The 72,089-nt window shown below is 40.9% G+C and overlaps 1 protein-coding gene across 1 annotated transcript; it reads left to right on the top strand.

Annotated features, from left to right (window-relative positions):
• The first annotated feature begins 24,650 nt into the window (after positions 1 to 24,650).
• Wdr75 (WD repeat domain 75) lies at positions 24,651 to 53,697 on the top strand. Its single transcript, XM_032901062.1, has 21 exons — positions 24,651 to 24,771; positions 26,829 to 26,958; positions 28,514 to 28,579; positions 29,422 to 29,512; positions 31,402 to 31,526; positions 32,900 to 32,970; positions 34,203 to 34,322; positions 35,277 to 35,365; positions 40,420 to 40,578; positions 41,452 to 41,511; positions 41,601 to 41,716; positions 42,899 to 43,074; positions 44,790 to 44,947; positions 45,396 to 45,576; positions 48,431 to 48,525; positions 49,180 to 49,275; positions 49,829 to 49,998; positions 50,479 to 50,538; positions 52,541 to 52,687; positions 52,979 to 53,070; positions 53,373 to 53,697. The coding sequence occupies exons 1-21, from the start codon at positions 24,689 to 24,691 to the stop codon at positions 53,575 to 53,577; spliced, it is 2,490 nt and encodes an 829-aa protein (XP_032756953.1). The 5' UTR covers positions 24,651 to 24,688; the 3' UTR covers positions 53,578 to 53,697.
• Positions 53,698 to 72,089: the final 18,392 nt, after the last annotated feature.

Raw genomic sequence — 72,089 nt, forward strand, 5'->3', positions numbered from 1 at the left:
CCTACCACCCTATTATTTGCAGCTGATTCCCACTGGTAAAGGGAGAATTAGTTTATCTAAAGAACAGTGGATTTCGGAATGGGATGAGTATCCCATTCATTGATGGTCATTCCAAAGCGTCCCTATCCCTTACTGGGAAAGGATCTCCTAGCAAAAATGAGGGCCCAACTTCATTTTAAATTTGTCCTGGCAGAGACCAAGGACAGAAGAAGGAAACTCTGATTTCCCATTCCAGGTAACAATGTAGGTAAACCGTAAGGCTCAAAGTGAGTCTTATCTACCGGGAAACCCCTCAAGTGAGACAGGAGAATGGAGTTTGATGCAAACACAAGAGGTTTATTTTTCCAGCCTGTCAGGGTCGACCCTTAATCAGCCCCTCATGGTGAGTGACTAGAAGGCGACCCCAAATGACTATAACAAGCAGTTTTTATACTTTTTAGGGGTATAGGTTACATCAGCAAGATTTCAGTTTAAACTTACTGGTTAAGCATATTAACCTTTGAATTTATTGGCTAACAAGCATATGGCAGGCACTCCAATTCTATCTGGGACCAGAGGGTCAGGTGATCATCAGTACATTTTGTGGTTTTTCAAGAATGTCCCTGCTCCTCCTGAGAACTGTAGGTGGAGATTGGGGAGACTTGGCCTAGCCTTGACCTGAAGTGGTGGGTATAAGGCTGGCAAAAGTCCCTAGGGTCCTTCACAGGAACCATATCCTACCTACTTTCCATCAGGCCAAACTTCTTAATAGCTCTTACACTTCAGTAAGAACTACGGTCCTTTAAGACCCCCAATTCTGGGTTGTAGTTCATTCCAGATATAGCCAAGCTGACAACCAGGAATAGCCATTATAAACTTTTAACATTGTTGAGACTGTTATAGACTATGGAGACTCTAGAAATTGGACTAAATGTATTTTTATTATGCTATGTTTAGATATGTTAGGCTGGGGGGGTCAGAGCCATGAGGGTCAGGAAGACATTTCTGACCCCACACCCCAAGGTGGATGAGGTGCCCACCCATCAGTTGGAGGAATTTTTGGTGGAGGATGGAGAGCTCCACCATCAGTTGCTTTTCTTGCTGTGCCACTTTTGGTTTTCAAAGCGGGAATCTATGAATCTGTGAGTCTGAGTCTTTGGATTTATTTATGTTTTCGGTCATGGAGTGTCTATTTTGTACTCGTCTATTCTGTTTCTTGTGTTGTTTGGTCTTTACTTCTATTGGACTGTGACAGACACCATGTGACAGACTATTTCTCATCTTACTCCTATTCTGACTCATTTTAAAGAGGCTAGGGACCATTTATTGCAGCTTGGAGTAGCTGGCTTTTGATGTTGGATGGACACAGGGTAGGGGGGTCGCTTCAATTTCCCCAAGGTGTGGGCAGTAGAAGATAAAGTGTTTCAAAAGCCTTTTATCTTTCCCCTCTGCTAATGCTTCGTCATTAACAGGAACTGCCACAAGGTGACAAGGAAAAACAGAAGCCAGTCACCAGCCCAGCAGCCAACTCCAGCCTTTCCACCCTTTCCAGTGGTGTCTGTCAGCTTTAGGGTGGGGAGAAGGACCTGTGTGGGGAACAAGAAGTAGGCTGGAGAGATGGCTTAGTGGTTAAGAGTACTGACTGTTCTTCTAGAGGTCCTGAGTTTAATTCCCAGCAACTACTTGGTGACTTCATTTTTTTACAACATCCTCCTCCCCCTCTGCAGAGCACAGGCACACATGCATCCAGGACCCCTAGAAAGTTTAAGGCTGTGGCCTCCTGCAGCCCTACCCCAGTTCTCCCTTAGTGGGGAGGTGAGTTTCCAGAGAGCAGGGCTTCATGCCTGTACAGACTGGGCAAGAGAGGCCTAAGTGGGCAGATGTATCCCTCACCAGAGCTTGGGAACAGACTCCTGGTCATTATTTTGCTCAGTAAATGGCTACCCCTTCTTGCCAGATGAAGTGTTTGCTTCCTGTCTAAACAGATGTGGTCTCTGAGTTGTGAATAACAGGTCTCCACTGACACTATCCTGCTACATTCAGCCCACTGAGAAGCAATAACCACTCCTTTCCATGTGCCTTAGGGTACTCAGGCAGTCACCTACCCAAAGCTCTTGCAGGTCCTCTTCACCACAGACAGAGGTTAAAAAAAACTGGTTTCTGTCCCCACTGGGGAATCCACCTAGACTGAGACTTCGCCATGGCTGAAGGTGGAGAGCATCTCCAGATATTCAGCAGGTCTCAACAATAATTTAGCCAAGGTTTAGGTATGATGTTAGACAGGAAATTGATGAAAGTCCAGCAGTATTTCTTGAACAGGTTATGAAGTCTATGTGTGTAAGGCTATACATACATAGACCCTGAAAAAACAGAAAATTCTAGCATGGTAGCCCTGGCTTTCATCAATCAGTCAGGTGGGCATGAGAAAAAAGTTACAGAGACAAAAAAGATTAGGAGAACAGTCATTGAGGGATCTAATGGAAGTTGTAGGGAATGTATACAATAACAGAGAGAATGTAGGAAAAAAGCAGATTAAGACAGGAAAGACATTGAATTGAGATTTGGCTAGAGCCAAACACAGCTCAGATCCAGAAGGAAATGCCAAGCTTCAGCAGACTGCTGGAGGATGAGGAGCTAAAGGGGTCTTGACCCAAAGTCTAGGGCTGTGGAAACAGCCAATGGTTTATTTATCAAAGAAGCTGGACCCAGTGGCAGCAGGATGGCCACCCTGCCTACGTATTATTGCAACCACAGCACTGTTGGCTAAAGATGTTGATTAAACTTTGGGACAGAATTCGATCGTGACTACCCTCCCCCCATGTAATTGAAGGGTACTGAAGAAGCCTCCGGATTGACGGCTCTGTAATGCCTGCATGATTCTTTATCAGCCTTCACTAAATCAACCCTGGCCAAGTTACTTTCCAACTGCCTGTTTCCCTAAACAGTGCAACTCTTCTACCAGATCCTGACTTGGACTGTCCATTCCATCAGTGTGATGAGTGTCTAGCCCCAGGTATATAGTACCCGACCTAACTTGAGGGATTCTCCTCTGCTTTATCCATGAGAGTCAAAGGAGAGCAAGGGTGGCAGTGACTACAGAAATGGAGATAATCTGGATCCAGTTTCTTCCTCCAGGCACTTCAGCTCAAAGGGTTAAACTACAAGCGTTAACACAGACTCTCATCATGGGGAAAGGACTAGCTGTTAACATCTACAGACAGCAGGTATGCATTTGCAATTGCTCGTGTGTATGGAGCCATTTACCAGAAATGAAGGCTCCTAACAGCAGAAGGAAGATCAAAAATAGAGATGAAATTCTACAACTCCTTAAAGTCCTCTGGTTGTAAAAAAAAGAAAGAAAGAAAGAAAGAAGAAAGAAAGAAAGGAAGGAAGGAAGGAAGGAAGGAAGGAAGGAAGGAAGGAAGGAAGGAAGGAAGAAAGAAAGAAAGAGAGAGAAAAAAATTGGCAATCATTCATTGCCAAAAAGGCAATCAGTGACTAGAGGTAACAACCTAGCTGACAAGGCAGCTAAGGAGTAGCCGTGAAGAACATAGCCATCTCTGTATTGGCCACTGTCCTACCTGAACCATCCAGAGCAACCAGTATATACAGAAGAAGAAATTAAATGGGCTAAAAACCAGCCCATGAGTCAATGTCTAGAGGGCTGGTAGCAATTTGAAGGTAAGCTAATATTACCTGCCTCCTTAGCAAGAATCATTCTCAAAAAAAAAGTACACTCACCCACATAGGTATCATACAATGTCAGATGTGGTCAGACAATCTGTAGTGACTTTCAAGAATATACAGAGCACTCTTGAGGATATAATGACAAGCTGTAAGCTTGCCAGCTGACCAATACTTCCAGTAACCCCAAACATCCAACTTCCTGACTGTGAGGTAAGAGACTAGGGCATACTGGGAAAATTGATGTCACAGAAGTTGAGCTGGGAAGATACAGCTATAAGTATCTGCTGGTATTTGTGGACAATTACTCCAAACGGACACAGGTGATTCTAACAAAGGGTGAGACAGCAAAGGGAGTGGACAAGGAATTGCTGGAGGATATCATATCCAGGTATGGATTTCCTCCTATAATAAGGTCAGACAATGGACCAGCATTTGTATCCAAGGTGAGTCAGGATGTAGCAAACTTCATTGGGGCAGATTGGATTGCATTGTGCATACAGACCCCAACGTTCAGGAAAGTTAGAAAGAATGAATAGAACATTAAAAGAGACCTTAACTAAACTAGCCTTAGAGACTGGTGGAGATTGGGTGATGCTCCTTCCATTTGCCCTATATTGGATAAGGAATTCTCTTCACCAGATATGACTAACCCTCTTTGAAATTATATATGGTATCTCAGCCCCCATTGCACCCAGCCTGAAGTCAACAGCCATTACAAAACTGGAGGTTGATGGTCTAATATTTAGGGTCAGAGCTACCCAATGGGCTCATAAACATGTTTGGCCTAAATTATGTGCCCTCTGTGAAACAGACCCGGTCCCAGAACCACACAAGTTTCAGTTAGGAGACTGAGTCTATGTGAGAGATTTCACTAAGGCAACTTGAACCCAGGTGGAAAGGACCTTGCACCATCCTGTTGATCATGCCAACTGCCATCAAAGTGGATGGAGTCACTGCCTGGGTGCACTACACTCATGCCAGACCTATTATTTCTCGCTAAAAGAAGATGACCTGACTCTGGCTGTACTGGATTGGAATGTTCAAAAGGACACCAACCCCCTCAAGTTAAAATTGACTCGGTCTTCGTCCTGAGTCTGTCATTCCTGCTAACTGTATGATGGTAAATGCCTTTCAGATACTTAATGTTTCCAAGCCTGAAATTACCACCTCCTGTTGGTTATGTTGTAATGCTACCCCCTCCCCCTTTTACGAAAGCATTGGATTAGTAACTGAGTATAATGTTTCTGAATGTTTCTGAGTATAATATTCCAGATGACATCCAATGTGGCTGGCAAGAATCTACTAGAAATCTGGTTAGAAATCTAATTAGAAATTTAGAGGTTTGGCTAACCAGATAGAGTCAAGTCATGTGTTGACGCAAGGTGGGAACCTTGAAACAAACAAAGAGGGCTCTGAGGTCCTTTGCTCTGAAAAGAGAAAAGATGGCTAAGTCAGAGAGACAGAGAAAGGAAGCTACTTACTTCTTGGGGGCAGATATTGATTAAACTGGAATTTATAAATTGGGATTCTTTTTCTTTTTTATTGGATGTTTTAAATTTACATTTCAGATATTATCCCTTTCCCTGTTTCCTGTCCATAAACCTGCTATCCCATTCCCCCTCCCCCTTCATGTATGAGGGTGTTCCCCCACCCAACCATGCACCCCTTCCTGCTCTCCTGCCCTGGCATTCTCTACTAAGGGGCAGGCCTTGGCAGGACCAAGGGCTTCTCCTCCCATTGGTGCCCAACAAGGCCATCCTCTGCTACATATGCAGCTGGAGCCATGGGTCTGTCCATGTGTACTCTTTGGATGGTGATTTAGTCCCTGGGAACTCTGTTGATATTGTTATTCTTATGGGGTTGCTAACCCCTTTGGCTCCATCAATCCTTTCCCTAAACTCCTCCAGAGAGGAGCCCATTCTCAGTTCAATGATTGGCTGTGAGCATTCACCTCTGTATTTGTCAGGCTCTGGCAGAGCCTCTCAGGAGACAGGAATCTCGGGCTCCTCTCAGCATGCATTTATTAGCATCAGCAATATTGTCTGGCCTTGGTGGCTGTATGTATATGGGCTAGATTCCCAGGTGTATCAGGCTCTGTATGGCCATTCCTTCAGTTTCTGCCCCAAACTTTGTCTCTGTACTTTCTCCTATGAATATTTTTGTTCCCCCTTCTAAGAAGGACTGAAGCATCCACACTTTGGTTGTCCTTCTTCTTGAGCGTCATGTGGTCTGTGGATTGTACTTTGAGTAATCTGCACTTTTGGGCTAATAACCACTTATAAGTGAGCGCATACCATGTGTGTTTTTCTGTGATTGGGTTACCTCACTCAGGATGATAGTTTCCAGTTCCAACCATTTGCCTACGAATTTCACAAAGTCATTGTTTTTGATAGCTGAGTAATATTCCATTGTGTAGATGTACCACATTTTCTGTATCCATTCCTCTGTTGAAGGGCATCTGGGTTCTTTCCAGCTTCTGTCTATTATAAATAAAGCTGCAATAAACATAGTGGATCATGTGTCCTTGTTATATTTTGGAGCATCTTTTGGGTATATACCCAGGAGTGGTATAGCTGGGTCAAATTTTCTGAGAAACCTCCAAACTGATTTCCAGAGTGGTTATACCAGCTTGCAATCCCACCAACAATGGTGTTTCTCTTTCTCCACATCCTCACCAGCATCTGTTATCACTTGAGTTTTTGGTCTTAGCCATTCTAACTGGTGTGAGGTAGAATCTCAACGTTGTTTTGATTTGCATTTCTCTGATGTCTAGGGATGTCGAATATTTCTTTAGGTACTTCTCAGCCATTTGATATTCCTCAGCTGAGAATTTTTTGTTTAGCTCTATACCGTATTTTCTAATAGGGTTATTTGGCTCTTTGGAGTCTAACTTCTTAAGTTCTTTGTATATATTGGATATTAGCTCTCCATCTGATGTAGGATTGGTAAAGATCTTTTCCCAATCTGTGGGTTGCTGTTTTGTCCTAACGACAGTGTCCTTTGCATTACAGAAGCTTTGCAATATTTTGAGGTCCCATTTGTCAATTATTGATCTTAGAGCATAAGTCACTGGTGTTCTGTTCAGGAAATTTTCCCCATTGCCCATGTGTTCAAGACTCTTACACACTTTCTCTTCTTTTAGTTTGAGTGTATCTGGTTTTATGTGGAGGTCTTTGATAAACTTCAACTTGAGCTTTGTACAGGGTGATAAGACTGGATTGATTTGCATTCTCAACATGCTGACCTCCAGTTGAACCAGCATCATTTGTTGAAAATGCTATCTTTTTTCCACTGGGTAGTTTTATCTCCTTTGTCAAAGATAAAGTAACCATAGGTTTGTGGGTTCATTTCTCTGTCTTCTATTCTATTCCTTTAATCTACCTGCCTGTCTCTGTACCAATACCGTGTAGTTTTTATCACAATTGCTCTGTAATACAGCTGGAAGTCAGGGATGGTGATTTCCCCCTGAAATTCATTTATTCTTGAGGATAGTTTGCACTATCCTGGGTTTTTTTGTTATTCCAAATGAATTGGAAAATTGCTCTTCCTAACTCTATGAAGAAGAAAGTTGGAATTTTGATGAGGATTGCATTGAATCTGTAGATTGCTTTTGGCGAGATGGCCATTTTTACTATATTAATCCTGCCAATGTATGAACATGGAAGGTCTTTCCATCTTCTGAGATCTTCTTCAATTTCTTTCTTTAGAGACTTGAAGTGTTTTTTTTCTTTTTTTTTAATCTTTATTAACTTGAGTATTTCTTATTTACATTTCAATTGTTATTCCCCTTCCCAGTTTCTGAGCCTACATTCCCCTAACCCCTCTCCCTCCCCTTCTATATGGGCTTCCCCTCCCCATCTTCCCCACATTACCACCCTCCCTGCAAAAATCACGTTCACTAGGTTTTCAGTCTTGGCAGAACCAAAGGCTTCCCCTTCCACTGGTGCTCTTACTAGGATATTCATTGCTACCTATGAGGTTGGAGCCCAGGGTCAGTCCATGTACAGTCTTTGGGTAGTGGCTTAATCCCTGGAAGCTCTGGTTGCTTGGCATTGTTGTGCTTATGGGGTCTCGAGCCCCTTCAAGCTTAATAATTATTATTTCCACACTCATGGGACTCTTAGTTATCCTTTTACTTCTCCTTATCTTTAGATCACGGACCATAAACAAGCTTTTACAGTATATAAAACAGAGATTGGGAGCTATTCAATTAATGGTAATGAGATCTTACTATCAATAAATTAGCTTGAACAGTCTGGAGCCAAAATTGGCCTCCAAAGCAACTAGTAAAGGGGGCAATGAAAGGACTGAGGTAGCAAAATAAACTCCATTTTGTTCTTAAGACTCCATTCTATATTAACTTGCCCTTAGAGGTTTGAAAAAAATCACAAAATGTCCCTGGCAGTTGCAAAATAAATACAGCAGCTGCATTTAGCTGGTGACAACAGAGTGACCTAAGAAAACATAAGTAGTTTCCAGAGCAAGATGTTCTTTTATGATGTATGCTACCTGTCTTAGTTAGGGTTTTACTGCTGTGAACTGACACCATGACCAAGGCCACTCTTGTAAGGACAACATTTAATTGGGTCTGGCTTACAGGTTCAGAGGTTCAGTCCATTATCATCAAGGCAGACACATGGCAGCATTAAGACAAGCATTGTGCAGGCAGAGTTGAGAGTTCTACATCTTCATCTGAAGGCTGCTAGTGGAAAGCTGGCTTCCAGGCAGCTAGGATGAGGGTCTTATAGCCCATACCCACAGTGATACACCTACATCAACAAGGCCACACTTTCTAACAGTGCCACTCTCTGGGCTGAACATGTACAAACCATTACACTACCTCCTTGTGGTTTAACCAGGTGCTACAAACCAATTAGCTTGAAGGTCAACATTCATGTAACGCCAAGGTTTGGAAACCCCCAACTTATGGGTTTTTTTTTTCCTCTATAAACCCCCTTGCCCTAGACCTCAGGGCTGCTTTCCTATCCTGCTGCATCAGAAAGGTTTGTGGCCCAAGCTGGAGCTTGCATAAAGACTCTCATATGCTTACATTGGAGTTGTGGTTCCTGGTGATCTCTTTAGGGCTTTTGCAATCTGGGTACAACAGGATCTCAATCCTGGTCCAACATCCTTCAAGTGAACAATCCTAGGTTCCTATCACTTTGTTGTGTCTGTTGTAGGTTTCCCTAGAGAAGAATATCCAGTGTTAAGTGTTCGGAAGGCTAGGGAAAGGCTGGACAGTAGCAGTGTTAGTATGAAGAATGCTGAAAACAGCCACAAGAATAGAGGAGAGGGGAGCCTGTGGAGGGCACATAGACTGGAAGCCATCACCAGGTCATGAATGTCCTTCCAGGAGAACTCTGTTCCTAAAAAATGCAACAAGAAAAATAAGTTGGATTTTGTGAGGGGCTATTTCTATTCCTAGGGCAGCAGCCTTGACAGCAGTCAGGGGTCATCAAGGACCTGGTAGGTGAACAAGAAAATACATCAATTGAGGAACTGATAGGCTTGTTCATTTCCATGAGAGCTTTCTGAACTCAGAAGTAGAATGTCCATATAGATCTGACTTAGCTTGAGGTTTTGGGTTTTTTTTTATTTGTTTGGTTGGTTGGTTGGTTGGTTTTTTTTTTAAGTTTGGGGCTTGGAATGGGTGCCAGTTGAGTGATTTATTTTGACTGGGATTAATATTAATGGGGAATGCTCAAGTGTTTTCGGATTCTAGTTCTGTATTTGTTCTGAGTAGCATGGGAAGGGGGTTTGATTTGTACGGGGGGAGTCACATAAATTACAAGATTGTTGCATGGTAGATGGTTGGGAGTAAGGGACTACAGCATTTGGTGGGTTTTTGTTTTTGTTTTGTTTTGTTTTGTTTTTGTTTTTGTCTAAGTGTTTTGTAGGTTTTTGGCTCTTGTGGTTCAGGAGGGAGGGAGATCTCTCTCTCTCTCTCTCTCTCTCTCTCTCTCTCTCTTTCCTCTCCTCTCTCTCTCTCTCTCTCTCTCTCTCTCTCTCTCTCTCTGTTTGGGTAGAGGAAGGGGAAGAGGAGAGGGTGGAAGCCCTTTGTTTTTTCTAATGAGTCCTGTCCTCCTCCGGTGAGGCAAGGCAGGAGGAGCAGATGGTTTATTTAATGTTTCCTCTGAAGGATAAGGGGGGGGGGTAGACGGATTTTATTTCCCTTATTAGCTAGGTAAGTGTCGTGAGATCTGAAATAGGGTGATCTTTAGGCTCATCTGACTGAGGGGATTCAGGGGCTGTGTTGCTACAAACCTGTCTTATTTCAGATGCCCCTGTGTATTACCAAATTGTAGCTAATTCTCGGGAGGAGGGTTTTCCTTCTTGGGTATCTGTTTCTGATGAGAGAAGCTAGTCAGTCCAGGAGTCAGGACTATAGATTGGCCATGCATGGCCCTATCTCAAAGACTTCCTCCCAAAGCAAGGAGGCTTGTTTTCTGGCTATTTTTATTTTGTGGGATTTTAGTGTTGCGCATATCTCCCTGGCCTGGGGGAATTTTTATGTGATGATGGGTTGCCCAATGACAGAAAAGAGGAGAAATGTTTATCCAATGGGAACATTCCCTTGGCCACTGGCTCTGGGGGATTACTCAGCAGTCCAAAACACTAAGCCTTCCTAAGAACTGGCAGCCCCGCTGTGGACTTTAAGTGGTTGGTGCAATATCAGGGTTTTGTTTTAAGAAGTTAGAGAGTATTTGCCAGTGTCTATTTAGGCTGTCAGGATTTAGACAGGGGCCAGTGGAACCTTCAGCCAACACCAGAGAGTAGCTCTGGCCAGAAGGTTTCAGTTGCCCCTCCAGCTTGTCCAAATCCTTGCAGTGGTGCTGACTGAAAGCACAGCAGGAAAGGACGGGTTGCTTAAAGTTTGGTAAGGTAGAGACCCGGAGACTCGATGGAGACTGGATAGAGACTCGATGGGCACACACCTGAAGCTGAGGCTTAAGCAACATCCAGCTCCCTAACAGACTCAGGCCTGGAACTCGTGAAGGGGAGTGGGGGGGACAAAGAAGGAAGGGGGTTCCTTGAGTAATCTGGAGTCCTGATGTGGGTCCGAGTGAGTCACCAGCTGTGGGTATGCTTCAGCTGGGTATGCTCGATGTTGTTGACCCCAGTTGTTGGTCTGTGTACTGGAGGCTATCTGCGGAGATCTCTGGCCTGGCTGGGCGAGCGGGTCCAAGCAAAGGGGAAAGGGCACAACAGGGCGGGGGGGGGGGGCTGTGCCTCCGCTGTTGCTGAGACACTGTAAGCTGTGCTGAGCTGAGCCGAGTTGATGGAGGGCTGGCTAGAGAGTGAACATAGTGCAGGGGAGCTTCTGGTGACCAAAACTTCAGGAGAGCATTCTCTTCCAAGGCAGTGAGTGTTACAGCTCTTGTGACAGATGCTCTCAGAGGACAGAGTGATTTTCACACACCTCTATTCTTTCTGGATAGGATCTTATATACAGTTTTGGAGTGGGATGACTCTGACAGCAGGTGTTTCCTATTGGCTTGACCTGAGATTCCTCATCTACATGAGGAGGGATTTGTGGGCACTGCCCCAACATGAACCCTACATCTCTCTATGGGGCCGTGGCTACATCACAGGAACCTGGAGTTGGAAGCAGGTGAAGTTCCTCCTGTCCCTTCTGGATCTCCTGAATTTCAAGCCCTAGATCAGCTTTACCAGGCTTTCTCTCATGGTCCACCACCTCATAGGCACTGTGAAGTGATGTGTAGAAAGGGGATTGGCAGGGTATAAGAATCCCCAAATCTCTGAGTCTTCTGATAAAGGGAGTGATCCCCATCTTAGCTTCCTGTGACATTGAATATTGTCTAACCCATGCCTGGGTGGCCCCAGATTTTAGTTTTATCCACACAGGGAGCTGCTAGTCCCATTCCCCAAGTATCTGCCGAGGCTGGGGGGACTTGCAACAGTCCTATAGAGATTTCTTCTCTAATGGGCTGAATTCTTTTTGCGATTTATATCCATCTTCTAAAAATGGAAATCCCCTCAGGGTCAAAAGTAATTTGAGCCCCAATTTTGGTTAGCAAGTATCTTCCTAATAATGGATAAAGACATTTAGACATGACTAAGGCATAGGATTCTCAGCCCATTCCTAAGCCCATCATTCTTTGGGTAGTCCATGCTTATTGGTTAATGCCTTGTAACACCTTGTACCCATGACTTTTTGTTTGACAATTTTCCATGAGCATCTGTGAGGACTTGATAGGTTTTCACTCCACTCTGATGGTTACCCTATGTTCAGGGAGGGGGCCCAATTCCCATCTTCCCTAGTCACTTAGTTCTTCTATTTTCAGCACTTTCACTTGACCCCCTTCTGTCTTCTGGGGGAGGATTCTTAGAGCAATCTTTGATCCAATGTCCTATCTCTTTACAATGTTTATATTGGTTTTTCTGGGGCTTATCCCTTGTTGGTGGTACTCTACCTTTGTTGCCTACTAGATGTCACAGTTGCTGTTGTTTCTCCACCATTGTCTCCACTGTTGTCTCAGCTGTAGTAGCCAGGAAGATTTTCTCTAAATCCCACACTTCTTTGGCATTGGAATATGCCTGTTTGTCCTCAGGAGGTTCTTCATTATTGTGTACTTTCTCCTCAACCTACAGAATTTGTTGTAGGGACTTTTCCTGCATCCTATCTACTCTTTGTAACTTACTCTTTGGGTCTGGGGTTGCTTGATTGATGAAGGCCATCATCACTGCTGACTTTCTCTGGTGACTCCATGTCTAGCAAGGTGTAAGTCCAAAATGCTGTCATAATTATTTCTAAAAAGGCTGCAGTGAACTCTCTATCAGCCTGTCTAACATCTCCTATCTTAGCGGGGTGGTGAACAGTTGCCCAGAAGTCTCCCATCAGAGTCTGACAGTAGACCTGAAGGCTCTCCTTACCTTCAGCCATGTTGTAGTCCCAGTTGAGTCTAGCTAAAGGAAAAGAGCTGTCAATAATCAATTGCTTAGTAGTAAGGGCCCCATTCTCGCCGAGAACTAATTTCTAAGCCTCATTAATTATTCTCTCTCTCTCTCTCCTGTGGTGAAGGGACTCTGTAGCAGGTGTTGACAATCATTCCAAGTAGGTTGGTGCATAAAGATTACTGATTCTAAAAAATCTATAAGGGCCCCTGACCTGTCCAAAAAGTTGGGATTCTGCATCTTCCAATTGTATAAAGCACTGATAGAAAAAAAAACCAAGTATTACATGGGTTGTTTTCCTTGATCGTCTGTGGGTTCCTGAGAACCTGTGGTGTCAGGTGTCTCATGCCTGGACTGTTCCCTACCAATCTGACCCCTAGTATGTGGAGAGTTAATTAGGAGCATGATTGTCCTTCCTGTTCCCCCTGGTGCTGCCACTACTTCAGCTTCCTCCAGTGCTGGCTGTGGGGTGTCTGCAGCAAACAGCTGGTTCTGGTAGGGGAGAGGAGAGGAGAAAAGGAAATCTGTATCCCCACTATCCTACAAAACAGGACAGGCAGGGACAGTTGGTTTAGGTTCCTCTGTCTTATCTCCTTGCAAGGATGTGTCTTGGATGCAGCTTCAGCTAGACTGGTGGATTGTCTGGGGGATTTGGTCCAGGCGGCCAGGCTGATATTCTTGACTCTCCATATAATGGGGGTCCCAGCCCCCTCAGGTGGCCACCCAACATGGAAAGCCAGCCATTCCAACCTGCAAAGAGTAGTTAGTCTGTTCTTCTTAACTTCTAGCCCTAAGTCTCTAGCCCTAATCCTAAAGTCCTTAAATCTATACAAAAAGGCTCATCTACAACTGTCCCATTATCCTAAAGGAATAAAAATAAAAATGAAATACTATAAAACAAATGGAAATAAAACACAGATACACTAATGCCAATCAACATACAATATCAAAAGCAAAGTGAGATGACGGCTAATTGCTATATGGTGGGCACTACCCGATACTTTTCTTCAAAAACAGAAGGCGGATCCACTCCCCTATTAGTGGATCAGAGAGGTCTCCTGGCCCCTGTTGCCATGGGGGTCCAGCTTGGATCCTATATAGCAACACTAAATTACTGGTTTACTGGTATACAGATTTACTAAAACAAAAATGGCTGGACATTCAGACAAATATCAAAAGCACACTTACCAATCGGTCTTCGACTCCATAGGTTGGGGGTCCTGGTGGGGGTGGGGTGTCATGGGGATTCCAGATGAACCCTCAGATGTTATGCCCAGATCACTAGGTCCACATGGACAACCAGAGACCACCAGGAATCCAACTCTTATGCAAAAGCAAATAGTCTTTTTTTCAAGCTCTAGCTCAGACATTCCTACCTCTTCAGCACAGTGGAAGATGTGGAAGGTGCTGAGTTGGTACAAGCCTTGCCTATTTATCAAGTTGGAGGGACTTTCCAACTTGACAGTCACATGATTGGTTGATATTTGCTTGGCGCACTTCTATTGACTAGTGATGATTCAGCTTGGTATGAACAATGGTTGCTAGCTTAATTAGTCTACTTGAGACATTAGGAAGTTTCCCTTTAAGAACTGATTGGTTGTTGCTGGGAGTGGAGAGGTTATTTGCCCAGAGAAATTGTGATTGTTACCAGGGTGACATGGCCCCTGGAACAAGTTGGGTTTTTCAGTAGCTAAGTGCATTCAGAGGGCAAGTTAATCAAAAAATGGAATCTGAAAGTAAAATGGAACTTGCAATGTTAAGCTGGGCCCTTCAGTTTTAATTGAGCATTCCACAACTCTGTTTTAGACAACTAACACATATAACTGAAACTCTGTTTTTAATGAAAATAATTTTCTAATAGAATATATTCTAATTACTGTTTCCTCTTCCCAATTCTTCTCAGATGTTCCCCACCTCCTTCCTTACCCAAATTTATATCCTTTCTATATATATATATATATATGTATATATAAAGTTAAAAAATAAACCAGAACAAGATAATACAAAAAAGTAGAAAAAAAGCACAAGAAACACACACACACATACACAGCACAATCATACATTCAGAACTCCCATAAAAATCACAAAATCATAAACCATAATATACATAATAAGAAAAAGATTTATAAAATGAAAAAATACCAAACAAAGCATTAAAAGAAAAAATTCCAAAAAATACCACTGAGTTTGTTTTGTGTTGGTCATCTGTTGCTGGCCATTTTGTATTTTGTACACCCAGTTAGACACAACTGGAAAAAGTATTTTTCCTTTACAAACTGTTATCAATTGGAGATAGCTTGTGGTTAAATAAGAAGTCTTGGACTGGAGAGATGGCTCAGAGGTTAGGAACACTGACTGCTATTCCAGAGGTATTGAGTTCAAATCTCAGCAACCACATGGTGACTCACAACCATCTGAAATGAGGATCTTATGCCCTCTTCTGGTGTGTCTGCAGCAGTGTACTTACATATATAAAATAAATAAATGAATCTTTAAAAAACACAACGAGGTGTCTGGCAGCAGGGACAAAGCTGCTAATGAATGGATGTTCCCATTTTGCTGTCAGCAGCCCGCAGGTCTCTGAGGGGCTTGTGCTTGGAGCAAGAACTGGGAAATGGAGCTCTAGAAGCATGGAGACAATAAGTGGCCATGGTCACTGTCTCTTTACTCTGTATCTGCATTTTTTATGTACCTGGCTTCAAGTACTTTAGTTTTTACTTCTGGTTGACCTGCTGAGAGAGGGCATGAAGGGCTCTGGTGTTCTTTACAGTGATCCCTGTTCTTTACAGTGATCCCTGACCTGGCTAGGTGGGTAGGTTCAGGCAAGGGGGAGAGAGGCAGGGAGGGGAAACAGCTTTCACTGGTCCTTTTCCTTTGTGCTGCTGCTTGGGTTGCTCAGGCTGGGCTGAGCCAGCAGGAGACTGACTAGCCAGCCTAGGGGTGCAGGGGAGTTTCTGATGGTGATTTTGGGGAGAGCAGATCTCTTTCCCAAGCGTTGGTGTTACAGCTCTTATAACAGAAGCTCTCACACAATGGAATAATTCCTGCACACCTTTAATTCTCAACAGGACACTTAAATGCAGTTTTTTGGATGAGTCAGTGTCTGACAAGTACTTCCTATTGGTTTGGCCTGAAAGCGTGGGAAGACCTCATCTACATATTCGGGGATGTGGCCCTGCTTCTATGATTGATCTATCTTGAGTCTATGTGACCTGTGGTCATGTCCTCACCTGTGGAAGAGGGGCTTGGGGCATTGCTCTACATGACTGGTCTGTCTCAAACCTCTCTACAAGGGGTTTGTGTGTGTGTGTGGGGGGGGGTGGCTGCAGCTAGTGAGGACTTGATCTGAGAGGCTGGGAATGTACCTGCCATCTCTTTTAGGGTCTCCCAGGGATTTGACCTATCTTGACCAGGAATCAGGATACCTTTCACTGCCCACTACCCCACTATCTGGACTATTTCTGTTCAAATGAAAAGGTCTCTACCCAGCCTGAAATGGTGTCAGCAAAGACCAGCAAGTATTTATATCCAATGGCCCTTGTTTAACTTCAGTAAAGTCCAATTCCTAGAATCCACCAGGAAATGCAAAAGGACTATATGTGCCCTCGAGATGGTGTGGCTCCTGTCTTGGAGAAGATGAAGAAGTCTGTGCTGCATGTACTGGTATCACAAGTCATATTTGATTGCTGTGCTCCTGCAGCATAGCACCCATGCCCTGCGACACTTGTGTAAGCAACATACTTGACTTTCCAGTGACATTCATGGTCAGCCATAGTAAACAGTCTAGAAAGGGAGATTATGAAAATGTGAATAAAATCTATTTATAGGGGTCTCAAGTGGGCATTATAAGAAGTTATTATTAACTTAAGATGTCAGAAGGATAAAGCAAACCAGGATAATTATGGTTGGTCATGGAGGATACGCAGGAAACTTGTCCCAAGGGGGACAAGGATTTTGTTTCTGACAAAGTAAATTTCAAAATAGAGGAGGAAGATGATGATCAAATTCCCAAATTCTACCTCAGAGGACACAGCTACCTCCAATGGCTGTGACTCAGGGTCCCCACTTAAAGACACTGGCACAGAGGAAAGCCTGTGGTCAGTCATACCAATAAAGAGAGATCAGAAAGAGAAGCTACCTGAAGACACGTGCTTGCATATTTGGAGGAAGAGGTGCTGGAACACAGCTGTGACCCACATACCTACTGAAACCTGAAGCAGTCATCCTGGCCTGGGCTGTTTACCTTAGCAGTCTGATTTCTGGGCTATCCCCCAGGTACAGTCCCCTCAGAAGAGCTGTTCAGCACACCGTGGAGGGTGGCAGTTTTGGCCAGCCCAGACTCATGATGGAGCATTTTGAAAAGCTCATCTTTTTAAAAGTGAATCTCCCCTTAAAATGCTTTCAGTATTGAACTCAAGAGATGGAGGCACCTGACTGGAAATGTGCTTCAGAGTGCTAGCTATTGTACCAGGGCTGACCCACATGGCAGGGCCATGTAGGACACCAGACCAGGCATCTGGGGCTACCTGCCAGTTCTCACCATAATATCCACATGTGTCTTACTCCTCCTTCAGGCCAGGTATCAAGGTGCAGTTTCAGAAGCCACTAGAAACAAAGTCTTGGCAATTATGAAATATATATATATATATATTTTATATAATTTATATAATAATATATATAATATCGTTTAAAACTATAAAGTTTTTTTTTGAAGGCGATAGTAATCTGTTTTACTAGAGCAGAAGGAAGATGTAATCAATTTTATTGCGTAGGGTTTTTATTCAGTTGTGTAAAATCCACAAATCAGGTGCTGTATTTTAATTAAATATTATCTTAATTGCAACAAAACAGCTTTTTTGGCTGTCAAATAAAACCTGTAAATAGGAGGTGGAGGTTAAGCCATCCTGACTGAACAGTTCTTAACCTCAGTCTCCAAGAGTATGTTGAAGAGAGGGTATTCTGGAAACTGTTTACTGAGACAGAACCAGGCAGTGGACTGAACTTGGGCATATCATGGAGTGTCAGTCATATGGCTAGTTGGTCATGAAAACGTACCCATGTCGGGTGTTTGCATTCAGGTTTTACATGGTCAGTTAACTCAGAGATATCCCACTTATCATGAAATTGGATCCAAGTTTTAAAGTCATGACAGGAGTCATATATCACATATTACATTAATTTATAATACTAACAAAATCACAGATATAAGGTAACAGCAAAAATAATTTTATGGTTGAGGTCACTACAACATGAAGCATTAGAAGGATTGAAAACTGCTACTTTAGCAGAACAGTAGTATCTTCCCTTATGTGCACGGCCTATGTAGTCTCAGATTCTTTCCTACTCCGGAAGTATCATCTCATGGAGTGGGACATAAATCCAGTCAGATAGTGGTTTGAGATGCCTGTGCTTCCTTATACTTAGGTAATATTTATTTCATTCTCCGATTTCTGACAGGATTGAAGATATAGTCCCATAAGCAAACTTCAGTTGTTTAACATTAAAGACATGATATAGAGTAGAAAGCATGGTTTTCAGATAGTGAAATCTAAACATAATTTAGGAACAGAATTGTAATTCTTTAGGTTAGGAATGATGGTAGAGTACTTTATCTGATTAACAAATATGATAGACTAGATTTTATTGTATATCATACTTTGTAATTTACATGATTATTATGGTTCTGTTCAATTTATGTCTGAGAGAGGAGGTTTTTTGTGTTTTTTTTTTTATTGGACAGAAAACGTGAGATATTGATGATGGTTCTGATGCTTTGAATGGGATTCTGTGTTTACCAATACTGAAGGTCCTTGCTCTCAATTGGTTTTTTTTTCTTTTCTTTTTTTCGGAGCTGGGGACCGAACCCAGGGCCTTGTGCTTGCTAGGTAAGCGCTCTACCACTGAGCTAAATCCCCAACCCCTCAATTGGTTTTTGATCTATCACTAAAGTTGCAAGTAGCCAATGACTGAGCATGGGGCAAGACACTGAGAGTTGCTTGGGTCGGATGCAGAAGGGGTGGGTGGAGAAGAAGGGGATACAGTAATGACAGGAAAAAGGTCAACCAGCCATGTAAGTTTTCGGGGGAGTGGCCACCCGACTGGGCCTAGGGTACAGGGGAAGGTTTAGGAGTGCCCAGTCATGGAACTGGAAAATATCATCCTGAGTGAGGTAACCCAATCACAGAAAAACACACATGGTATGCACTCATTGATAAGTGGATATTAGACCAAATGCTTGAATTGCCCTAGATGCACAGAACACATGAAACTCAAGAAGGATCACCAAAATGCGAATGTTTCACTCCTTCTTTAAAAGGGGAACAAGAATACCCTTGGCAGGGAATAGGGAGGCAAAGTTTAGAACAGAGGCTGAAGGAACACCCATTCAGAGCCTGCCCCACATGTGGCCCATACATATACAGCCACCAAACTAGATAAGATGGATGAAGCAAAGAAGTGCAGGCCGACAGGAATCAGATGTAGATCTCTCCTGAGAGACACAGCCAGAATACAGCAAATACATAGGCAAATGCCAGAAGCAAACCACTGAACTGAGAACGGGACCCCCGTTGAAGGAATCAGAGTAAGGACTGGAAGAGCTTGAAGGAGCTTGAGACCCCATATGAACCACAATGCCAACCAACCAGAGCTTCCAGGGACTAAGCCACTACCCAAAGACTATATACATGGACTGACTGACCCTGGGCTCCAACCTCATAGGTAGCAATGAATAGCCTAGTAAGAGCATCAGTGGAAGGGGAAGCCCTTGGTCCTGCCAAGACTGAACCCCCAGTGAACGAGATTGTTGGGGAGGGCGGTAATGGGGGGAAGATGGGGAGGGAAACACCCCTATAGAAAGGGAGGGGTGAGGTTAAGGGGGTGTTAGCCGGGAAACCGGGAAAGGGAATAACAATCGAAATGTAAATAAGAAATACCCAAGTTAATAAAGATGAAAAAAAAAGATGTAAACAAACAAAAAAATAAATAAAATAAAAAACAAAGCAAGGAATGCCCAGTCATTGAATTAGCCAAGGCATTTTAAGAATAGCTGGTGCGAGTGTGTGTTTTTTATTCAAGGATTTGAGATAGCTTTTTGGCAGGTGCATGAGAGCAACCAGCCAGGAACACAAAGTGGTGTAACCAAAACCTCCTAAAACAGTTACTACCACAACTTTTATGCCACTATTGCATCAAGATCTTGTGAGCAGGACACCGCTGTATATTGAAGGTATGTAGCTTGGTTAGTATTTACAGCTCTCCTCTGGTAGCATGCAGAGTACCCTCCAGTACCACGAACACTAGTCACTAGTATGTGAAGGCTCTATGCAGGAACCAGTTCCACTTCTCCATATTCGATTTGCTATATAGGTGTTGTCTTCGGCAACAGGGCCTTACCATCAGTCTGTGGACTGGTGATGATGTGTTTATTGTTTAGCCCAATCTAATTTTGCCACAGTCTAATGTTTAACAGTCTGCCTTCTTGGCCTTCCTCTCTTCACTTCTCCTCTATGACTAAAGTAAGCCTGAAGCCACGCAGCTTTTCTAAGTGTATTTCTATCTGCTTTCAATTGAGCTTGATTTGGTTTGAATTCATCTTTTTATTATGGGATCTTGCACATGGCTATAAAATCTAGGCCGTCCTCTTTCACCTGTTGAACTAATACTATCATACATAGTTGTGGGTATATATGGTAAGTATGTGTCTGATCCTCAAATAATTAGCATTCACCCGATTTTTTAAAATACTCTTCAACATTGTATTCTACTATGCAATAGCCATTGATCACATTGGCACTGAACCCATGGACAGCTTGTCTGCTAAGTAAACCCTAACGCTACCATTTTGCCCTTAGTTGATTTAGGATCTTTTTACGGTTATTTACATCAGGGAAAACTAAGCACCAGCTACTATAAATAGTCAATGTGCCTTCTAATTCTCTTAAAATAGACCTATGATTTTCTCTTTATTAAACTTTCTTGAAACTTCTTTGTTAAAGATATCAAGTTTATCTCCTATGGATTGGTACTCTGATTTTGTCAACTACGTTCTTGTAATATTATATGCTTCTCTATTTTTTGTATTTTAGAAAATTAGTAAGTGGTGTATAAACTTCTTCACTTTCTAGATTTTTGCATTTAATTTATAAAATTAATTTGAGGTCTTTGTAGTGTCTACATGTACCCTGTGTTAGCAGCCACAACCAAGGCATTGATTCTTTGGGAATAGCAGAATAGTGATTTTATAATCTCTCAGCTCTTCTGTACTTACTATCTGTAAAACTTATGTGAACAGAACTTTGCTTCACTATTTATTCAGAGAAAAATTGTATGGAAAAGGCAGAATAAATACTTGATTCTGATTTCTTTTTATGTTAAGTTCCAGAAACAATTTTTTCATTTTTCTGAACCGTGCATAGATAATAAATAAGCTTCCTTTGTTTATCATATTAGGAATTGATGGATGTGAGCATAATCTCTGTGTTTTGATCCATTTCAATTACTCTTCATTAGAGTTCCCATGAGCCACAACAAAGACCAGGACAGCAAAATATCCTTAAAAGTGCAAAAGTGGCACTTATATCATAGTGGTAGCTTAGACTTGAACTTTCCAGAATCATGTGCCAAATAAAACTTCTCTTTCCTTCCTACATACCATGTGTTTGATAGTTTGTTCTAGTGATATTAAGAGTTAATAATAACAGGGTTCTAAACACTTAATTTTTCTAATTAAGCCTTCATAATCTGAGATGTCATTTAATATTTTTCCAGCATAGCAAACATAGCAATTATAGGTATAGTCCATAGATAAAAGCCATGTTATTTTTGTAGAACCTCAAAGTAAAAATATTCACCTTGTTAAAAGGACGACAAGGTTCAAAATGAATAGCATGTAAGGATGGCTTCATGTGACCCACAAAAGCTGACAATATTACCCACCATAGCCTTTTTACTTAACTTATTAGGGTTTAAATATTCCATTTCCAGATAGCTTCATTTCACATGGGCCACACCAATTGTTCATATTGGTTTTGATTTTGTTGTTGTTTGTTTATTTTACTAAAAAAGAGTATTGGATGAAAATGACCTCATGACCACTCTTAGATATGGTTGAGAAGGATTTTAATGTAGATATGAGGAGCATCTGGAAAGAACCAGACTAAACTAAGACATGAGGAATGGAGAGAGAGAGAAAGAGAAGAAATAGAAAACCAGAGAGGGTAAGATAATGAACCAGGAGAAAAGAACAGAAGACCAAGAGAAGAGCCAAGGGCCAATAGGCTAAGAGAGTGCATGGCCAATATGGCTGTCGTCTATAGGAATCAGAAGCTGGGAAAGGGAAACCCAACCCCTGGCCTAGAGAGGTTTAGGGTGGGTGGGATGAGAAGTGCAGGGAGAAGCCATGGTACTCAGTGAGACTTGTTATGGGTTTCTTTAAGACTTGACAACTATAATACCATCTTTATAATAATAGGGCCTGTCCTCTTTTCAGAATGTGCCACATCGGGAACAGTATAAGGAATTCAAAAGAATATAGTCCTAATTTTTTAGCATTTTTGTAAGCTTACACAAAATTCTTATTATGAAGTTTTGTTATTGCTTGGGAACATATATCTTCCTATGGAATTCAGGACTTTGCCCTTCAAGTTTTAACTCTGTTAATCATTACAGTCACAAAAGTTTATTTCTGTGAGTCACTACATGACACACAAGACAAGAAAGGTAATATGATAATCACTAGGTCCTCATAAGTAACACGTTCTACAAATTAGTAGATAATATTAATGAACAAAGATATCCTCTATGCGTGGTGCATATTGCAGGGATCTATTAACATATCCACCAAGCCGGTAATGCACAGCACTCAGTCACAGCATGGTACAGAAAGCACAGGGGAGTTTGTGATGAGTGCTACCTTCAAAAAGCCAGTTCTGTTTCTCATTTCCCCAAAGTCAGTTCTATTTAGTTCAAAGCCCTAAAACATTTAACTATTGTAATATGAATGTGGTGTGAGTTAGGTGCACTCTTGTAAAACATTTATTTTATTATGATTTATGTATTTTATTCATCACTGTGCAAGCTGATTGTTAACACAGAGAATAAACTTAAACAAAATAAAAGAACATGAAAACTGGGGGATTCTCTTCTCTCACCTAAAACAAAATGGACAAGAAATTCTAAAAACACATGGCCATAAGGTCTAGAACAATGGAAAATACATAATTGCTATTGATACTATAATATAACACATGATATTTAAATATGTTGTAATAATAACAATTAGAATCATCCTCATATAAGCTTTACTGAAAATGTATCATACAGAGAAGAAGGGCAGGTCTCTTAATCTGTGAATAGTACCCCAGTTCCTTGGATTCTGTGGGTTGGCCTCTTTGGGTTGGTTTTCTTTTGAGGTAACTGTTCCCATTATCAACTCTGAAATAGTCATTCATAATAGACTGTGCCCAACATACTATTCACACCTTTGTTTTGGATCAACTTCTCAACTGTGCTATGATAGGTGTTGTCTAGAAAGACATAAATTCATTGAAATGTTCTGTCCCTTGTATATATATCACAGAGTCGCTCTAATATATTTGCCTTTGGTTAAAGGCTAATTTCAATTATTATAACAAAACAGAAAAATCAAAGTATAGGAAGACACTACTCAACCAATGCACCAGCACCTGTTTCTGCTCTATGCAGAGGAGGAAGAGGAAGAGGAGGAGAAGGAGGAGGAGGAGGGGGAGGAGGAAGAGGAAGAGGAAGAGAAGGAGGAGGAGGGAGACAGCAAATATTAAGCCATCGAGAGAAGATTTGGTTCCTAAATGTTCGTGCAAAAAGAAATAAAAATACAAATTATAACTTATTGGAAACGTTAGTAGGTTAAATTTTTGTGTGGAAGTAATCCTCTGGCCAGTTTAGTAGTCCAACTAGCCTCTGTCCAAATCAGGAAGCCTCATTCCTTCTTAATCTAAACAAAGTTCACCAAACAGTAAAACAACTGAAGTCAAAACTGCTCTGATCATTTATTTTCTGTGTCGTCTCAGAATATGATAAGCATATATCAGATCTCAAAGTTTCCAAGTTTAAAGAAAATCTTTAAATTTGAGATAAAAAACATAATCAGTGTCTTCCTGTCTAGCTGTCTCCCAAAACTGTGAACCCACAAAAACTAAATCAATCTCTCTCTCTCTCTCTCTCTCTCTCTCTCACACACACACACACACACACACACACACACACACAAAATTGTGCTGTCTAAAGATGTTTTGACCCTTAGGATTATATTTTTCCTGCTATAAATCAGCATAAATCTATGGTGAATTTCAAATGCATCTGCTCCTGTTAGGGTTAAGATATCAACTGCCCTTCCTTAGGGGTAGTTGAAAGCCAACACAATTGGAAACTATTGACAGATGAATGGTTCAACACAGCAACGTCGAACATAACGCACATAAAGTATAAGGAATCCTCAGAACTCAGGGCTAAAGCCAAAGGAACTGAACAACCCTAGCAAACTGGATAACACTGCAGGAGCCCTGACAAAAGGGTGTACTTTTATCTGAAGTCGAAACTGCATTGCCAAGAATTGCAGAGTTGCTACGGGAACGTTGCTATGCTCATAGAACCGCCACAGAGAGCTAAAGAGCCCCGCTTCAGTTACTATTGCAAGAAGATGCTCTTTGAACCTAATCCCTCCCCAAAAGGCAACTGGGATGAATTGGAGTAGGGTGATTGCGTCATCTTGCTGTCGCTCAATCACAGTGACAGAAAAGGCAAGGAACGATGTTCACTTCTGCTTCTGGCTGAACTTATAGAGTACGGTTAAAGAGGCCGAAGAGAGAACGCTCTGTATCGAATAGCTGTAGCGGCATCTGGTATGAATTTAATTTCGTGCGTGGCTGCACAGCTTCACTCTTTCTACACGTGTTTTAATTTGACAGTGCCCAAACTAAAAATGGCGGCGTGGGCGTGGCGCAGACCATAGAGTCTGCGAGCTAGAGAAGCCCAGGGCGGACCGTGGGCGGAGACTCAAGCCTAGTCTAGTCTAGGAAGGAAGTTCGTAATCCAACCAGTGCTCGGTGGTTCCTGCGTCTGCGGGAAGATGGTAGAGGAGAGAGTCCGCGTGGTTCGCTGCGGCGGCAGCCGGCTGAACTTCAGGAGAGCTGTGTTCTCTGTGGATTCCAAGTATGCAGTAGGCCAAGAGGGATCCGGGCATCGCGGCCGGGGAGGGGTTTGACCGGCGCGGCCGGACGTCAGACTTAGAGGCTTGATTCCACGGCGCGGCGCGGCGCGTGTCGGGACCCGGGGTGCCCGGAGTCCGCCCGGCCTTGCTACTGCGTCTGTGTGCCTTGGCTACCCGGACTCTACCTGCGGGTAGATTGAGGGGGCGCAGGGGCAGGTCGGGTGTCTAGAAAAGACTAGGAGCTGTTCGGTTGGAAAATGGTCCCTCTCTATACCGTTCCGCTCTTGCAGACGAATGTTCGTGCTCTTCGAATGGAACGTTTTGTATTTCTAAATCATTAATAATTCAGTCTTTTCCGGGAGGAAAAAAACCTCAATTTTTTTTTTTACCTTTTTTCCTCCCTTTATTTTCTTTTTTCTTTTTCTATTTTGGGGGGCGGGGTTACATAAAAACCCGTGTTTGATCTGTAGGAGAAATTGCCTTACATGCACACAACTTTTCCAAGTGGATTTCAGTGGTTCCCTGCTTGTCAGCTGGCATTGTTGCTGTTACGTTGTATCATGCAGAAGAGATGTGTAGTAGGGCTAGTTTTTCAGAGCACTCTAAATGTAGAGATACTTAATAAAACCCCTTTCTATTTTAGGAAGGTAAAGATAGTGTTTATGGAGGGTATACTCTCCCACAATACCCTGCCTGTGGGTGTATGGTAATTGTTCACTGAATGCATGATGAAAGGAATTCTCACACATACAAATAAAGGGTTTTTGAAAGGTAAATCTTACCAGTATAGGGGCTTTTGTTGACACTGTTTTATGAACTAAAGGGATAAAGTGGACATAGAGGAGTTGTCACAGTTCTGCCCTCCAAACTCATCTTTATATCCAGTTTCGCCCTCCATTGAACTGTGCCTCATCTTGTCTATTAAATGAGGTGTTTGGTCCATTTCATTTGCCAAGTCTGATGGGACTTTTTTTTAAAGCTTTGGTCAACTGTTTTATCTATAACTAGCTGAGCTGACAAAAACCAAGACAAGAAAAACTCACTGCATGGTGAAGAGTAGAAAAGTCAGTAGTAGATGTTTGAAACCCTAGGTGTTTTTAAGGCTTTCTTACTTCATAGTGAGAAAGATGAGGATTGCAGAGGGCTTAGATAGTTTATTGACATTAGAAAATACTAGGATCAAAGAAACTTATAAAACAGAATGTTTAATTTGGGGCTCACGGTTGCAGAGGTTAGAATCCATCACCATCACAGTGGGGCCTGATGGAGGCGTGTCTCCCATACTACCCCAGCACTGAGCCTGCCTGCCACCCCACCCCACCCCCTCCATGCTGCTTATTACACATAGAGCCACCTCTTGGCCAATGTATCTTAGACATACGGTCAATTATAAACCACATTCTGGCTTCAAAGATGTGCACAGATCAGTGACCCAGTATCATAGATTTAATAAAGCAGGCTGTAGCAGCCCTAGTCAGCATCATATTTCTTTTTAGGGTAAAGTCGTGTGTGGGCTGCTTTGGCAGCACAGAGAATAATTGGGTTCTCAATGATTTGAGCCTTCCAGGGTGAGAAAAGTGTGAAATATAATTGGCACAGAGTAAATTTCTTTTCTGAACTTTTCTCGTGGTAAGTTCTATTATGAATGTAACCACTTTGGATAATGAAGGAGCATCTGGTGTGTGGGAAGAAACCACAACTGTAAGATGATGTAAACAAAATTAGTATTTCAGCAGTTAGACAGAAGATGGATGTGTATACAAGAGTAACCTGGGCCTCACCATTGAGAGCAGAACCTTTTACTCACCATTTATGAGCTGATGTCTCCAGTTAGCAAGGGGGAATTTGGTTGTTTGCAGAATAATGCTGTATCATCTCACAGTCTTTTCTGTGTTAATAGAACATCTCATATCCTCATAGGGTTGACAACACATACACTTGAATATACAATTCTTAAACTATTTAGAAAGGTATTTGGATGTTGTTATCTTTATAACAGACCATAAAAAGATTATCCTATCTGTATAATATGTGAGACTTAGATTTTTCTCTCTTCCAGGTATATCTTCTGTGTCTCGGGAGACTTTATTAAGGTCTACAGCACAGCCACAGAAGAGTGTGTACACATTCTGCGTGGGCACAAACATGTGGTGTCTGGAATCCTCATCAACCCCAACAACCACCTTCAGGTGCCAGTTTGTAATTGAACGCGTTTGCATGGTTTACTGTTCACAGAAGCCATTAGGTTAAGTCTGCAGTGGGTACTTTACAGATTATGACCAGAGAATAATCTATAGTTTCTCCTATTCAGGATATTTTCTTCAGTTTTCTGAGAGTGGAAAGTGGACCACAGCCTAGAACTACACTCCGCATAGTATATTCTGTGAACCATTTCAACTGCATGATACTAATAGTGGTTACTTGATGAGGATGTTTTTGTTTTTTTTATCTCTCTATGAGGTTCTGAAATACAGGTGCAGTTAAATGGACTCTTGATTATTGGGCCCCATATAGCATTGGCACTGTGACTATACAAACACATGTCCTTAATTTTCAATTAAAAATAATAATTTTATTTCAATATTTTGCTCTTGCTATAAGTTTTAACAAGTTCCTATTTTCTGCATTAGTCATAGCAACATGCAGGCTATTGCTTGGTTTTGAAAGGGTTTGCATTGCCACCCATAACCATGCAATAAAAGACATAGGGCCTAAAATGATACTCATATTTTCTCTCCAAAGTTAAGTAAAAAGTTAAAGATCAGAGTCAAATAACTCTGATTCTTGGATAAAATATCTAGCCTTTATTTTCTACCAAAGATAAATTATTTTGCTTGAGAATACTGTTTTACTTAAATACTTTTTATTTTTAATCCATGAATTCATGACACAGTTCACAAAATTGTCCAATTGTCACTTTCTTCAAATTACAATTATTTATAAACTTTATAAATAAGATACTTTCTCATAAAAGATCTGTGGAGCCCCGGTAAAGCTAAGCATATTTAATGGCCATAATCCTACGTGTTAGTAAGATCTATGCTCACTAAGAATGGTCCACACACTAGTGTTCTAACACTGTCAAGCCATCTGTGATGATGTAGAGGGAAGACTGAGAGTCCTGGAACTTGATAGGTCCATGAAGTCACCATAGACTCTCAGTGTGCAAAAATCCCTACTGTGGTTTTTAAAGTGTTGGTCCTTAATGGATCGGGTTTAGGCAGACTGAGTGTTCTCCTCATTTCAGGAACGTTTTTAATGCTTAGGGAAGATGAATGCGGTAACACCAATGAAAAGGAATTGGGCTTTTGATAAACAAGAGCGAATTCCTGAGTGCTCCTCTCTCGCTCCATACCACATCCCACTGCAGAGTAGAAAGTTCATTCCCACCTCTTTCATTTCTATTTAAAAGCTGAAATTGTTAGATTGTTTTAATTAGATGATTTTGCAGAAACCACTGGTTTGTTTCCTTTATTTCAAATACTGAGGGCAGAGAGTGTTTCACATTATTTGCTTTACTGTGCAATCTGAATCTGATACGTTTTGAGTATCGTGTTGGGGTTCACAAAGCTTTGCACTTAGACTTTAAATAGCGATATTCAACTTTTATAAATTTTACTACCTGTTCAACGCCACGATGAGTTAATGCACAACAAATAGGACCCAGCCCTTTCTGCCCTTCGTGATTCATTCGGTAACACTGGTATGGTATTTAATCTATGTTGTACTAATTTTACCCTTTAGCTCTACTCTTGTTCCTTCGATGGCACAATTAAGCTATGGGACTATCTTGATGGCATTTTGATAAAGGTATGTGTGTTGCTCTTTAGTTCTCTTCTGTAAAGCCTAATCTTTAAGAGACTCCTGAACAAGTTAAGAAACCTAATAGTTTTTCAAATGTATAATTTAAACTATATAAAAATTTCAAGATTCTGCCATAAAAAGAAGACTGATAAGAGCACTGAAAGTACTTTACACACCATTAAGAAACAACTGGTTAGGCCAGCAGGATAGGAGATGAGTGACTTGAGCACTGAAGGCGTAGCCCAGTGCTGTGGTGTCTGTGTGCGACCCTGGGCTCTGTCCCAGCGTTTTCAGGGAGCCGTGGGGAAGTCAAAAGCAAGCTAGGAATTGTACATGACAGAAAAATGCCACTTACCATGACGAGGTGGTTCATCCTGTTAACATTAGTAGTGTAAATTTAAACAAATGGAGTATTTTCCCCCTACCTAAAATACACATTGAGTGCAATAATGAGTACAATTTAGACAGATTTTTATGTGTGTAATGAGAGGAAAACAAAAATTATAGTACTTTTTTTCTATAAGAATGTACATCTTTGAAACATCTTGTTATATTTAAGTTATATCATTGAAATATCTTGTTGTGTAGTTCTTAAATTATAATGGGAAAAATCTATATAACCTGATGTTATATAAAATTATTATAGGTTCAGTCAGTGAGACACTATGCAATCATTGAAAAGCCAGGTATATAAAAGATAAATCATCAAATACCGTGCATGGCCTCTATAGACAGGTACTCTCCTAAAGTAGGAGAACATCAGTAAGGAGACCTTCAATTGTCTCGTGAGGTCCATGGTCTGCGGAAGGAACTGGATCCTGCATGGAGTGACTCATTATCTCTTTCAGACTTTCACTGTTGGACCTAAACTCCATGCCCTCTTTATTCCTGCCCACGCCGAAGATACTGTCTTCCTTACAATAAATAAAGAAGATCCAGGTACAGTGTAATGCAATTAGTTTGTTTGTGTGGGACATCAAATAGACTGTTAACAGTTTCTGAAAATTACCAGGGTCTCCACTCTAGTTTTGATCTCAAACTAACAGTCTTCGAGTAGGCATGTAAATTGCTGTCATTATCATTGGGTGTGGCTTTTAGTTCTGAAGTCTTCAGTGATTACCGCGCACGAGCGCATGTGTGTGCGCATGCGTGCATGTATAGTGGACTAATAGTTCAGTGTTAAAGCCAGGAAAGAATTTGTCTTTCTGCTGAAATTTAATATGTCATTCTTATTTTTTTTTTCATTGGGAGCCTAACTTTTAATGGCTGAGCCACCTCTCCAGCCCTTAATATGTCATTCATAATAAGCATCACAGTCCTTTTCTTTGTTGGTCTTGATTCATATCCAATGATACAGAGATAAATTCATATAAGGAACAGGCAGTGTGGATGCGTGGTTACTGTTTACCAGCATCGAGACAACTGTCACCTTCCAGCATTCCTGGAATGTCATCTTCAGCACTGTCAGGAATCACAGAGAGCTTTCTCCATCAGAGAGTTTGGTATCACAGGGTACCCTCATGATGTTACTCAAAGAAAAACTTTAATGCTGGTATTCAAGAGCACTACTCACCCCATAAGATACAGTTGTATTAGAATTAAAAGTTCAAAAAAGCTTTAATACAGTGACTATAGATAGTCAGCTGGACTGCCCAAAATTTAATCCTTTATGTAAAAATATACAGGCACATGCAAATCTTTAGTATGACAATTGCTTTCATTTTTTTACTAAATGGTCTAACTCTATGTGTACCAAAGAATTGCTTTAGAATCACTTACAGTCGAATATCAGTAGCCTTTGATTGGCGTGCCTACGTCATGCTCATCTGTCAGTGTTATGGATAACAAGCTGTAGCTAACTTATTTACCTATAAGTACATACGTTTATGTACGTAGAGCCAAGAAGTCGACTCCAGATGTCTTCCTTTGTCTCTCCACTTAATTGTTGAGACATGTTCTCTCCCTGCACCTGTAGCTTGGTGATTAAACTAAAGGAACCAGCTGCCCCCAAGGCCCAGGGATCCTCCTGTCTGGACACCTGTTATGCTGGCTTTTGTATTCATAGCAAGCTCAGTTTTTCATGAGTTCATGAAAGCACTGATGAACGGCCTCCCTCGCCGCACATGTCAGAGACCTCATGTGCTTCCTCTGGTTGCTTCATTAACCAATACTGTATTCGTTCTTCAGTCCATTTTATTTTTATTTTTTGGATTTTTTTTTTCTTTTTTTGAGACAAATCTTTATGGTCTTATAGTTTTGCGTGTCCTGAAACTCACTGTGTAGACCAGGCTGACTTCAAACTCACAGAGAACTTCCTGCCTCTGCCTCCGACCCTGACCCTGGCACTGACCCTTAACCTGCCGGGATTAAAGGTGTGTGCTCACATAAACCCACTTTAAACTACATCTGAGTAAACATAAAACACTCCTGTGTAAATTTTCTATTTCTACAGAGAGCCAGGAATGTCCAGGAGGAATTCAGGGACTGGAGTAATGGCTCAGCAGTTAAGAGCACTTGCTGCCCTTCCAGAGGGCCTGGGTATAGTTCCCTTCACCCACGTGGCAGTTTACAACACCTATAACTCCACTTCTAGGATCCCTGTGGGCACTAGGCTTTGCACACAAAGTGCTTACATACAAATAGGCAAAACTCACAGATATAAAGTAAGAATAAATTTTTTTTTAAATGAAGAGTTGAGCTTGAGGTATATTTTATTCAAAATGTCCTACAGTTGCAGTCTTCGCATTTGAGTGTGCATGTCACTGTTTCAAATGACTAAGTGTATGTGGTTTAGAGAAACTTTGTAATAAATGATTTCCCCTGGCCAGACATATTTCAGCTGGTGTCAGTGAAACTGCCCAAGTCGACAAGCCGGAACGTGGAAACTAAGGAGCTTACCTTTGTTCTGGATTACATAAACAAGTCCCCCAAGAGCATTGCCTTCGGAAATGAGGTACAGTTGTTCTGTCGTTTTATGTTTATAGGTGGAATCTATTCCCCAGAGTTTTGCCCTCAACACTGATGACTAGTGCATTAGTGCACTTTTGTTAATAACTAAAACACTGTGACATTGTTGTAGCAAGCATTCCTCGATTATGGTATGCACATTCTTAGAACCATTCTTATGTCATATATTCTGTCTTTTGTTCTTTTACAATTTTCCCCCAAATAATGGTGTCTAGTATTTGAACTTTTCTTTTTCTGTTTCATAAAACACTGACATTATTCCACTTTAGGCTGTGTTGTGTATCTTTAGAAAATATGGGCTCTATCTAGTAAAAGTTTTCCATCATAGGAAATTCAGATATCACAGAAAATATTAGGAAAGAAAATCTTCAGTCTCACCAGTGAAAATATTTAAAGGCTTTTTTGATCATTGAAGACAGCAGTTCCCAAAGGATGTAGAATCAGGAATATTTTTATTTTTTCCTCCTTTCAACTTAATGTTGTAGCACACATGAGTGCTAACATCCTTTTGACAGGTACTTTGTGGCCCTGTACCATTATTTAGCTACCTGTTAATGCTTTATTCCTTTAAAGTCCAATGCCACCAGAAGACCTATTGCATTAGCCTTGGGGTTTTTCCAGTCATTGTATCGTTCTTCAGCACAGGGTTAGTTCCTCAGAGTAGAGAAGACGGATGGCTTTGTCAGTGTCACTGTCACACTCAGTCTTACTGATCAGTCTTACCGATTACCACAGTGGGTACAGCATTACTAATGGTGTCAAGGTGAGGAACAGAGTTAAATTCTCTGAGCCTGAAGAGACAGAACATTATAGCAAAGTGGTCTGTGTAGGAGTTTCCCATAGTCTGGAAACAATCTGACAACCCAGAGTCAACAGCCAAACAGTGGGGTCTTGGTGTATTTATTCACCTGAATGCAGCTCAACAATGAGAAGAAATTAGCAATCCACCTAAGGGCATAGATAAATTTCAAAAGGATGTGTTAAGCTACAGTTGCAGTGTACAGACTGAAATAAACTGTGATAAAGTGGCAGTTGCGGGTATGACTGGGACTTTGAGGAGTGACAGAATGGGGAGGGACATTCTTGGGATGAAGGAAATGTTTCTAGGTCTGGACTTTGGTGGCAGTTATGTACATGCAGCCAAACATGGCATGGTATTGTATGTATGCCTGATGGGAAAATATGCAAGCTGCTACACTTAAAAATATAGTTGTAGAATTTAGAGCTTAATTCTAAAGGTAAAATTATCTATTCCACGGCCAAAGTATAGTAAGTCATTTTGTAGTAATACAATCGTAGAACGGTTTTTTTTGTTATTGTTTTTCTTTTTTTAAATGTTACCCTTTTTTAAATCACCAGGGAGAATATGTTGCTGCAGTCCGGGACTTTTACTTATCTGTTTATTTTCTCAAAAAGAAAAAAACATGCAAGTAAGAATTTCTTTTTATTGGCTTTGCTGTATTTACTGGAGCACTTATTATACTGTTGTCCAAACTTGTTTCCAGGGTCTTGTTTGAAAAGGTGGGACCATCTTTTAGAGGTTCACACATTTTAGTAGGGTTAGAGCATCTTAGCTAGGGAGTCTTCTCTATCCCCAAACCCTATACATACAATACAGTCAACTGTGTACTTGGTGTAAAAATTGGATTTAGTTTGAAGAAGCTTGGCCTGGTGATTCTCATTGACTATAGCAACCAATATAGGCATTAAGGCTTTCTTCCAGTTTATTTTCTATTGCTATGTTAAGATACCATGACCAAGAGGGGAGGAAAGGCTTTATTTGGCTAACATGTCAATCTCACAATCTGTCATAAAGGGAAGTTAGGGTAGGAACTAGGGGAGGACATAAAGCAGAGGCCATGAATGTTGCTTTTGGCTTGCTCTCTGTGCCTCACTTAACTGCTTGCTTTTGTGTAACTACCAAACCCAGTTAACTGCCCAGAAATAACATCATTCTAGTGGGCTAGGCCCTTCCACGTCAATCTCAGTCAAAATATGCCCCACACTCTTGACAAGAGGCCAATCTGGGGCCATTGTATCCCTAAGGTTTCTCTTCCCAGGTGACCCTAGCTTGGATGAAGTTGACAAAAATCACCAGCATGGTCTTAAAACATTTAGTCCATTTCATCTGTCATGTACTTCAAATTAGTAAATTTAAATAGAGGTGATATCTAAGTGAATTGTAAGGATAATAACATGCCGTATTTTAGGAGATGAGCTAAGGATTATTTAATCAGTCTCTTAGACACTGTCGTCTTCGGAACTACCCTTCTGAGATCAGCATTGTTTTATTTATGGTATACAAAGATCCTCACTTCTTTACAAGTGGAATATGAACCAACCTAGACATAGCAAATGTATTTATCCCTCTGAATTTGTCCCCATTAGAATACATGAAGTCATTTGTTTCTGTTCGAATTTACTAAGCATGGCCATAAGTTTAATACTAAAATTTTCATTCAGAGAGAAATTTTCTGTCCACACGCCAGCAAAAGATATTAAAAGGACTATCTTCATTACTTGAAACTTAGCACAGTGCATTGGCAAGTTCTCGTGATCAGGCATGGGTCATATGAAGCAGATACTGTACATTCGTAAATATGTACCAAACAGAGCACTTGATTCATAACCAATGGAAAGTTGTTGTTTTTCTTGTTCCTAGTTTTACTTTACCATCAACAAAAAACAAGAAGAATGCAAGGAACAAGTTCACATGTGTAGCCTGCCATCCAAAGGAAGATTGCATTGCATCTGGTCACATGGACGGCAAAATCCGCCTCTGGTCAGTGAGCTCCAGAAAGCATGGGATCACATATGCACCGCCTCACATTTATCCTGAAGTGCAGCACTGTCTCTAGGTCCCAAATGAGAGAGCATGCAGCATCACTGCTGCAGAGGACTGGCTCTGCCACCACCCTCCAGTTCCCCGAGTTGTGCTCTCCCCATCATACTGCCACGTAGGATTCCTAACCTTAAGCTTTTGGAGAAAGAGAAGCATTCCATGTCACCTGGAACCATTTTACTGAGAACCTTGTTCTTAACCATTTATCTAAAATGGGAAACTGAGACAATGCTAAGTATATAGTGGGTGGTACAGTGCCATGAAAATTGTGCTTATAGAAGTTCATCTGGTTAAAAGAACAAAGTATTTATTTTTAAGATTTATTTATTTACTATATATAAGCACACTGTAGCTGTCTTCAGACACACCAGAAGAGGGCATCAGATCCCATTACAAGTGATTGTGAGCCACCATGTGGTTGCTGGGATTTGAACTCAGGAACTCTTGAAGAGCAGTCAGGGCTCTTAACCGCTGAGCCATCTCTCCAGCCCAGAACAAAGTATTTTAAAATATTGATACCAGAACACTTGAGACTGGTTTATTGGATTTACCACACTATTTTTTCCTGTTTGACGTTTGAGGTTAAGTTAAAAGTTTGTTTTCTAAGCCCTAAATGGGATGTCTCCATTAAGTAACTTCTTTCTGGAAGACTTTTCTTTTTGTTTGTTTGGTTGGTTGGTCCAATTCTGATGTGTTAGTTTCTGTTTTATCTTTCTATATTTTATTGTATTACTGTCTCAGAAGCCTGTTTGTTTTCTAATCAGAGACAAAAAGGGAATGGGTCAAGATGGTAGAGGGGGTGGGAGGAGCTGGGAGTGGAGGGAGAGGAAACTGTAATCAGGATCTGTTGCACAAGAGGAAAAACATTTTAAAAAGCATTGTTTTCTCCAACAGGAGGAATTTTCATGATGATAAGCTGTACACATACACATGTTTACATTGGCACCATGACATGGTTATGGATTTGGCTTTTACAGTAACAGGTAAGTGCCTCTTTCATAATTAAAAGAAATTTTAGAAATATCTGAGTCAAATGTTGGAATTTACAACTATAATTCCATTGTTTGTAAGGCTAAGGCAGGAGAATCACCATGAGTTCAAGGCCTACCTAAGCTTTGAAGTGAGACCCTGTCACAAAAGGCAAGTTATAGGAGTCAAATTGTGAGCACTCTTTTGTTGCATGTAGCTTTTGCTACCCCGCCTAAGTTCTGGGAACCGGCCATGCTACTATTCCCAACCCAGATTCCCTTGAATTTGTGGATAAAAAAACAACACACACACAAGCTAACACAGTGACTGAGCACTGCTAAACCTCTCCTGCCACCCCAGGCAATGGCCACTCAAAACCAAAAACTCACATAGTTGGTTGACTTTATCTCCTGCAGCTTCTTCTTTCCTCTTCCAGCTCTCTCAATTCTTCCTAAATGCTCCCATGCAACTCCTAAGTGTCCCTTCCCGTCCTCAGTCATTGATCGCTAGTGTCTTTATTGATGGATCAAGAACCAATTGGGGAATAGGACCTTAGCATCAGATCTAAACCCCTACATTTTACCTTTTCTGTCCAAAAAACTTCTAGACAAAGTATATACAATTAACATCCAATCCATCATATTTGTCAATTAGATAAACTTAAGAACTTACTAACTTAAAGAATTATGATTCTATCCCTGTATTATGTTTATTTAGCCTGTAACAACATGTCTTCCACTCTATAACCTCTCTCTCTATGTTAAACAACTTGAGTTTGATTATGAGACTATAACAAGTCTTCGACCCTACTGGAAATCTGAGAATGACTTAAACATTACCTGGGTATGTAGAAAGCACAAAACACAGCTTTTCAGACTTAAAAAAATTGCAGAGACAGCTGGCTACCTGGATAGCCCTTAATTTCTCATAACATTGGAGCGAATACTCTTCAGCCTTTGGCCCAGGATCATCTGACAGACCATTGCAAAGCAGGATTATGAAAGGCTGCTTACCCTGCCTTGTCAGAGCTATCAGTTGACACATAATGTGTCCTTTTCCCAGGCAATATTTTTGTCTCCAGCTGAAATAGGCAATTTCTGCCCTGTGGCTACATTGCCATGATAAGCAACCTTGCCTGGAGATAAAGATGCTCAATTTTTTTTTTTTTTTTTTATTTTTTTTTTTTGGTAGGAGAACGGGGAAACTGTCCAGAGCAGACGTGTCTCATTGTCAAAAGATTAAATAACATTAAATGTCATGTTCTGTGGATTTCTGATGTTTCTGAAGATTGCCTAAGTAAAGTCTCTTGAACTGTCAAACCTTGACTACTCTTAGCTATTTCTAATTGAAGAATATTGGAACTACCGTCTTATAATTAAATCAGAATCAAACATAACCATGAGTTTGCTATCTGGCTCTTAACTTGCATTACTTAGTCAACCTAAGCAGTTTGTAATAGCAGCTATTAGGAGGACTGGGTCTAAGCTTTGTACTCTTAAATGAGTTGCATAGGCACAGTGCCTATCTAAGAATAACAAAATTAATCTCATATTTTGTATCAATATCAGAAATTCACACCAATGAAAACCTTAAATTTGTATCAAAATAAGTTCTCTACCCGTGTAAGAAATTATAACTTCAATTTTTGCATCAATTACAAAGATTTCTGCCAATTAAAATTGCGGCTACACAATGCTTTGTTCAAGAATAAAATTTAGTAATCCACCCCATCTATTTCCTCCCTGTTCAAAATTATGACCATTTCTAAATTAGCCCTTACTAAAACAACCAATTTGTAATTTGTAAAATAACCATAACCAGATACCCAAACGCAAAGGACCAGGATGACAACTCTCCATAACTACTTCTTGCTGGATAGCGGCAATGAAAATTCTTTAAAGCAGTGAGGAGACTTAGAAAAATTGGTTAGACTTAAGAAAGCTAGCTTTAGCATCTGTTATCTAGTCTCTGTGTGCTTAGAGTGCTCAGGCCTTGACTAAATAAAGTTCTGATGAGATCCATCTGAAAGGTTGGATGAAACAAGATGACCTGGAATCCGTGGCAATCCCTGAAACTGTTTTGGGGAGCAACCAGAAGCAGGGCATCAAGCAAGTCAGTTTAGCATCTCTGAGGATGAATTTCGCCAAAGCTGTGCCTTCTGTAACGTGGGCACAACCAATATTGTAGGACCATTGGGTTATTTGTAAGGATTGTACAGAGTGCACAGTCCTGTCAAGGTTGAAACTCTGCTCCTTATTTGAGCAGGTGAAAGACAGCTGTCTTCTTAGGAGTTAATTTTATTAATAGCCAGGTGTAATAATAGGCTCATTCATGCCATGTGAAGGATGGAAGGAAGAAGCTTTCCCTGTCCTGTGTGAGTCTCCTCAGTTTTTCTATCTCTTCAGGGGTCCCCCTGTCATATCTGATCCATATCACTTGAAAAGGGTCGAGAGCCTATTCTCCTTTCCTCTCAACACAAAACAAAACCTCTCTTCCAAAAGTCCTTGCTCCAGTACCAGAAATCATTAAACATTTAGCTGGACCTCTCTCCCAGAGGAATTTTAATATAACTACCAAACTCAGAACCGCACTCATTTTGATAAATAAAACAATGCAAAGCAAATAAAGCAATCTGAACAAATATTAGCTGAGGAGACAGTGCTTCTGTCTCCTGCCCTGCCCTTCATGAGATCAAGGCCTAAATTTCTACTGTCTGACATAGGTAGGCTAGGCGACCTACTCTCTGTCTTCCATCTAATTTTTTAAGATTGAATGGCTCAATATTTTATTATCTAGGTCTACATACTGTTCCAGGTTCTATCTTTGTCCTACCAGGCAAATAAATCCCACGAGTAGACCATGTTCAAAGATCCCAAGAAATTGTCCTGGCAAGACTTTTCTTCTCTAAAGCAATTTTTCATTCATTCTTCCTAACTTCTCTCTTCTATGGAGCTTAATGTTTGCAGTGTCTACCTACTGTCTCTCTGCCTCTCATCCTAAGCTCTTTGTATAGGTCCAGAGCCACAGGGAGAAATCCCCACATGGCTCGGACAAAATCTGTATTCTCTTATCTGTATTCCCTTCTATCCTTAAAAAAATTAAATTTTAAGAATCTCTCCTTTGTTTACCTTTGTTGAGGCTTTGCTCAACATAATAGTGTGTAATTTACCTTGCAAGATTCCAATGTATACACCTGTACTCATTTTTCCTGACGTGAAGAACCTATGTAAAGTATAGCCCAGTTGTGAAGTAATCTTCTAATAAAGCTGTAGTGGGTGATACTGCTGCCCTTTATCAGAGGGAAACAGCTGCCACAGTTTTCCATCATCTCTCTCTGGGTCAGTGAAGTATGTGTTGTTAACTCTCCTTTCCCAGATGAAGGAAGTGAGAGGGTTTAAGATGGTGACTAACATAAAAATACTGGCGATTAAGTGGAATTTCAACCTAGGTGTAATTTAGAAGGTCTTGTTCTTAACTGACAGACTGGCTATTTAATTCCCTGTTTTAAATTCAGACCTTGTTGAATATATAACAGACACAGGAAGAACTTAAAAAAAAAAACCTTCAAATTTTCTCTTTAAAAGGCACAGTTATAAGTATGTTGTGTCTTTTACTTTGAGCGCCCTCAGGCCCATGTGCTGAAAGTTATGTCAGTTGTATCTGTATTCTGATAGGATGCTAGGGAAGATAATGTGTCTTCAAAGGAAGGCAGGAAAGTGATTTGTCTTGTTTCCTGGAAACTTAATAGGACTTAATTAGTTGGCCCTGTGTGCTCTGGATGCTTATAGTTTTCTTAGGGTTAGCTCCTTAGAGCCTAGGAAGTAGAAGGTAAATTCAGCCTAATGAAGCTTTGGATTTGGGGAACAGTGCCTGGTGTCTGCAAGAGTACTATTGTGACCTAAGGCTGAGGCCAGAGGGAAAGAAGAGGATTTAACTCTACAGATGAAAAAGTGTGGCTGTTTATTCACCTTCTTTACCCTCTTTTGACTCACCTCCTAAAAAAAAATAATAATAATACTGTGGTTTTGGGATGCTGGTGTATGTATAATTTATTCATATGTTTCACATAGTATCTTTGTTCTCTCCTAATCTATGTCTGCACTTTCTCTTCATTCCTTTCTATACTGTGGCCTCTGCCCATCTCATGGTATCTCACAGCAAGGAATGATCATTAGCATACAATACACACTACAAACTTTACATTACTAAATCCTGTCTTCTCCCAGAGCTGCTGACACTGCAGTATTGTAAATAGTGCTTTGTTTTATTTGGCTAATCACAGCTAGTTGATATCATTGAGCCCAAGTTTTGGTGCTTGATGGTAATAAGTTACTTTCTGCAGAATTCTGGTTTCATTTCAGTCGGCTGTATACCAGAGTGAATTTGCTAAGTGCAATGTAGACATTGTTTCCATAAGGACCCTATGTAAGACTGCCTCATCACAGACTGACTAGAGTCGGGCACTGCCTCATTTTGGATGTCTGTGTGGATTTCTCTGATAGTTACTAATGTGGAAGAAGTTTTCATGCACATGTTGGTTATTTGTATATCTTCTGGGAAATATCTATTAAGGTTGTTTTGTTCATTCTTCAGTTGTATTCATGCTTTTGAATTAGTTGAGTTCTTTATATTTTATAAATATTAACCCCTTATCAGATTTGTGATTGACAAATATTTTATGTGTAGGTCATCTTTGCTTGGTTTCCTCTGTCGCACAGTAGGGTAGCTCTTGCTACTAGTATTGAAACTATAAAAGAAGATTTTTGATTGTTTCATCACAAGGAATAGATAAATGTCCAAGGTGGTAGTTGTTCAAGTTATATGATCTGTGTTACACTATATATGTATATAAGCATCATATTGTACCCTGTGTGTAAGCTCAGCTATGTAAATTAAAACTAAACTAAAGCTTAGAGATAATAAATAAAACCAGTTAAACATGATATAAGACACTTTTCTAAGTTCCAGAGATCACTTAAGTACTGAATATATTCGCCTTTTTTTATTTGTGTAGTTTTGTTTTGTTTTTCTTCAAACTCTACCATTTTTTCTTTCTTTGGCTACAAAGGCAGCAGTCTGCTGAGTGGTGGGCAGGAGTGTGTGCTCGTGGAGTGGAGAGACGGGTCAGAGAAGAACAAAGAGTTCCTTCCGAGACTAGGATCTGCTATCGAGCACATCTCTGTCTCACCCGCGGGAGATTTGTTCTGCACGTCTCACTCTGACAACAGTAAGTCTAAATCTCCCGTCGTGAGGAGTGCTACAGTTAGTCACCAGCCTCTGAATGGGGAGTAAAGGGACGATCTAAAATAGTTGAAAATAGTAGAGATTCACTGTGTGGTTTTTTTTTTTTTTTTTCATTACTCCTTTCTAGCCTCAGATAACACCAGATCCATCATTTTCAAAATTGTTTTTATGAAAACATAAAGCTAAATTTGTTTGTTCATTGCTGTGCCATTTATATTTTCAGAATCTTTTAAAATGGAAGGTGGGTTTTAAGTGGGCCTTCCCACTTTCATAAACAATGACATTTTCACGCAAATGCTACATAGCGTGTGATGAAGCAGCGGTGCTTGCTGTTCTTCCCACCTTCTCTTCCCGTTTCTCCTCACCTAGATCCCCATGTACATTAACAGTCTGTTCATGAGTACAGACTGTAACGCGTAGACTGGGCTACGGAGAGCTCAGAGGTTGATAGATGTACTATCTTCCCAAGAACCCTACTCAGTTCCCAGCACCCACAGTTCAAGCGTCTCACAACCGCCCATAGCTCCAGTTTTGGGAACCTAGCATCCTTGTGTAGCTTGCACGGGCACTTGCACTCACATGCACATACATATACATACATACATATAGACAGAAATGAACACACATAATTTGAAAATTCTGTTAAATTCTGTTAAAGTTAGTGACTATAACAGAAACTTCTATCTGCATTCATAATTGTTCAACTAACTTTTAAACTATAGTTTTGATTTTCTAGAAACACTGATTTAGTTGAACTTATTGGATTGTCTGTTTTCTGGCATATCAAGTAACCTTAATCCTTGTTACCTTAATATTCTGACTTCTTCATGTTTATTTTCCTCCCTGTTCTAAACAGAGATAACAGTTATTCACCGAAATCTTGATGCGTCTGCAGTGATTCAAGGCCTAGTGAAAGGTACTGCAGTCTCAAGTGGATAAGGGGACCCTGCTTCCGACGAGTGTCTGCTGCTCTTATTCAACCACTGTCTGTCACTTCTTTTACAGATAGGAGTATATCCACTGGTTTGATGGTTGACCCAAGAAGCAAAGCTTTAGTTTTGAATGGAAAGCCTGGTCACCTGCAGTTTTATTCTCTCCAGAGTGATAAGCAGTTATATAATGTAAGATTTTAATCCATAAACTAAGCTTTAAAACAAGTGAAAGTTCTTTATAGTACTTCTGAGGTTGTGTGGTTATTTGGAAGCTCCTAATACTTGATCGATCCTGTGCATTTGTACTTGAACACAGCTGATATTTTCTGTGATTACTTTAATGCAGTTGATGCTGCCCACACATGTGCCCTGAGTCACAGTGATAAAGGATTGAGCATGTGTGGACTGACAGTACAAATCTGTGTCTGCTGTGTGGTAAAACTGTCTAACATGCCAACATTAAAGTTTAGAGTAGATTACACAGGAATACGTCAGTACTGCCACGCAATCCCTTTTCTTGTGCCCTGCATTACTCTTTGTAGATGACTGTCATGGTAGCTAACATTTTCTTTCCATATCCTATAAAATTGGATATGGAAACACTCCCGCACCACCACATTTACTATAAGGGCACTTACTACTACACTTAATACAATTGGGCACCCCTAATCTCAAAATCCAGTCTTTTTTTATTTGTTTGGTTTTTTTGGAGACAGGATTTCTCTGTGTAGCCCTGACTGTCCTGGAAATCACTCTGTAGACTAGGCTTGCCTTGAACTCAGAGATCTGCCTACCTTTCATGCTGGGATTAAAAGCATACACTGCTACCACCTGGCCAAAATCCAAAGTCTTAATTAAGTGTTTCCACATCTAAAAATTCTGAGCACCTCTCTGACACCACAAGAGGAAAATCCCATGCCTAAGCTCATGTGAAGACATATCATAGCACAATGCTGAAACTATTAGATAAAATCACTCATAGGCTGGCTATGTATAGACTCAGGTCCTAGTCCCAAAATATCTCTTGCATCTTTGTGAACATTGTCAACATCAAAAGAACATTTTGAACATTTGAATCTGTAGCTTTTCATATGAGGGCTCCTCAACCACTTTATTTTCTTACCAAACACAAGGAAACCCATTTTAAGGGATTAAGGAGTCAATCATAAATAGAAAGCTAGTCTTCTTGGACCATCATTGCTTATCTCTTTTTATTTATTCATTCGTTTGTTTGTTTGTTTGTTTGTTACTCTTTGAAGTAATTGATAATTTAGCCCTGAGGTTTTCTATAAAGCTTTTCTTAGAGAAAAGTATGACTGTAAATAAAAGATACTTACATTAATAACACTTTGAACTTTTTAACCTTGTCAGCTAGATATCATACAGCAAGAGTACATCAACGACCAGGGCCTAATCCAAATTGAACTAACGAAGGCTGCCTTTGGCTGCTCTGGTTCTTGGTTGGCAACAGTTGAACAACGGCAAGAAAATGAAAATGAGCTCGAGCTGCAAATGAAACTGTGGAACTACAGCAAGAAAACCCAAGGGTAAGCCCATTGTGTGGTCACCTCGCTTGAGTTTCTGTTTTATAGTTAAAACTGTCAGTGTTTCTGTTGTTGCATTCTAACAGTAAAGCTTTGGTCTTGGCTTTCTGTTTTTAGAAAGCATTGAAAAAGTGTAGGTCATGCCATGTCATCACATAAAAGATGACACATGAGAAAGAGTTGTAACCCCACAACATAACACATTTTGAGGCAAGTCCAGAATTAGAATCCAAATGTGCCATGGTTCTTCCACCACTGTCAAGGAGAGCATAGACATGTGTCTCGTGTTCTGGTAAATGACCCACTACTTTTTTGAAGAACTGCCCATTGAGTCTTTGTGCCAGGTTTTTGTTTTGTTTTGTTTCTGAGGCAGGGTCACTCTGAAACTTGCTATCTAGACCAGACTAGTTCAGACTCAGATCAGCCTGTCTCTGCCTCCCAAATGCTGGGATTCATGGCATGTACCACCAAGCCTGGCTTGATAAATTTCTAAAGAATATTGTAACCTAAGGTATTGCGGGATATTTGATCACACTGTGAATCCCAAGATTGTGTTATTTACTGAAAAAACCTGTTTGTAGTTGTAGTGTGACTCAGCCTTAGCACACACCTCTAAGTCCCTCTGGCTGGAATACAGACAGACCCTTAGTACACACCTTTAATCCCAAGCAGTGAAGGTAAAGTTAGTTTGTAGAAGAAAGCACCCATGTTTGAACGTGATAGGATATGCTGAACATTCAGGGGAAGATAGAGAAAAGGGAAGCTACTTAAGAGAGAAGTGCAGAGAGGCAGGCAGAGAAAAGAAGTAGGAGGCAGTATTACTGGGACAATTGTACAGAGACAGGGTTGCAGAGAGAGAACAAGCTAGACACATGTGAAGACAGACCAGCCGGAGAATGAGAAGCCAAAAGATTAAAACAGATTGCTAGAGTTAGTTTGAGGCCAAGCAGAACAAAAAGTCAGAGGCAGACAAAGAAGCCAGATTGAATCAGTCAGCTTGGAGAGGAGTTTTGAACCAAAACAGCTGAATTGAACCAGCCAGCCAGAGTTCAGAAAGAAATAGGAAGGATAAACTTATTTAGCAGTAAGTCTCAGAGGCTGAAAACATTCTAGGTCTAGGTGAGAGGCTAGACGCTTCCATGACTAGGCCTAGGTTAGCAGACCGAGGCAGTACGTCTAAGCCTTTGCCCATTTCACAGATGAGAAAAGAGGCCCAGAATTAAGTGATTCCTATTGGTCCTTTCTCTTATAACCGGCTCTTAATACTGTTTGCTGTTCTTATACTCTAAGGACATAGCAAGCATTGTTGATGAGGGAACAGTTTAAATAGGTCATTTTTAGTTCATGTTTTCACAATATAAATGGAGCCTTTCACAGCCACTCTTTTTCTCTGTTTTTATTTTGTCTGTTTTTAGCAGAAGCTAGACCTATGTTCTGTGTATTTATTCCACAGAGGCTATGGGATGAATAGCCGTCAGCTATGATTTGTTTTATAGTCTTTTTTTCCAATGAGCTGGCCACTGTATATAATGCTCGGCATTTGAGTCACCCCGGGTGATGTTGGAACTTGTCTTGAGACTGTTACAGACAGAATGTGGGTATTTGTCATTTGGGGTAATAATGTATCAGCTGCCCATTCTGAAGCTATTACATGATGTGCAGAGTGTTAGCATACCGTGTCTTCTCTGAGAATGAACTTGTGGTTTTCTTTCAACTAGGTTTGTTCTTAACACAAAGATCTCTATGCCACATGATGACCACATCACAGCTCTCTGTTTCAATAATGCAGAAAACTATGAAAAACCCATACTGGTCACAGCTAGCAGAGATGGCCATTTCAAAGTGTGGGTATTAACAGATGACTCTGATATATACAGTAAGTTCATTCAGATTGTGTTGAAAAATTACAGTTTTAAGAAGTGACGTATTTATATCTGCATTTATGTCCTTTTTGAGAAGGTGTTTTCCACTTTGCTAAGTTCTATAAATGGTTGCTTAATTTCAACAACTATTTTTCATGTTAAATTTTTACATACCTTTCCATGAGAATCTGGTTTGGGGAAGTGGGTGGGCATTTTGTGTCTGCTTGGTGCAGCTTAAAGGGCTCTTGTCTCTAGGTCCCTCTTTTCTCCACTAGGGGGAGCGCAAGGTCTCCAGGAAGGGGAAAAATAACAGTGAGTGGGTTACACTTTTAACTTAGAACAGTTGTGGGGATTTGGGGGTTTTGTTATGTTTTGTTTTCTTCATTTAACTTCCTGCTTATAACCTGTCTCTTTACATTATTTCATATTTATACCATTTTGTTATGGTTTCTTTTTCCCCAGAAAAAGCCATTGGCTGGACTTGTGACTTTGTGGGTAGTTACCATAAGTATCAAGCAACCAATTGTTGTTTCTCTGAAGATGGCTCCTTACTAGCAGTTAGTTTCGAGGAAATAGTTACAATATGGGATTCAGAAACATGGGAACTAAAATGTACATTCTGCCAACGAGCTGGGAAAATTAGGTAGGTAAATTAGTTTGTGTTGCTACCAATGTATTGTGCATTTTTAATTTAAAAAGTCTTTAAGCTTCAATGATAATGTATGTGTTTCCCAAAGAGGTAATTTATAGTTTGCTTGGGAATAAGGGTAAGAAGTTAATCAAAATGTTGAGAAACTGTAACTTTTGAGTTCATGAGCAATTTATTTATTTATTATATGTAAGTACACTGTAGCTGTCTTCAGACACACCAGAAGAGGGCATCGGATCTCTTTACAGATGGTTGTGAGCCACCATGTGGTTGCTGGGAATTGAACTCATGACCTCTGGAAGAGCAGTCGGGTGCTCTTAACCGCTGAGCCATCTCTCCAGCCCCCTCATGAGCAATTTATAAGCACTTCTTAAACTGGAACTAACATTGAACTTTTGCGCCCAGCTTTGTTCGGTATAGTAAACACTTTCATGGGGGTATTGTGTAGAAAGTAAGGCTATGCTAGCCTTGGTTGATCCTGATGTGCCAGTCTTTATGCCCTTAAAAACATCAAACCAGTTCTTCTGGTTCCCAAACCTGAGGACAAAATAATAGGTGGCTAATTTTATCTCATTTGAAATCTATCTGATTTTGAATTTGCTTTGTAAAAGTTTCTGAGTACGAATTTCCTTTTTGTAGGTAAAAAGGATAAAATAAGGTTTTGTTAACTGGCATGGTGTATTTTACATAAATGCTCTGTGTTACGTGGATTGTTACATGATACAGTGTGTAAGAGAGTTAATCATAGCATTATGTTGTGGTACAAATAAAAATGGGGTTGGGGATTTAGCTCAGTGGTAGAGCGCTTGCCTAGGGCTTAAGGCCCTGGGTTCGATCCCAGCTCAAAAAAAAAAAAGAACCAAAAAAAAAAAAAAAAAAAATGGAGGAACCAGTTCCCGTGTACCCTGGTGGGCGGTCATGCTCTCTCGCTAGTTCTGGCTCTGATGGGCCATTGGAACTAGCATTAATTTATCTCAGTGGCTCCACGATGCCCCCCAAGTACTTCTGACCCAGGCAGCAATCTCTCTGCCCATCTACTCCCAAGGGCGAGTTGTTACCATGCCAGGCATACACATCCCAATTCCGTGGTGGCCCGATGTGTCCCGCCACCATATACTCTCTTGAACTCAATTAAGTTGCTACTCGAAAGAATACACCACACGATATCCTGTGATCCAGTTGATAAGATATAATTTCCCATCTAGACAACACAAAATCCTGTACACACCCATCTCTTAAGAATAATCATAACAACCTGTAACTATGCACAGAGAGGAATCTTAACATCTGCCGCCATGTTCTCCCAGCTCCTTCTCCTTCTCCCCTCCCTTCTAAAGCCTCTGTCCTGCCTCCCTTCCTTCTCGTCCAGTGACAGGCCTCGCTTTATCTTGTCTGCCTTCACCTGCATAATGACATCAACCTACATTTCACCATTTCTCTTTAATTAAAAAAAAAAAACTAAAAAAAACCTTTTCTCTTAAATATCAGCTGAGCACAACTATTATCATTCTGTAATTTAAAAGTATAAACTATACCTAACACCCAGTTCAACATTTATCAGTTAAACAGAACATTTAGTTTTCTAATCCAGCTTAAGAAAGGCTTAAAAATCCATGTTATATCCTGGCTGGCTTGTATACTATCTGATAACTATCTAATTAAATATATATTCTGAAAGTTAAACAGCCTGAGTAGGCTGTAAGACTATAATCAGTCTTCAACCCTGTCAGAAATCTGAGAATGACCAATATATCTATAAATATAGATTAGTCTTCCTAGACTTTTTCCCCGCCTTCCTTTCCTTCTCACCCAATGACATCAACCTACAATTCACCATTTCTGTTTAATTTAAAAAAAAAAAAACTAAAAAAAAAACTTTTCTCTTAAATATCAGCTGAGCACAACTATTATCATTCTGTAATAAGGCTTTGCCTTATCCTTGACCTGCCTTAATGCATACTGACATCATCCTACACATCCCTCTAAATTTAAAAAAAAAATTTTTTTTTTCATCAAATATAAGGTGTGTAAAACTATTACCATTAGAAAATCATCTAGAGGACTATGCTTTCTCAAAGTTAATTAGCTTGGGTAGGCTATGAAACTAAATTAGTTTTCAACTCCATCAGAAATCTGAAAACTACTAATATTACCTGAAATTACGAGAAGCACAAAACATGGCTTCCAAAAGTTAGCCACTTTATAGAGACTGCTGATCCCTGGACAGATCCCATTCCTCAAAACATCAGCCTCCTGGCCCACAGTCATCTGACAGACCTTTGTAATGCAGAATTTTGAAGGGCTGACTATCCTGTCTTGCGGGACATTATCAGTTGACAATTTGCATAATTTGTACTTTTTCTGGACAGTATTTGTAGATGAATTGAGGCAATTCTTGCCCAGTGGCTGTCTCAGCACAATTGGAGCAACTCAACTGATGCTCAATTTCTTCTTAGAATCCAAGAAAGGGTGTTGTCAGGAGCAGACAAGTCTTTGAAAGACGGGCCTATTAAAAATCAAATGATCTTTAATAAAGAAATGTCCATAAACATCATATTCTGTGGACTTCCGAGGCCTTTGAAGACCATCTGACTACACAAAGCATTTCTGAACTGTTAGGCCTTGACTACTCTAGGCCATTTCTAATTGAACTATCTCAAAAACACCCTTTTAATTACTCAGAACCATGAGTTTGTTATCTGGCTCTTAGCTTGTACTGCTAACCATCTAAAAACAGTTTATAATCAGCTATTTCTCTGGGAGAGAGTACAAGATACAAGCTTTTCTGATACAAGCCACTTTGTAATGAAATGTACTGGAGCTGCTGCTCTTTGTGATTTTGACCTAGGCACCTTTGCTTTGGAAGACTGACGTGCTCAAAGTATCTTCTCGGCACTACTGAGAATAACCTCCTCTGCTGTTGGAATCTGCTCAGCTGTTCAAGTAAGCCCATGTGGGACACTGCAGTTAGACTTCGACCTTGTCGGAATTGAGGACTCTGTTTTCATATCTTTACCCCTACAATATATAGTTTTTTGCTTGACCAGAAGTTTTAAGTCAGTGGCTGGTAGTGAGTTACAGATTGTAAATAATCAGGCAGCTGTACCCGTTGTACGCAGGGTGCAGGGATCCACACTTATCTTCACAAGTTGAGGAAGAGCTCTGTTGATTGTACGCAGGATCCCAGACTGTGTAGTGCTTGAAAGCAGTCTGTCACAGTGCTCCTGAAATGAGGCTTTGGTGGCATTTTACTGATGTGGGCACGGTGAAGGTATGATGTTATTTCCTAATAAATGTGGATGGTAGTCTCTGTCACCTACATTTAGGAAGAACAGAGAAGCATCAGCCACTCTGGTTATGACTGAACCTAACGTTAACGCAGCGTGTGGAAGGAACTGAAGTTCATTTTGCACTCTGCTTCCTGCTGCACACGTCACTGAAGCCTCCACAGTGTCAGTGTGTGTTGTATTATTACTGAAATCATAAATCCTATGTAAGCATAACACTGAGCTGTCCCCAGAAAGATGCAGAGCCCCTGTGGTACAGACCTGCGCTCCTGCTGAACCTCTTCTCAGAAGTGTATCACTCTTCTCACAGTGCAGTGGAGCGCGAAGCTGAACGTTAGAGTAATGGAAGCCGACCCTTACTCGGACCACATCGCCGCAGTGGCTCGGTCTTCAGAAGGCTCAGATCGTAAGTACGAAGTTCTCTGGTAGCACGCGGCCCTTTGCCTAGGCTTTCTCTGCACTGTTTTTAGTATGAGCTGCAGCTTAGTTGCTCTGAGTCAGAAATTCATATGCAGCTGTCCGTCTGGCACCTGCCGTCCTCTCTTACCCAGCATCTATAATTCATGCATTCACACTTACTGCATCCCTGAAGCCAGTTCCCTCTGAGGCTTCAGAACCCCCCTGGCTCTTACCTGGACGTCTCTGCTTCTGAGTCAATGTCTGCATCTCTTTCTTAGTACTCAGACAAAACATTTGTATAGTGTTCTGTCTTGTACAGACCCTGGTCTCTGGAACAGAACCCCTTTTCGTTTTCAAATTTTAGTCCTCGTCCCTAACCTGTTTGGTGCATACTAGGCTCTCAGTAGACCTGTCAGTCAGTAGCAGCAACAGCATTGAAGCAGTGTGAACGGGGCCATTTACTCTGTGGGCTGGGCACGGGGTTAGTGTCATCTGCCAGCCTGAGGCAAGGATGAATATTCCTCCCAGGTAAAGTGCCATCTGTCTGTCTTTCCCCTTAGTGTTTGTATTTAAACCTAGCGAGCCAAGGCCACTGTATATTCAAAAGAATGTCTCCAGAGAGAAAGTCCAGTGGGGAGTGTTTGTTCCACGAGATGTCCCAGAATCATTCACCTCAGAAGCTCACCAGTGGCTAAATAGATCCCAGTTTTACTTCCTAACTGAATCACAGGTAAACTGTCTACCTCCAAAGGGGTGGCCTATTTATAGAAATAATTTTAGAAAGTTTGTTTTAGTAGAACTCTTTCATTAAAGGTCTGTTTCTCAAAAGAAATGGTCAAATAAATGTCAATACAGCAGTGTTAAGAACGTGATTGTATTAGCACTGTACCCTACACCTGGAAGCTTTGTGTTGACAGAAGGGAAGCACCAAGCCCCAAAATTACTTTAATTCATTTATTAGTGTGTTCCCCTAGTTTTACCATTTGATTTGCTGTTGAAGAAGCTGGTAGCTTTTATTTTGTTACTGGGTTTTACATTTTTCTCAAAACATGGTCTTATAATTCCCACAGAACCTTTCAAAGAAATTTAAGTCTTTGGGCAGATGTTTATATCAAAATTAAAAAATTGACATTTTAAGACAGTGTATAATCTTATTTCATTTGTGCCTCCTGATGTATATTTTGTTCCATTAACTGATTTGTCTTTTTAGTGCTTATTAACATTCAGTACAAAGTATGCTGAAGAGAAACTCACACCAACAAGCAAACAGGTAGGCAGACTTTATCTGTTTATGCTGTGTTGTCTTTCTAAAGAAAATTAGCTTTTAGAATTCAGCTGTGACAAACGTGTCTTGCTGAGCTCTAAGAGTGGACTCGTGCATACCTGTAAACTGTGCTCTGCTCCTCTAACAGTAGAGTAGTAAAAGCCTTGTGTTTTAAAGAGTCAGTCAATTGGCCATGTCTGATTTGTGGAATGGACTTGGCTAAGCAGTCAATTTGAGATGGGATGGGGTTGCACAAGCCGGCGTAGATGGGTGAATGTGCTTAGCTTACATTTGAATGAAATCCAGCCTACTCCGCTAAGGCGCTTGTGTTTCCTTGTCTGCATTGTTTTCTGGAACAATGTTTTCTGTCCTTCTGTAAACACTAAGGGACAGCTCTAGATCATCGTTACAGAAACTTCGTGTCACTGTGGTTAGAGTTTTATTCACTAGCTTGGACTTCATATCTCTAACAATGTCTTTAGATTCTGGATTCTGGATTTAGTTATCTTTTGAATTTATTAAAGTTCTTAAAGCGGAAAGTTTGTATTGCCTTAACAAAGAAATGCATTCATAGCCAGGCAGGCCACATACTTTCTTTTTGTGATCAACTTTTTCCTTCATGAAATTAATTACTGCTGTCTCTTTTTTCCCATTTGCTGGGTGTTTTGTTGTGTTTTGTTATTTAATTCTACTTCAGGCTTTATCCAAATTAATTTTTTCAGGATTTTCCAGGCGCATAGGTATTCTTTTAAGTCATGAGAATGTTTCATGGTTACTTCAGTCTGGACTAGTTGCATACTACACGGTGCTCTTCCTAGGGCCTTTGCTCAGCAGTCCGGGGATTCATCTCACCGCCATGACAGTAGATCCCACAGATTTTCGTTCTTTGCTCACATACTTGCCTTGGTGAAGCCTGTCCTGTTCAAACATGGGTTAACACCTTGCTGCACTCAAGGGTCTTGCAGCTTGGGCAGTATTCTTCATTCTTTCTTACTTGCTGATTAGTTAGGCATAAATGTAAACTGAAAACCACTTTCTCAGCCCTGTGAAGGTGGCAGCCTAAGAGTATGTAGCTTCTAATGGTCTTTAACTTTGACCGTTTACCATAGCTTATTTAATTTCTTCTGAAAACTCACTGAATTTACTCACAGCGCTTTGTTTGTTAGTGATTAGCTGTATGCCAGGGACTGTTATATACAACTGGGGTATGTTAGCAAAACAACCTTGTCTGTAAAAAGATGGGTGGATAGGAAGATCCAGATGTTAAGCAACAAGCAGAAAGTCAGTAAAACATGTAGGACATTAGAAAGTAAGATGTATGCCAGGGTTGGAGATAGAGGAAGGTGAGCGAGGTGCATCTTGGGATTTTACATTGGGAAGTCAGGTAGGCCTTACTCATTAAGTCACTCCATCTTTCCTGTCCATGAGTGTGGACATTCCAGCAGAGCTTTGAATGATAACTGACTCAGGGGTATTTACTAACCCCCTCTCATACACCCGGCTGCCCTGGCTTTGTTTCTGTTTTCTTGTTTGGTTGGTTTTTTTGTTTTTAAAAAGAATTCAGCTTAATTCCCATCCTTGTATGTTTGCCTGTTTTGTGGGCAGTTTGTCTAGGGTATCAACAACACATATATACCTTGCTTTTCAAACAGTTGTCTTAGGATGTTGTTCTTTTGACTGTACTAAGATTTCATCCTTCTAGGTTGTCACTGTGTGACCTTGCCCCAGTTCTTTGCCCAAATGAGCATATGGCCTTTGAAAACACGTTCCTGTGATCTCTGTGACCCCCAGCCAGGAAGCCATGCTTCTCTCATTAGCGTCTGTGGCTAGCTTTCCCATGTAGAAAGTGGGACACTGGGCATCAGTTGCTTTGTCTGTGACACGAGAGTAACATTATGTGACTTGGAGCTTTTCACCGGAATTGTTGTATAGTTCAGTGGCACTTACCCGTTCAAAGAATTTCCATCTTTTTATTGAGATAATTTCTTCTTCTCTTTCATCCATACAGCTGCTGGCAGAAGAAAGTTTGCCAACGACCCCATTTTCTTTTATATTGGGAAAACACAGGCAACAGCAGGATGCAAAGTCAACTGAAACTTCAGAGAATGAACTGGTACAACTTCCCTTAACAGAGAACATACCTGCAATTACTGAGGTGAGTGGTCAGTACTGGAAAGCATGGGAGACGGAGCAGATACAGTGATTCCTTTTGTGTCCAGACAAGTAAGGAACCTTAGGGGGCTCATTCTCTCCTGTACCTGGGTGAGGAGATGGGGCTGCACGGTGGGGGAAGCCGGAAGTACTATTTGCTTTGGTTTGGTTTTTCTTCAGGGAAGCCTTTTGTGTTTGGCTGGGTATTTAGAATAAAAGGTACTAGCAGGTAAAGCAACAGTATGTCAAAGGGTGATCTTTCTAATAACATGGTGATTTTTCTGTGTGCCTATAGCTTCTTCACACCCCCGCTCACGTACTGCCATCAGCTTCTTTTCTGTGCACTCTGTTTGTAAACTCACTGCTGCTGTCTAAAGAGACTAAAAGGTAAGAATGTAGATGGTTTGTCCTCTGAGTTGTTTGGGAATGCCATCCACCATATTTGTATTTTAGCTTTGAAATGTAGTTGATGACATAAAATTATTACATACAACACTTGTGAAGAGCTAACGGTTCCACATTTTGTAAGTTCATTTGTTTTTTTTTATGGCCCGTGCTCCATAAGGGCACTTATCACAGTGTTTTCAGTTGAGTTGCTTCTTCTATATGGTATTTCAACGTGGGGTCTTTGATTAGAAAGACCTGATTTAGAAATATCTAACAGTGTTTATGTTCTTTTATCATCAAAGTGCTGAAGAAATTTCTGATGATGTGGATATGGAGGGGAACAAAGAAAGTGATGATTCAGATGAAGAATATGATCTTACTGAAAAAGCCAAGGAAACAAGTAACCCAGACTTGGGAGAAGATGCTCTACATCAGCTGTCAAAGTCTGAAGAAAAAGAGCTGAGAAAGTTCAGAAAAGTAGATTATAGCTGGCTAACTGCTCTGTAGGCCATGGCTGTGGCATGACATGGAGATGTGTTGTACTTAATTTTTACTGTCTGTTAATACTCCACAGATTTTGTAAAGTTATTTTATTCTTAAGATAAAATATTAAAAGTCTTTTGTTTATTTGCTTGTTTGTTTATTTGCTTGATACGTTTCTTAGGCTAACCCTGAACTTCTTTCTTGGACCCCCAAGTCAGTAGTCTGATGATAGGCCTGTCACTTTCAGGTCTGGTCAAGCATGTTTGTTTAGATTTTTTTTATTTTCTGTGTGTGAATGGTTTCCTTGAGTGTATGTACCCACTAGCTACTCTTGTGCTTCTGAAAATCAGAAAAGGGCATCAAGTAGTTATCCATGATAATGAGCCAGCGTAAGTGTGCTAGGAATCAAACCCTGGGCCTCTGCAAGAGCAGCAAGTCATCTAAACCACTACCAACTCTCCAGCCTCTGGTCAGGATTTTTAAGAAAGCTCTGTAAAGCTCTATTTGTGACAGACCTTATAAGCAGTTGTGGAGTATATGCATTTGTCACCTCTGGATTTCTATTTTGAATCATGATGAAACCTTGTTTCTGGTAAGTTTTGTTGTGACAGAGCTGACTGTAATTAATTGACACCTAATGTCTTAGTCAGGGTTTCTATTCCTGCCAAACATCATAACCAAGAAGCAAGTTGGGGAGTAAAGGGTTTGTTCAGCTTACACTTCCACACTGCTGTGCATCATGGAAGAAGGTCAAGATTGCAACTCAAGCAGGTCAGGAAGCAGGAGCTGATGCAGAGGCCAGGGAGGGATGTTACTTACTGCTCGCTTCCCCTGGCTTGCTCAGCCTGCTCTTACAGAACCCAAGACCACCAGTCCACAAGGGGCCCTCCCGCCTTGATCACTAATTGAGAAAACGCCTTACAGCTGGATCTCATGGAGGCATTTCCTCAACTGAGGCTCCTTTTCTGTGATAACTCCAGCTTGTGTCAAATTGACACAAAACCCGCCAGTACACCTTATCTTTAATTTGAAGGTATGAAAAGATTTCAAAAGAGGAAATAACACCAAGAATTACTCTCAGAGCAGACGTGATTTCCTTCTGGTTGTATTTCCCAGCCTTTGCGGGTATAGGTGGCATTATGTTAACGGTAGCACAGATGGACTACGATTTAATCAACACTATACACCAACTCTACTGAAATGTAACTCCTAACCCGTGCATATAAAGTGAGTAGTTCTGTGAGTCCTGGCTTACTTACACAACTGTATACTATCATGTGAGGTCTGGTATACTTACAGAACTGTCTACCATCACAGAAATCAACTTTTAACAGTTTCATCCCTCTAACCCCCAACAACAAAACAAACCTGCCTGCTAATTTCAGCCTCCATACAGTGCCTGCTAGGCCACAATGTAACTTGATGAATTTGGTGCACATGAACAGTTTGTATCAGTCATGCAGTGAGCTCTTAGGATAGGCCTCTTTTATCCTTTCAATTTCTTAACTGTAGCATGTTTTAAAGGATAAGAGACTGTTTCGGCTCACTGTGTCCATAGTCAGCTGACTCAGTTTTCACAGACGTGAAAGTAGAAGAGCTTGGCTCAAGAGGATGTGACATCAAGCTCATGTGTCGTGACAGGAGAGAGAGAAAGAAGGTGTGAGACAAGGTAACACCCTTCAGAGACACCTCTAGTAACCTCCCTCCAACTGGGCCTCATCTCTAATGGGCCAGAGGCTGGGGTTTTTGTTTAAGAATTATGTATATGAGTACACGAGAGCTGTCTTCAGAAGGGAGCATCAGATCCTGTTACAGGTAGTTGTGAGGTACCATGTAGTTGCTGGGAATTGAACTCTGGACCTCTGGAAGAGCACCTTAACCACTGAGCCATCTTTCCAGCCCACCATTCAGCTGTTACTGGGTGAAATAATTCATGGATGAAGAAAGGAGCAACATGATCACCTAAATTGTGTCCCAGTTGGAGACCAGGCTAACATGTAAGCCTGTGAGGGACATTGATTCCATTTCCAAAAGACAGCATTCATGTTAGGGCCCATATCAGCACTCCATTCCATCTGTGATGTTCTTTTTGTGATGTTCTTTTTTCTTTTCTTTTTTTCTTTTCTTTTCTTTCTTTCTTTTTTTTTATTTTTTATTTTTTATTTTTTATTTTTTTGCATAGATACCTAGTAGTATATCTATTGGTTCATTTATCTTCACATCTTTTGAAATGACACTGTAATGAAATGAAATCACCTGGACCATTGAATGTTGCTTCATAACCTGACACATTAATCATATGTCCCTTTGGAAGAATGAGTTGGTCATGGTTTTAAGACTACTTAAAAGTACCATGTATATAGTGGGGTGTAGGGAGTTATAGGGCAGTACCTACAGAGGCCACTAGAGGGGATCTGACTCCCTGAGCTAGAATTACATGGGGTTGTGAGCAGCCTGCTGAGAATTGAACTGGAGTCTTCTGCAATAGCAGAACGCCCTCAAACCACTAAGCCACCTCTCCACCTCTAATTTTTAAACCAATTTCAAATTAAAACAAAACTGAGGAAAAGATTAATGAGACTTCTCAGAATGCCCTCATGAGTAACTTCATTTTCAACACACCCAGCCAAATGATAACATTTGTTAGAACTGACGAACCCCCATTAGCAATGCCATAAAAGACCCACGAAAGCAACTTCTGTCCTTTTGCTCATCTTTACCAAGGCATGCACTTCACTCCTGTGTCTCTGATGAAAATCACAGCTTTCACTCCTAGAAGTATATGACCTGAATGGTAGGCTAACCACCTACATGTGGCATGCATTCCACATACATTCCTCTTACAAATCAGTGTGTCAGTACTACCTTAATTTGATGGGGTGGAGGGTTGCACTGGATCCAGAGATTAATTTACTTAGATGGTTGTTCTATGAGAAGTGAAATTAAGACACGAGAACTATGCCTGACAAAACCCAAATGCTGACCACTTCTAGAATAAAACTGTCTCAAAGCACAACTGCCATCTATCACTGGGAAAGAACTGAAGTAAACACAAAAGGGGCCAAATATAGGGCTAATCCCAACTGACAACTAGAGCTCTCAGCCACTGAACCAGCTAAAGTCCTTTAGGCTAAGCTTCAACCCCTTCATCTGTAAAATAAAAGTCTTGCCCCTCCCCAACAGACAGCTTTGTTTTCCTCATAAGTTATGTTGCAGAGAGATAGGGGGAAAGCATAATGTATAACATTCTACACTAGAGAATAAATACACTGTGTTAAAAAGTAAGTTTATTAGATAGTTGCATATTAATTAAAACATGCTTTTTGTTAATATGCTGTAATACCATTTTTCATGGGTTTTTGGTTGGGTTGTTTTGGGTTTGTTTCTTATTATAGACTAGAATAAAAATTATAAACTGTTATAATGTTTGTGGATGTTTTAAATAATTTCAAGTCTTTATTCCATGACTGCAAAGTAGTGCTTCTAGAATCTTCTAAGTTAAACATAACCATCTGGTTGAGATGAGCTAAGTTTCATAATGTACCGGTTATTCTGTAAGGCCACCTTATTTGAACATGACTTCTAAAAACTGTGTTTTCGTTTGTTCTAAAACTTTGTTTCCTGCAGCCAAGAAAATGATCAAATTACCTCGTAATCCCAAATTAAATCCCTCAAAGTGGAAGTTTACAACAGGATGGTTAGTGGTCCCAGATACACAGCTGCAGAAATAGCTTCTAATGATTCTATAGCACATGCAACCACTGATGATTAACGCTGGTGAGTTGACTTTGAAAACAGCAAGTTGTGTAAATGTTCCCAATGCCACACAAAGAAACTATGAAGACTTTTAAATAATTAATGTGCACAAGGTAATAAATATATTATCCCAGTCTGATCATTACTCATGTAATCTGTATTGAAAGGTCACACCATAGTCCATATATATGAATAATTGATATATTCAATTTAAAAATGAAAATATATATTTGGCAGTAAAAGAGACGAAAGGGTATAAAAGAAGCAGTTAGAAGGGAAGGGTAAATCAGCATGAAGGGAAAGATGGCTACTGGAAGGTGCGCTTAGAGCCTGCAACACTCCTGCCTCACCGTGGGTCCTGAGCTCACCGACAGGGCCACTGAAGCTCAGTTTGCCATGCTCTCTAGGATGGCATTTTATAATTATTCTACTTCCTCTTCAGGCTTCTCATTCCTGAACGTCCCTTTGTCAGTTGTATTGCCTACTTTTCTTGCAGCTTTCAAACAACTGAAACAGTAATTAAGATCGTTTCAAATGCTAGAAATCAGTACAATGTCAAATATTTTTCACTACAAACATCAAGTCTAACTGGCTAAGTAAGAGAAGTACCACATAGATAAGTCTTCTGATTCTTGAAAGCCATACATACTTAAGAGCGAATAACCCCTGTTTAATCTGGGTCACTAAAAATAAGTATTTAAAGAATGTGTTTAAAATTTTTTTCTTTTATCATTCTGCTAGGCTTAGTGCAATGGCAAGAGATAAGACCTGGACAGGACTCAAGACCGTCCAGGATCATCACTGGAGAATTGCTCTGAGATAAGAAGAACAAAGCAGAAAGAACCCCAATTAGGATTTGACAGTGCACACGTGGGGCTAGACTAGCATAAAATAAAAATAAGCAGTAAGGCAGAGGCCTAAGCAGTAATCAGGCTGCTTAATTAATCACAGTTCCTTCCTCTAAACTGCAGAATCAGACACAATGACCTCTTGAAGTTCTGCTACTGTGTAACCACAAAATTAAGTTAGAAATGGACCCTACAGTATGGCTCCACTTCTATCCCAGCCCCAAAGTAACAAACTGGCCTTTGTATTACTAAAGTCATTCACATATGTAAAGTGTGGAAATACAGCTCTTTAGTTAGATAGCTTCAAAGGTGACACACCTTTCACTTAGAAACTCCTTGGGAGATCAGAGCACTGGGTTCACAAAATGCAATAATCAGACATGAAAGTGCAACAGTTCCTCCTATTGTTTTGCAGGGTTTTGATAAACCCTGGCACTCCGTGGTCTTCTGGCTTAACGGAAGGGTGAATGAATATGTTCTCCCAAAACAAGCACTTGAAATGCAAATGTTGATATTGTGCTCTGCTTCACATAGGAAAGTAAACATCTTTTTCCTTCAGAAATGGCCATCTACCATTTTAAGACATCCTTGTCTACTTGCCCAGCCAGCTCAATAATTTGGTGAGTGGCATTTATACCAGAAGGAACTCCATACAGAGTCAGGAGACGACTTGTACATCTGAGCCTTTTACACAGTTTATTGTTCTAGCTGGCTTTTTATCACTTTTATTTTCTTTAGTCTCAAATTGTGGTTCTCCAAAATCACCAGAGAGTTGCTGGCCCTTAGTAAAAATTAGTGGATGGTCTTGCTACTTAATTGCAGCTTCCTTTGGTGCAGAACAAGGCAGTTTTGAGACCCACATTTCTGAGTAAGACAGAAGAGCCTATGCTCCGTGACCTTCCAGATGTGTTTGGTCCTAAGCTATGGCAATTGTACCCTTAGAGAACAAGATTAGAATCAGAAATTCTCATCGACATTATCTTCAGAAAATCATGTGGAAAGTGAGGACAAAGACTGAGGACTTCCTTCTCAGTTGGATGACACAAGAAGCAGGCAAGGCAAGGTAGGGGGTGAGCCTTTGCTAGCATTCAACAGTCCTGGGGAAATGAATTGCCACAGCTTGTCTTGTATAAACAGATTTTCCCCTTTGCCTCCCAGCATTCCAACAACCCATTAAAGAGTAGTGTATCCTGAAATGTGGATAGGACAGTCCATGAAGTTTAGACAGGCAGTGGGTTTGAATGAATATGGCCCTCATAGGCTCATAGGGAGTGACACTATTAGGAGTTGTGGACTTGTTGGGGTAGGTGTGGAGTTGCTGGAGGAAGTGTGTCACTGGAGGTCAGTTTTGAGGTGTCCAGAAGCTCAAGCCAAGCCCCATGTGTCTCTTCCTGCTACCGATCCGGATGTGGAATTCTCAGCTCCCTCTCCGACAGCATGTTTGCTTGTATACCACCATGCTCCTCACCATGATGATAATGAACTATCTAAACTGTAAGCCTCTATCAATACTATTTGCAACTAATGCCTTGGTAATGGTAATTCATTGATGAATACACTATTAGTCTAAATTCCTAGCACAAACTGCAATGATTCCCCTATGGGTACCATCCTAGCCTAACCCACCTGGGTTCCAGTCCACATATATGGGAGATGTGTGGTTGTCAGGGAAGTACTCAGGTGGGAGTCAAAAGGGATACTAGCCATGAAACTACTCACTACAGGGCTCATTATAAGTTGCTTAAGGGTCCCTGGTGTAAAACAATGCTATAACAATAATTAGGACAGTACACAGTGTCAATTTAGGTTTTAGCATGTACCACTTAAAACCCACCTTAGGATATAGCTATACTTACAAATTAAAATCCAGTCTTCCTGAGGCTAAAAAGATAGATCAGCTTTTAAGAGCACTGGCTGCTCTTTCTGGGGCCCCAGGTCAGCACCTACCTTGTGGCTTATAATAATCTGTAATACATTTCCAGGGGTTTTGACACCCTCTTCTGACATACATGGCCCTGCACACATGTGGCACACAGCCATACATGTGGCAAAAAAATCTATACATATACAAATTAAATAAATAAATAAATAAATAAATAAAATGTAATTTTGCTGTCTTTATCTTGTTGGATAGGATATCGAGGCCCAGAAAGCTTAAGTAAAATATCCAAGGTGTAAACAGAGCTCTGTTAGGCTCTAGAAGACACACCTTAGTCACCAGGTCCCCCATATGAGCAAGCAGGTTTAGTCACCATTGCCAACACACCAGTCTCCTTATTCTTGGAATCTTGAAAAAGCAGGTTCCCTATCAAATTTCCCTTCTCACTAGGTTGGGCTGATCAGAGGCTCTTCTGCCTTACCAGTCAGGCACATGATGGTTGAATGATGCCCACCTCATCCTCATCCTGACTCTCAGGAGGCCTTCTGCTTTTCACCTTATATAGTCAAGTTTTTAAGGTCCCCATTGCTTTGAAAATCCCAAACATGATCTTGACACTACTTTGAAGTGGAAACTTAAAGGTCCTTTGGAAAATCAGTTGTGTTGGATGATGTTTTGCTGGGGCAAACACATGAGTGAGTGTTTTCCTAAAGCAGACACAAGAGAAAGGATGTTCTGCTAAAGCAAGCCCATGAAAGGATACGTGATGAAGGATTCTTTGCTAACAACAAGCATGTATTGGTCCGCCTTACATTATGTAGTTGAGCTCTATTTGTTGGGACTCCATAGAGAGAAATGCACAGGAAATCTTCTGGTGGTGTGCTGTGGCTTCTTACGGGCTGATTGGCAGAGTGATGTCAACTGAGACAGATGCCTGTGCTGAGGCAAGACATGTGGAGGACACATGATGCTTGGAAAGTATTAATAGGACTCAGTGATGAGGGTTGAGCTTAGCTTGCTTATAGATCTAGCTGTGCAATGCTTATTGGTCTCGAATTTTCATTGATCTTCACTTCTCTGAGAGGCACAGCAAAGAACTTCTCCTGGTGTTCCTCCCTGGTCCCTCCTGCTGACTCATGCTGAGGCTGAGGCCTGACTGCCTCTGCTAGGTGGTGCTGCTGATTCGAGTTAGCTATCCTGACTCTATTGAACTAGACTATATCCATGAAGTGTTTACGAATGGATCAAGCCGCCATTGCTAACCTGTGAACTGAACTGCCAATATACAGACAACACAGATGGGAATTGCCCCAAAGAACCTTTCTAAACAGGTCCACCTCCCCTGCCCCCCTATTCTTTTTTTCCCACTACATCTGGTGGGTGGTGGGTTACAAGAGGGGTGAAAACGTCTAAGAACTGCCATTAAAAATAGGATTTGAAAAAAGCTGAAGTTATACTACTTTGCTAGGTGAATTTCCAACACTCACCCTTGAGGAAAGTGACTGTTTCCGCAACTGCAGCATGACTCACACACAGGGTCTATTGCTGGTACTGTCTCAAGAGCTGTAGGCCACCCACATCATTTGCATCCCTGTCCTCCTTACAGCTCTGCTAGACCTTTGATCTACCTCATCAAAGTCATAGATGACCTATGCGAAGGACAGAGATTTGAATGGCCCACTTGGCGCTCATCTTGGAGATTGTCTTCCTCATACTGGAACTGGTTCTGATCACAGTCTCCTGGACAGCCTACATCATCATCTGCGACTCCTGAAAGAAACGTGAAAGATCTCCGAATCAAAAGGAAGTCACTTATGTCAACCAACAACCAAAGAACAATTCAAAAGATAATTAAACTGGAAGGTTATGATGGGTTTTTACACATAATTACCTGATGATTACCCCAAAAGATTCAGGTAGGCCACAGGCTTCACGGAGGCTGCCTCAGCCTTATATTCAAGAATATCTCTCCAGTAACTGTTTAACCCCAAATTAACATCTCTCTAAATAGTAATCATTATAAGTAAGGGTCAGTGCAGCAAAGTATGTTATGTAATCTTTGTTTTTGTCTTTAAGATGCCCCCTGCCTCAGTCTCTCTAAACATACCCATAATTTATTATATGGCATGAATGTTCGCACAGCCATGCTCTACTGTTCCCAAATAACTACCACTATCCTTGAAAAGATGTTTCTGACTTCTTATTTAGTCAGTACAGATTTCTTCAAGCACCAGTTGGTAGCCACACCCTTTCACCTTGGCTGTTCTGTGTCTGACTCCTTCCTCTTGCATAGGATTCTAGTAGAAAATGAGATCTGGAATGCTGCAAATGTTCTTAAAGCATTACATATGCTTTTCTCAGTCTGTTCAGCTTTCAGAATTCCATGGATGGAATGATTTAGACCCAATAGCTTATAAGCAACAGAAATTTATTTCTCATAGTTAGAGAGACTGAGAAAACCAACATCAATGTGCCAGTTGAGTCTCTGGTAAGGACTTACTTTGTTTCTCCAAAGCCAACTTGGAGTCCTCCAGCCACTGACCACACTGGCTAGGTCTCAGCATTTATCAGTCACCAATCACACCAATCCAATAGAGGTGATTCCTCAGGTGAGAGTCTCTTTTCACAGGTGACCCTACCTTGTGTTAATTTGACAAAAACTAACGAGAACAAGTAGAACCCAGGCCTCCAGGTTCCTATAACTATTTATTCTGTTTTATCATCCTCTCCAGAAACAGGGAATCTAGCTCCTAGATACCCAGGACTCTTTCATTTCTTAGGCACAGCCTGTCCCTGTCTTATGTCTTCCTATACATGCTTGTAGGGTTGTTTTAAACAAAATGTGTTATAGTTTATTTCTGTTTCTTTAGAGAAAATATAAAGATGTATCCACAATTTAAGCCAAATATTGACCATCAATTCTCCTGGCTAGAAGTACAGGCAATAATTTTATAATTATGTCAAATGGTTTTTATATTAATTTAATTAATCTTGTCTAGAACATGCACACAAAGTTTTCTGGATCAGAGACAGGTTTCTTATTAATTGCTTTATAATAACTATTAACCATGTACACTCAGACACACACACACACACACACACACACACACACACACATGCTCAAGTGTTACAATAAGAACTAGATTAAATGTTTTAGCTGGGAACTGGAAAACCCAGTTTGATGAGTCATGTCTTAGTCAGGGTTTCTATTCCTGCACAAAGCATCATGACCAAGAGGCAAGTTGTAGAGGAAAGGGTTTATTCAGCTTACACTTCCACATTGCTGTTCATCACCAGAGGAAGTCAGGACTGGAGTTTAAGCAGGTTAGGAAGCAGGAACTGTGGCAGAGGCCATGAAGGGATGTTACTTACTGGCTTGTTTCCCCTGGCTTGCTCAGCCTGCTTTCTTATAGAACCCAAGACTGCCAATCCAGGGATGGCACCATCCACAATGGGCTGGGTGCCCCCCCCACACTCCCCTTGATCACTAGTTGAGAAAATGCCTTACAGCTGGCTCTCATGGAGGCATTTTCCCAACTGAGGTTCCTTTCTCTGTGATAACTTCAGCTTGTGTCAGGTTGACACACAAAACCAGCCAGTACAAGTAATAAGAAGTGATTTCTCTCCTTTCCTAACAGGAAGCTCAGAATCCTTAACCCTCCTGAAATAGTGTTCTTGGAAAGATAGAATCTTATTGCCTGCTTTTTATGTAGCAGCGCTAGCTGTTGAGAGCCAGGGGGTCTTAAGTATGTCTGATTTTATTACCTAGGATGTTCATGAAATCACTATCATCTCCAGGTGACTTGAGGCCCGATCTAAACACAGCTGGTGACATAACTATTGTATCTCTTGGCCTATTCCCTATCATCAGCCCATGCCATAGCCACTAACGCAGCAAATTGGTATGATCCTCAGATCAGGGCCACTATCATCACAAGCTGGCTAAAATATCAAATGGCAAGAGAACTGCCATCTTACATGAAAGCAAGCCAGTGAAACAGCAGCAGAGTTCTGTGAGATGTAAAACCATGCCAGGAAGTTTGGTAAGGTAGACCAGATGGAGGTCTGGAGTCTTAGGGGGCACATACCTGAGGTTTAGGTGACTCCTAGCTCCCTGTCAGACTCCTGACTTGGAACACATGCCATGACTCTTACATAAAAGAAACATGTCCTACGGTCACAAAGGACACAGAGTTCTCCATGCTAGTGAGGTACCTAGACAACTGGAGGGCTTAGCCAATAAGGTTCCCTTCCCAGACATTCCTCCCTGCAAAAGATATTTAATCTCAAGCCTACCCTGAGAAGTGAGGTATGGTCATTTTTCAAATGACAACAAACTGTTTAGACCCATGGACTGTCTCTTTTCATCAAGATCTACCAGGGGGAGCCATGAAGAAGGCCTTTACCTACAGAGCTGCAGCCTGATCTTCCATAGAAAATCTCTCTGTGCTCTTAGCCACAACTGCCACCAAGCCGGCCTCTGCCAAGATAAGGACAATCATCCCAGCTGGGACAAGCGTGCTTCCCCTTTTCTTCCAGCCCCAGGTTAGATGCTGTCCCCAGCCTGTGCACCCCACTCCCCACCCCACTCCATTCTCTGCTCTTCCTCAACTCCCATGGCACTTGGATGTCCAAAAGTCTGAGAACCCTGGAACTAGTTCCTGCTTTCCCACACCTAAAACTGCTTTCTACCCTCAGAGTGGTGCCTTGGCACTTACAGCTTAGCACCTGGTGCAGTCAAACTTCCTACATTCTGCATTCAGCCTCCCAGTTGGCCGTGCTCAGTGGTAGAGAAGATTCAGACCTACAGAGTTCTCAGCAGAAAATAAAAGTCAGTACCACATTTTCCATAGCCTGAACATAGCATGAACTCCTGCGCATATACCCAAAAGATGCTCCAACATATAACAAGGACACATGCTCCCCTATGTTCATAGCAACCTTCTTCGTCCTAGCTAGAAGCTGGAAAGAACCCACATGTCCTTCAACAGAGGAATGGATACAGAAAGTGTGGTACATTTACACAATGAAATAGTATTCAGCTATTAAAAACAATGACTACATGAAATTCTTAGGCGAGTGGATGGCACTAGAAAATATCATCCTGAGTGAGGTAATCCAATCACAAAAGAACACACATGATAAGTGGCTATTAGCCCAAAAGTTCAGAATACCCAAGAAACAATTCACAGACCATATGAAGCTCAAGAAGAAAGACAAAAGTGTGGATGCTTCAGTACTTCTTAGAAAAGGGAACAGGAAATACAGAGACAAAGTGTGGAGCAGAGACTGAAGGAAAGGCCATCCAGAGACTGCCCCACCTGAGGATCCATCCCATATACAGCCACCAAAACGAGTCACTATTTGGGAGGCTAAGAAGTGCATGCTGACAGGAGCCTGATATAGCTGTCCCCAGAGAGGCTCTGTCAGAGCCTGGCAAATACATAGGCAGATGCTCTCAACCGATCATTGGACTGAAAATGGGGTCCCCAATGGAGGAGTTGGAAAAAAGACTGAAAGAGCTGAAGGAGTTTCAACCCCATAGGAAGAACAACAATATTAATTAACAAGACCCTCCAGAGCTCCCAGAGACTAAATCATTAATCAAAGAGTTCACATGGAGGGACCCATGGCTCCAGCCACATATGTAGTAAAGGATGGCCTTAATGGGAATCAATGAGAGGAGAGGGCCTTGGCCCTGTGAAGGCTCAATGCCCTGTGTAGGGGAAAGCCAGGGCGGGGAGATGGGAAGGAGTGAATGGGTAAGTAGGTGGGGGAACACTCTCATAGAGGCAGGGGGAGGGTAAAATGAATAGAGGAATTCCAGAGGGGAAACCGGGAAAGGAGATAACATTTGAAACGTAAGTAAAGAAAATATCCAATTAAAAAAAAGTATCTTTCAACAGTAACAATGCAAACTATCTCAATTCTCCAATCAAAAGACAAACTAGCAGAGTGGATTAAAAATAAGACATATGTATTTGCTATAAGAAACTCTACTAACAAGGGAAAAAAAACCTAGAAAACACATAGAAAGGGAATTCTAAGAAAATGCACCAGAAAACAATCAGGTGTGGTTTATACTAACATTAACAAGAAAGCTTCAAACCAAAGTTACAAGAGTTTTGATTTTTTTTTTAAAGGAACATTTCAGTTTGATTAAGAAAACAAATCAACCAGAAGAAAATTCTAAACATAGATGCACTGAACATCAGAACATCTTATTTCAGAAACAAATACTATCACCTCCAACACAAGTGTTTGCTTGCTTGTTTATGATAGAGTCTCAGCCTCTAGCTCAGGCTTGCCCGGAACTCACTGTGCAGCCTAAGCTGGCCATAACAATTACACTCCTGTGTAATCCTCTGCCTCTGCTTCCTAAGTGCTAGGAGAGAGCCATCAAGCCTGGCTAGCTTGTTCTTCTTCTGATATTAAGATGTTAACTCTTCTTAAACTAGGTCAGCCCGAGTAATTGCATAAGAATGCACTAAGAGCTTTGTTGCCTGTGGTATAACTCAAACACTGGACAATGATATGAAAAGGGGGTAATTAGATGACAAGCTACTATGGCGTTACCTTTTCTCTTCTTCCAGAGATGTGTGGAATCCAGAAGGACATCACTTTCTTTTTTCAATGAGGAAAACTTATAAACTGTTAAATATGTGAATGTTATATAGGAAGTCTTGGGCTTAAGTTAAACCCAAGAACTATACAGCAGATTTCCACTAAAATAATGCTGACCTTGTGTGACAGGACACACACTGTGTCATAGCTGTTCACTCTCTGCTGCTCTCTGACCCCAAGGCTACTCAGACAACAGAAAACAAAGCACAACCTACATTTACCACACAGAGAGATTTCCAATAGTTAGAAATACCTTTGACACAGTCGTCACCACGTAGCTGAAGAATACGTGTAGGTATTTGTCTCAGAGCTTGGGGGAGACCTTATTTTCAGAAGTAAAAGTATCGCAGTAGGTGAGGAGTCACGGTAAGGATGTACGTTCTGCACGTAGACTAAGCTTATTCCTTTAGATCTGTGGGCACTAGAGACGTACATTAGACTGAGTCCTTTCACAAAATAAGTATAGATTTTTTAAGTGAGGTAACATGATTCTGAAAGCCCACGGGAATCTACCTGAAGAGACTGGATAGCTGTCTTTTGAGAGAGGTAATGCATCTAGAAGCCCCTGGGGTTTGACAAAACTGGACTCGTTGGCTTTCAGAACAGTGAGAGCATCTTTTGCTGCATAAAATAGACTGTTCTTCACCACAATTATTTTCACAAATGGTACAAAGCCTGTGACATACGACACAGAAGCCAGAAGCATCACTTCACATACTCCGCAGAAAACAGAGCAGTCATTTTGAAGTTTATGAGAACTTACAGGTGGGATAACTTCTGTATGGGAAGAAACTACAGCAGCCATGTTAATTTTCATTCTCTTGATAATGAGACTACCTTAGTGGCTGAATCTAATACAAAATCTGATCATAAATCGGGGCCATGTCATGCTGGGGTTTTTGTTGTTGTTTTGTTTGTTTGTTTGTTTGTTTTGAGGGGGTTGGGTTGTTTTCTTCTTTTGTGCCTCGATCTTCCCTGTTCTTAGGGAACCCTTGTGTTTTATCCTTGGTCTCCAGAAAGAAGCTTACCTACATGCTGGGATGATCCTGCTTCTCCTCTGTTCAATAGATACCTTTAATATCTATGGTCTCATCTTAAAGGGTTTCAAGAGTTTTGGTTACACATCCTTCAGAAATTACCCTTTCAGGAATGGGTCCACAAGCCCCCACTTCTAACTGAAAACCCATTTGATGGCTTCTAAGGAAGTCAGTTTTCTTTAAGAGTGTGTGGCCTCTGGTAGGTCAACTACTCTCCACACCCAATAGTATATAGGCAGAAAACTTGGATTCACTGGATAGAAAATATTTATTTTCTAATTTTAGAAGATAACACAAAGTTGGGGAAGGTAGAGAGGTAGATGTGGATCTGGGAGGAACTGGGGCAAGTGGGAAGTGTGGTTGATCAAATACACTCTGTGAAATTCTCCGTAATAAAAATATTACATTAAGGAATACTTCAGAGCTGGGTAGGGGCGGCACCTAATTTTAATCCCACCAACTAGGAGGCAGAGGCAGGTGGATCTCTGTGAGTTCAAGGCCAGCCTAGTGTACAAAGCTAGTCTTAGGTCAGACAATGCTACATAGAGAAACCCTATTTTGGGGGAAAAACAAAAGACTTCAGAAAAAAATTTAAAAATGAATCAGGGGTTGAAGAGGTCCCTTAATGGCTAAGATCCCTGGGAGCTTTTCCAGAGGACTCAAGTTCCATTCCCAACACCCACATGGCACAGTCATCTTAACTCCAGTTTCAGGGTATTCGATGTTCTCCTCAGGCCTCCTTGGGCTCTGTAAGCATGTGGTATGCAAGCATTCAAGCAGGCAAAACACCCATATACATAAAATAAAAATACAAATGTTAGGAGAAAATATATAGCACAGACACATTTAAATAAGGATTTGTTTTATATTTCCAATCTCCTGGAATAATTAATGTATAAGAATTCCACATCTTGAGACTCAGCTCTGTCCCTGCCAGGTGGTTTGGTGATTGACTGAGAAAAATTCAGCGTGCTTTCTCACTTCTGTACTCTGTATGCAGAAACTGGAATGTCTGACCTCAGCTCAGCAAGCCTGGAAGGCATCCTATCTGTAAGATCTGCTCTCGGGCTTCAGGTTTCAACATCACAAATTCCTTCTTGCTTTCAAGTGACCTGGAACTTCAAATCTGCTCCATGAGTCATGTAGGGTGGTCTCTCTGGTCCTTTTATTGATCTTGCAAGTAACTATGTTGGCTTTTGGATTATTAAAGTTTTTGCTAAAGGATTCAAGTTAGTGTTACACTTACCATCCATCCAGAAATCCTCTTGGCTTCCCTTGTTTATCATCTGAGCACATTCCAGTTGTACCTGTTCTTGAGCTCTCACTTGCAAGAGACAATCCGATCACAGAGGAGTTTCAGAAGACCGGGTGTGTCATCAGTCCCTGAAAATCCTGAGATAATTCAGATGACATCATATTTTCCACCAAAAGCATAGAGGCTTTTTCAATGTACACTCAAGTTCATTTTTGTCTATTTTGATTGCTAAAATTCCTACCAGTTACGTTGGGCCAGCCATTTTATTTTATTTTTTTTACTTTGTTGAAGAGGTCTTCTATCTAATTAAAATTTTAACCTAGCATACTAAGTAATGACTTTCATTATGGTATATACATATATATGAGTTATTATATTTTGTTCTTACATGTTGACTTCCCCTGCTGCTGCCTTCTCCCTATTGCCAGCCATTCCCACCCATGGCTACTCTCTTGACACTGAGAGATTCTGTTGTAATACAATACCAGGAAAAGATTTTCTTACAACTAAGGATGCCTGTGTTATGTCTTCATTTGAGGCTGCCGAAGAAAAGCAGCTACATTGTCTGTTTTATTAGAAATAATTTGTCCTGATTTCATATTTTGGTCTTCCAAAACAAATAGTTTCTAGTAGCATAAAAAGCTTTCCCAGGAACTTCTGTGTATCTAATTTTCTGTTTCATGTTCTTGGCTCTTTATGTGTCTTCGATCACAGAAAGAAGTGTATAGGGAGCACTCTGTTTATTTCCTGCCCCCAAATGTGATCCAATCACAAGTGATCAGAGCTAAACACATGTATATCTGAACAATATTGATGGAAACAGAAGTGTGTGTGTGTGTGTGTGTGTGTGTGTGTGTGTGATTATAGAAGAGGTCATGAATCTGAGAGGGAGTAGAGAGGACAAAGAGTTGGAGGGTGTAAGGAACAATGGAAATTATGTAAATGCACTATACTCATAAATAAACTCTAAAAGAAATTATTTTTAAAATGCCTCAATTCCAGCTTCCAGGAGGCAGAGGCAGGTAGAACTCTGTAAATTCAAAACCAGCCTGGTCTACATACTGAGTTCCTAGACATCCAGAGATATGTAGAGAGAGCCTGTCTCAATGAATGAATAAACAGATGATAGATACATGATAGACAGACAGATAAAAACAGAAAGCCTGGCTAAATACAAAGTTTAGAGGTAAAAGTTGTCAATGTCAGCCAATTACTAAATCATGCCACCCAGAACCCAGATTGTATGTTTGTTCCATCAACTTTAGATGGAAGATTTCCATCTCTTTCCCTTTCACCTTTAAGTTTCAAGATAGACAGTGAATTTTCTAGCAAGAAAAAAAGAAAGACCATTAGCAACGTCTATTGTGCCCTTTTTTCAGGAACGCAAAAACATTTCCAGAACTTTGAAACAGGCTATTTTTGTTTGGTTCAGTGGCTAAGATTAGGCCATTTGACTTTGTTATGTCTGGAAAGGAAAAAGTATTTGCTTAGCCTGATTATGAGTCATCCTCTGGAGCTGGCTTGCCACTTACATTACTGAACTCCAAACCAAGTAACCCAGGACCGTAGTAGGCCGCAAGAGCAATTGCTCACTTGTGGATATGAGGCTATTGGTGATTACTGGGTTTGCTCACTATTGACTGGGCATAGATCCAGACTGTGTATGTGTTCCTTCAATCTCCATCACTTTCTCATGATGAGTGAGAGATATTGAATATCTCCAGCCAGATAAAAACACACAAATACATATAACATCTCTGTTAATGTCATGCCCAATAATATTTAATTCATTCATGAAATAAGTCACTTGGCCAAGTTTAGCATAAATGAGATATATATATGTATGTGTATAAGTGGGTGTGTGTATACAAATTCATATATGAATTTCCTAAAAAATACATTTGTATATATTTTCCACCTTATTTTACATAAAACTGAGACCCCAATGGCAAGAAAGACAGGAGTACTTGTTAGTTAATTTGATGGGAGCTACCACACTAGCAGCGTTGAAACAGCCTTGGGAATCTAGAGCTCTGACTTAAAAGGCAAGAGCAAGTAGAGACAGTGATGAACCTGTCGTTATAAATTCCTTTTCTGGCAAAGGTTTCCAGCTATAACATTGACTGTAGCCCAGAAAGGCAGAGCTGATATGAACACCTCTAAAGTTGAAGTTCTAAATCCCTTACCTTCAGCTTTTTGCTCTCCTTGTTGAATCTAAAGGTGTTTTTGAGCATGAAGAACATGAGCCTCAAATATATCATGAAATTCCTGTACTTATTTATTTGTTCGCTTATTTTGAGACAGGGTACATCTATATAAATGGGGCAGTGTAAGTTTAAGTGAAGGCCAGCTTCCCAATGTCTCCCAATGTTCTATTTTTTTTTTTTTTAGCCAGAAAATTGTTTTTACTTCAGCATAATATTTCAACAAGGGGTCAAATTGTTACTTATTGCAAATCAAAAAGGGGCCAAACTGGTTCCCATGCATATCCTGGTGGTCGAACTCAATTGCTAGTTCTGGCTCTGGTGGGCTGTCGGAACTAGGACTAATTTATCTCAGCAGCTCCACACTGCCCCCATCTACTTTCTGACCCACTGTCCACAAGCCATTCTCACACAGCACCCTCTCAGGCCACTGCATCCACGGTTCACTCACAGCTCTCTTGGCTGGTTTCCACCATGTTCTGTGGACTTTTCTAGCATGGTACCCCTCGACATTAGCCCCCAAATGTTTTATTCTTCACAGTATGCACATCCATATGTCATCCATTTGTACACTGTGCTGGAGTTTATCTGTGTGACAGCCATTTCTGTGGGTGAGGTTATAAGACATTCCTGCTTCTCTCTCACACTCTTACTCTTGCTCTCCTTATTTCTTCCTCTATTCCAGTCACTCTTAGGGGAAACAGTTGCTATGTTGTGAGATCCATTAAAGGACCTGCACAGGGAGGAACTGGGGCCTTCGAGTAAGAGCCACATAAATGAGGCTCCTGAGAAGTGGGTCCTCTAGCCCAGACATGCTTTCGGATGTTTAAAGATTGAGTTAACAACTTGTCTTTAACCTTATGAGAATCCCTGAGAGAAAGGTACTCTCTGTTCCCATCCAGAGAAACTGCATGAGATGGGCAATGTCTGTGG

Source organism: Rattus rattus, chromosome 4, assembly GCF_011064425.1.
Source record: "Rattus rattus isolate New Zealand chromosome 4, Rrattus_CSIRO_v1, whole genome shotgun sequence".
Taxonomy (NCBI): domain Eukaryota; kingdom Metazoa; phylum Chordata; class Mammalia; order Rodentia; family Muridae; genus Rattus; species Rattus rattus.

What these genes read in the sequence shown, in the direction of transcription:
- Wdr75 (XM_032901062.1), top strand. Translation starts at nt 24,689, where the DNA reads ATGGTAGAGGAGAGAGTCCGCGTGGTTCGCTGCGGCGGCAGCCGGCTG. An exon ending in CAACGAGCTGGGAAAATTAG is followed by an intron (nt 45,577 to 48,430) that starts GTAGGTAAATTA and finishes ATTTTGACCTAG; the next exon opens with GCACCTTTGCTTTGGAAGAC. An exon ending in TCACACCAACAAGCAAACAG is followed by an intron (nt 50,539 to 52,540) that starts GTAGGCAGACTT and finishes TCATCCATACAG; the next exon opens with CTGCTGGCAGAAGAAAGTTT.